Raw genomic sequence first — 68,109 nt, 5'->3', positions numbered from 1 at the left:
CATTATTTTCCCTTTAGGTTATTCTTTCCTTCATTTTAGTTGCACATATTTTCCTCTTTTTATAAGCCTGTTTTTATATAAATATTCTGCATAGTTGTCTAATTTGGGAGGCAATCAAATCTTATAAAAACTTGCTTTAGCAATTTATCAGCTGATAAAATTATGTTTTTATCAACATATAAGCAACCACAGATTAAATAGTATTAAAATGTTTTGTAAAGTTTATCTTTTGTAGTTTCTTAAAGTAAATAATTTGTCCTTGGCCCCATGGATTCAAATCTAATAGTTGAGAACACTAAAATATTTTTCTACCTGAAGCATAAGCAACAGAACTATTTTGTCATAGTGTCCCTAGGACACGTTAAGACAAATATTGTTTAAAGAAGTAACATGATTTTAGACCAGGATGAATCTCACAACCTTACCCTTTTGGTTAAATTTAAAATGAAGCCCAACACATAAATCTTTAGCCTCTGTTGCCCCTGGGAAGGCTCTTGCTCAATTTTTCCAGTGACCACACAGGCCAAATAAAATCACCAAAGAAGCAATCATCAACTATCAAAAGTACCAACCAGCAAATAAATGTAAATGTGCCTATTTATATAAATATATATGCATATTTTAAACAATATTAATAAGCCAAATCCTCTTGACTTCAAGGCTTAAAGTTTCTCTTTCTGTTCTCTTTAAGTCAAATCATGACCTAGGATAAATTTCCCAATACAAGTTTAGCTGTATGCCTTGTGAGAGTGAGCCCTGAGAATGTAAAACTTCTCAGGTAGGAGGAGAGAGGCTAACTTGGTTTCCCACCCCTGCCCCAAATCTATCCCATCCTATTCTATTAGTTGAGAAGTGATTTCTTTATTACTCATGAAGTTTTTTACATATAGTAGGGCAGAGATAGCTAACTTGTTTTATAATATGTTAGGTTTTTGGTTTATCACACTAATTTCATTATTATTAATCAGTAAGTTCCCACTTCATTATTCTTTCTTTCTTTTTTTTTTTTTTACCTTTTCTCACTTGTTTATTCTCCAGATGAATAGTTGATTCATTTAATATTTTATTTGGAATTGTGTTAAATGTATACACTAATTTGGAAAGAATGATATCTTTTAAAAAAATACTTATTTGGCTGAGTCGGGTCGTGGTTGCGGCATGCAGGATCTTTCATTGTGACACATAGGCTCTTCCCTGTGGCCTGAGGGCTCTCTAGTTGGGTGGCCCATGGGCTCCAGAGCACACAGGCTCCAGTAGTTGCGGCTTAAGAATTTAGTTGCCTTGCAGCATGTGGAATCTTAATTCCCTGACCAGAGATTGAACCTGTGTCTCCTGCATTGGAAGAAGGCCTCTTAACCACTGAATGACCAGGGAAGTCCTGAATAAGACGTTTTTAACGTTAAATATTCTCAGGTAGGTTTCCCTTGTGGCTAAGCTGGTAAGGAATCTGCCTACAGTGCAAGAGACCTGGGTTCAATCCCTGGGTTAGGAAGATCCCCTGGAGAAGGGAAAGTCTACCCATTCCAGTATTCTGGCCTGGAGAATCCCATGGACTGTATAGTCCTTGGGGTGGCAAAGAGTCGGACATGACTGAGCAACTTTCACTTCACTTCACTTCATTTCATTCTCAGGTAGAAATGTGGTATTTCTCTCTAATTATTCAAATATTCTTTAACATGTCTCAGAGGATTTTGCAATGTTTTTCTCCAGATTTCTTGCCTTCAGGTTTTATTTTTCTAGTTTTATTGAGATATAATTGACATGTAATATTGTATACATTTAGGTTGTATAACATACGAGGTACCAGGGGATATGTTTATTTGTTCAAACAACAAAAACACATCTGTAGCAGCACCTGCGATTGGTGTCACCTCCTGATTGAGTTTACACAAATCCGCTGTCATTCTCTCTAAGATTTGTCTTCTGTCCAGGCCAGATAGGCAAGTGGAATGAAACTGTGGTGGGAACTACCTCCTGTGTCTTTCAAGTTGTTAATTGTAGTAATAATCTCTGCAGTCCCTTCAGGAATGCAGTGTGGCTTTTAGTTTACTACTTTCACAGGTAGAGGCAGTTCTAGTCACCTCCACTTGGTCTTTCCTGCCAAATAACCCTCACTCTGTGGATTAGGGAATAAATGTGGGGCTTCTCCCAGTTGTTGAGTATGTATATTTCAATTATGCATCCTGGAACTGGGGAAATTACCACAATATGGGTTCAGAAACCCACTGAGCCCACTGTGAGCTAGAGCTCCATGAGTAACCAGGCCTCCGTCTGCTGACTGCTGAACCACTATGCTGGTGGCAATACTTTGGGTCCCCAGGAATTTGTGTCAGTTCAGAGCCAGTATCTAGGAATCCCCAGAAGATCTGATTACTTCCCTTTCCCCAAAGTGCAGTCTTCAGCCATACTGTTATGGGGTCCCTGTTCCAGAAGCTGATGATCACATAAAGAAGAAAAATAATTGAGGAAGTAGTTACAACAGATTTTGATAAGTGTTAAAATGAAAGGCAAAGGAGAAAAGGAAAGATATACCCATCTGAATGCAGAATTCCAAAGAGTACCAAGGAAAGATAAGAAAGTTTTCCTAAATAATCAAAGCAAAGAAATAGAGGAAAACAATAGAATGGGAAAGACTAGAAATCTCTTCAAGAAAATTAGAGATACCAAGGGAACATTTCATGTAAAGATGGGCTCAATAAAGGACAGAAATGGTATGAACCAAAGAGAAGCAGAAGATATTAAGAAGAGGTGGCAAGAATACACAGAACTATACAAAAAAGATCTTCATGACCCAGATAACCATGATGGTGTGATCACTCACCTAGAGCCAGACATCCTGGAATGAGAAGTCAAGTGGGCCTTAGGAAGCATCACTACGAACAAAGCTAGTGGAGGTGATGGAACTCCAGTTGAGCTCTTTCAAATCCTGAAAGATGATGCTGTGAAAGTGCTGCACTCAATATGCCAGCAAATTTGGAAAACTTAACAGTGGCCACAGGACTGGAAAAGGTCCGTTTTCATTCCAATCCCAAAGAAGGACAATGCCAAAGAATGCTCAAACTACCACACGATTACACTCATCTCACACACTAGCAAAGTAATGCTCAAAATTCTCCAAGCCAGGCTTCAACGGTACATGAACTGTGGACTTCCAAATGTTTAAGCAGGATTTAGAAAAGGCAAAGAAACCAGAGATCAAATTTCTAACATCGTTGGATCATAGAAAAAGCCAGGGAATTCCAGAAAAACATCTACTTCTGCTTTATTAATTACACCAAAGCCTTTGGCTGTGTAGATAACAACAAACTGTGGAACATTCTTCAAGAGATAAGAATATCAGATCCCCTCACCTGCCTCCTGAGAAATCTGTATGAAGGTCAAGAAGCAACAGTTAGAACCAGACGTGGAACTAAAGACTGGTTCCAAATTGGAAAAGGAGTACGTCAGGTTTGTATCTTGTCACCCTGCTTATTTAACTTCTATGCAGAGTACAGCGTGCTAAATGCGAGGCTGGATGAAGTACAAGCTGGAGTCAGGACTGCAGGGAGAAATATCAATAACCTCAGATATGCAAATGACACAACCCTTATGGCAGAAAACAAAGAACTAAAGAGCCTCTTGATGAAAGTGAAAGAAGAGAGTGAAAAAGCTGGCTTAAGACTCAACATTCAAAAAAAGAAGATCATAGCATCTGGTCCCATCACTTCATGGCAAATAGATGGGGAAACAATGGAAACAGTGAGAGACTTTATTTTCATTTTTGTTTTCTTTCCCAAACATTTTATTTTTTATTTTAATTAATTAATTTATTTTAATTGGAGGATAATTACTTTACAATATTGTAGTGGTTTTTGCCAAACATCGACATGAATCACCCACAGGTGCACATATATTCCCCAGCCAGAACCCCCCTCCCACCTCCCTACCCATCCCATCCCCCAGGGTCATCCCAGTGCACCAGCCCTGAGCACCCTGTCTCATGCATCGAACCTGGACCAGCAATCTGCTTCACATATGATAATATACACATTTCAACACTACCCTATTAAATCATCCCACCCTCACCTTCTCCCACAGAGTTTAAAAGACTGTTCTTTACATCTGTGTCTCTTTTGCTTTCTCACATATAGGATCATCATTACCATCTTTCTAAATTCCATATATATGCGTTAGTATACTATATTGGTGTTTTTCTTTCTGACTTACTTCACTCTGTATAATAGGCTCCAGTTTCATCCACCTCATTAGAACTGATTCAAATGCATTTTTTAATGGCTGAGTAATATTCCATTGTGTATATGTGCCACAACTTTCTTATCCATTCATCTGCCGATGGACATCTAGGTTGCTTCCATGTCCTGGCTATTGTAAACAGTGCTGCCATGAACATTGGGGTACACATGAACAGACTTTATTTTCTTGGGCTCCAAAATCACTGCAGATGGTGACTGCAGCCATGAAATTAAAAGACGCTTGCTCCTTGGAAGAAAAGCTATGACTAACCTAGATAGCATATTAAAAAGCAGAGACATTACTTTGCCAACAAAGGCCTGTCTAGCCAAAGCTATGGTTTTTCCAGTAGTAATGTATGGATGTGAGAGTTGGACCACAAAGAAAGCTGAGCATCAAAGAATTGATGCTTTTGAACTGTGGTGTTGGAGAAGACTCTTGATGGTCCCTTGGACTGCAAGGAGATCAAATCAGTCAATCGTTAAGGAAATCAGTCTTGACTATTCATTGGAAGTATTGATGCTGAAGCTGAAACTCCAATACTTTGGCCACCTGATGTGAAGAGCTGACTCACTTGAAAAGACCCTGATGCTGGGAAAGATTGAAGGCAGGAGGAGAAGGGGACAACAGAGGATGAGGTGGTTGGATGGCATCACCGACTCGATGGACATGAGTTTGAGTAAGCTTCGGGAGTTGGTGATGGACAGGGAAGCCTGGCATGTTGCAGTTCATGGGGTCGCCAAGAGTCAAACACCACTGAGCAAACGAACTGAACTGAAGGGTGAATAATCTACATGGTGCTATAGGTAGCCAAAGGTGGAACCTAATTTGATGTAAAGAGCCAAGACAGGCCTCCCAGAGTAAACTGCTTCTCAACTAAGACTAAAATATGAGCATGAGTTAGCTGAATGGAAGAGCAAAGGAGAAAACTGAAGAGTTTCTGAATACAGAAAAAAGAGTAGGTTTAACAGGAGATGGGGAAGAGTGAGTTCAGTTATGGATAATGCTGAGTTGGGAGTGCCAGATTTATATAGAGGTGGAGATATTCTATGCACTGTCAAAATATAATCACAGAGCCAGTGTAAATGGTATAATGTGAGATGGTTGGATGGTATCACTGACATGACTTTAAGCAAGAGTTTGAGAACATGAACAAGAACATGAGTTTGAGCAAACTCTGGGAGATAGTGAAGAACAGGGAAGCCTGGCGTGCTGCAGTTCACGGGTTGCAAAGGGTCAGACTTGACTTAGCGACTGAACAACAACACCAATATAAATTGGTATGGCCATTATGAAAAACAGTGGAGGTTTCTCAAAATATTAAAAATAGAAAAAAAAAATAGAACAACCATATGATCAACAATTCCTCTTCTGGGTATATACCCAGGAAATGAAGGAAATGAAATCAGTATCTCAAAGAGATATCTTCATTTCCATGTTCATTGCAGCTTTATTCACAGATAGCCAAAGTATGGAAACTACCTAGGTGTCTGTTGACAGATGGATACGTAAAGGAAATGTGACATGTTTACATACACCCCAGAGGAATAGTCTTCAACCTTAAAAAGAAGGAAATCCTGTTATTTGTGACAACATGGATGATGAATCTGGAGGACCTCTTACTAAGTGGAATAAATAACAGTGTACAGGAAGATCCCTTGGAAGAGGAAATGGCAACCACCCAAGTATTCTTGCCTGGAGAATCCCATGGTTAGAGGAGCCTAGTGGGCTGCAGTCCACAGGGTTGAAAAGAGTCAGACATAACTGAACATGCACACACACACATTCAGTGGTATATAATACATTCATAATTTTGAGCCACCACAAGCTCCATCTAGTTCTGAAACAGAACAGGACCCTATAGCCCCCTGCATGTCCTCAGCCTGCTTTTTGTCTATAGAAAAACGTTAGCCAAAGGATAAGTATAATCAGAGAGATGAGAACATGCAGAAACAAAGGAAAACAGTCAAAGGAGACCAAATAATAATAATGCACTCACTGAGCACAGTCAAGGACTTTTAGTTCCTCCTTACAGACTTCCTTGGTGGCTCAGGCAGTAAAGAATCTGCCTGCAATGCAAGAGACCTGGGTTCGATCCTTTCCCCTTCCAGGGGAAGATCCCCTGGAGAAGGGAACAGTTACCCACTCCAGTATTCTGGCCTGGAGAATTCCCTGGACTATACAGGCAGTGGGGTCGGAAAGAGTCGGACATGACTGAGCGACTTTCACTTTCATGAGCTATAGATAATATTCTGAGCCGTATCCTGTGAGCTGCCTTACAGTTACTGAAACCCCCACCAGGTGGAAGAACTTAACTACACCATGGCCAGACTGTAGCCATGACATAAGCTGCCTCAATTCCAACAATTTGCCTCAAAAAATGGAGACAAATGGACCCTGAAACTGAAGATTAACTATGCCTAAAACAACCAAGATGATGCTGGTCAGATTACCGATGCCCAATTTCAAGATGACTGTTGGCGCTGACTGTATTTTTTGTGTGCAGGTAGCTCTCTGTGTCAGTAAAAGCTCTTGCCCACTGACTGTCAGTCAGGAGGCGTTAGCCTTTGGACAGATGCCTGCCCTCCCTCCTCCCTGGATGCTGGCATCCAGAACAAAGCAAACTTCCTTCCCACCAACTTGGCCTCTTTACTGGCTTTTGGGCAGCAGCAGCCAGACTGCAGTTTCGGTAACAGTTCCACAACATTTTCATCACCCAAAAAAGATAAGTTTTACCTGTTAAGCAATCACTCCCATACCTCTCTATTCACAACCCCTGGCAACCACCAATCGGTTTCCAGTCTCTATGGATTTACCTTTTCTGGATATTTCATTTAAAAGAATCATATAATATGTAGCATTTTGTTTCTAGCTCTTTTTACCTAACATAGTTATTTTCAAGATTTACCCATATTGTTGCATATATGAGTACTGTATTTCTTTATATGGCTAAATAATATTTCATGTATTCACCCACTGATGTATATTGCGGTTGTGCCCTACTGTTTAACTGCTGGGCTTTCTAGGTGGTGCTAGTGCCACCCACTCCAGAACTCTCGCCTGGAAAATCCCATGGACTGAAGAGCCTGGTGGGCTGCAGTCCATGGGGTCGCTAAGAGTCAGACATGACTGAGCGACTTCACTTTCACTTTTCACCTTCATGCATTGGAGAAGGAAATGGCAACCCACTCCAGTGTTCTTGCCTGGAGAATCCCAGGGACGGGGGAGCCTGGTGGGCTGCCATCGCTGGGGTCGCACAGAGTCGGACACGACTGAAGTGACTCAGCAGCAGCAGCAGTGCCAGTGCAGGAGAGATGAGAGACATGGGCTCAGGCCCTGGGTCAGGGAGATCCTCTGGAGGAGGGTGTGGCGACCCACTCCAGTTTTCTTGCCTGAACGGAGCCTGGGGCCTACAGTCCATGGGGTGGCAGAGAGTGGGACGCGACAGAGTGACGGAGCACACACACGTCTAACTATTGTGAATGGTGCCCCTGTGAACACTTCTGCACAGTATTTGTTTGAGTGCCCATTCTCTTTTGTTTGGGATACTGTCTAGGAGTAGAGTTGCTAGGGATGGTAATTCTGTGTTTAGCTTTCTGAAGAATCTCAAACTGTTTTACACAAGGGTGCCTCATTTTACACTCCCACCAGCAATGTACACGTTTCTAATTTATCCACATCCTCAGCAACACTTGTTATTTTCCAGGGTTTTTTGTTGTTGTTACTAGTTTTCTTTTATTGATTTGAAGTAGTTTCTTGTATAGTCTAGACACTAACTCATTATCAGTTTTAGGCTTGTACAGTTCTACCATTTGTATGAAAAAGTTGTCTGTGTTGTCCTTAGTTGAAAAAAATATTTTGATAAAAACAAATTCACCAGGACTTCCCAGGTGATCCAGTGGTTAGGAATCCGCCTTCCAGTGCAGGGATGCAGGTTTGATCCCTGGTCAGGGAATTAAGATCACACATGCCACAGAGCAACTAAGCCCATGAGTCACAAACAGAGCACCCACGTGCCATAACTGCTGAGGCCTGCAGGCTCTGGAGCCCGTGTGCCACAGTGAAAGCACCTGTGACCCAACAAAGATCCCGAGTGCCACAGCTACCATGCAGTGCAGCCAAATAAAGAAATGTATTTATACTGTTAAAAAACTAATTCACCAATATTTTACCTGATGATCTGTGATTTTTAAGAAGTCCCTAGGTCACAGATAATCTGCTAAATGTTATTTTATATTTCATATTTGTCTTTAATTTATAGGGCATATACTTCTCTTTTGCACTGATTTTTGGTATTACTTTCATCATACACTAAATTCCATATACACTGAGGTCTATCTCTGAATTTATTTTCTTCCATTGGTCTATTGTCTGTACCACACTATTTTTTAAAAAATTATGCTTTAGGGAATTCCCTGGCGGTCCATTGGTTAAGACTCTGCATGTTCACTGACCTTGTGGGTTTAATCCCTTATCAGGGAACTAAGATCCCACAAGCTGTACAGCACAGCTAAATTAATTAATTGATTAAGTTGAATAGGGCTTTATAGGATGTCTTGATATCTAATAGGGCATATTTCCCCTTTTAACTGTTGTCTTTTTAAAAGTGATTGACAATTGAACCTCATTCTTTCATATACACTTTTATAATTTATAAATACTGATAGTTTTATCTCGTATCTTACACCTCTTGTTTCTTTTAAACTCTTAAACTCCATTTACCAGCATCTTCAATACCAGCAATATTATTAGAGGCAGCCTTGTTTGATTACCGAAGGAATTTATCCACAGTTTCCCCATTAAGTATAACGTTTGCTGTAAGTTTTTTATATATTACCTTTACTAGGTCAAAATGTCTCCTTCTGTTCCTAATTTGTTAAGAGTTTTTATTTTCTAAAATCAAAGATAGGTAATAGGTATTAAATTTTGCTAACTGTTTTTTTGTATTAACTGAGATATTGCTATGATTTCCTCCTTTTATTCAGTTCAGTTCAGTCGCTCAGTAGTGTACGACTCTTTGCAACCACATGGACTGCAGCACACCAGGCTTCCCTGTCCATCACCAACTCCCGGAGCTTGCTCAAACTCATGTCCATTGAGTTGGTGATGCCATCCAACCACCTCATCCTCTGTCGTCCCCTTCTCCTCCTGCCCTCAATCTTTCCCAGAATCAGGGTCTTTTCAAATGAGTCAGCTCTCCGCATCAGGTGGCCAAAGTATTGGAGTTTCGGCTTCAATATCAGTCCTTCCAATGAACACCCAGGACTGATCTCCTTTAGGATTGACTGGTTTGATCTCCTTGCAGTCCAAGGGACCCTCAAGAGTCTTCTCCAACACCACAGTTCAAAAGCATCAATTCTTCTGCACTCAGCTTTCTTTATAGTCCAACTCTCACATCCATACATGACCACTGGAAAAACCATAGCCTTGACTAGATGGACCTTTATTAACAAAGCATATTAAAAAGTCTCTGCTTTTTAATATGCTGTGTAGGTTGGTCATAACTTTCCTTCCAAAGGGTTTTAATTTAGTTTCATCTTTTAATTTCATGACTGTAATCTTTTATTACTTATTACTGTGTTTAATTAAGCTGATTGATTTTCTGATACTCAACTATCCTTGAATTTCTTTTACAAATTCTACTTGATCATAACATATTATTTTAACATATTGTTAAATTTGGTTAAATTATATTTAGGATTTTGTGTTTAGTTTCATGTGAGACAGACCTATAATTTTGTTTAATATAATCTTTTCTTTTAAAATAAACCAGCTTAGGGAAAATTATGTTTTTGTTTTTGCTTATCTCTATTCTCAGGTTTTCCACAGTGTAACTGAAATGCATCTATCAAATGCTTTTCTTAAAAAGTCATCCAGTCAGCCTACCAGTCTTCCCTCTTTTCCTAATTTCTGAAATTACTTGTATCAGATAAGAATTAACTATTCAAAGTTCAGTAGAATTCATCTGAAAAGCCATCTGGGACCTGAGATTTGAGAAGGTAGACCTTCACCATTTACATTTTTAAGTGTTGATTCTTTTATTTTGCCTATGATGTGGATTAGCCTGTGGGCTTATCTTCATCCCTTTACTGCCTAGCTTGACTGGCCTCATCATTCCTGTTCTCTGTTCCTACCTCCTGAACTGTCAAAATAAATCTGCTTACTGCCTCCCTCATTAGTCCTCCCCTCTCCTACACAGATTTTGGAATACTTTATCTTCATCCTTTACTGAACCCTGTTTCTAGGTGCACATCTTGACCATTTAAAAAAAATTTCTGTGTGAGGACCTGAGCCTATGTACCGGGTGGTCAGAGTGCATGGCTGAGCCCTGACTAGCCTCTCAGAGACAGGACTAGACTTCAGATCTCTTCAAGAAAATTAGAGATGCCAAGGGAGCACTTCATACAAATATGGGCACAATAAAGGACAGAAATGGTATGGACCTAACAGAAGCAGACGATATTAAGAAGAGGCAGCAAGAATACACAGAAGAACTGTACAAAAAAGATCCTCATGACCCAGATAACCACAATGGTGTGATCACTCACACTCACCTAGAGCCAGACATCCTGGAATGAGAAGTCAAGTGGGCCTTAGGAAGCATCATTACAAACAAAGCTAGTGGAGGTGATGAAATTCCAGTTGAGCTATTTCAAATGCTAAAAGATGGTGCTATTAAAGTGCTGCACTCAATATGCCAGCAAATTTGGAAAACTCAGCAGTGACCACAGAACTGGAAAAGGTCAGATTTCATTCCAATCCCAAAGAAAGGCAATGCCAAAGAATGTTCAAACTACCACACAATTGCACTCATGTCACACACTAGCAAAGTAATGTTCAAAATTCTCCCAAGATAGGCTTCAACAGTACATGAACTGAGAACCTCCACCTGTTCAAGCTGGATTTAGAAAAGGCAGAGGAACCAGAGATCAAATTGCCAACAATGTTGGATCATACAAAAAGCAAGAGAATTCCAAAAAAAGTCTACTTCTGCTTTATTGACTATGCCAAAGCCTTTGACTGTGTGGATCACAACAAACCGTGGAACATTCTTCAAGAGATGGGAATACCATATCATCTTACCTGCCTCCTGAGAAACCTGTACGCAGGTCAAGAAGCAACAGTTAGAACCGGACATGGAACAACAGACTGGTTCCAAACTGGGAAAGAGTACGACAAGGCTGTATATTGTCACCCTACTTATTTAACTTATATGCAGAGTACATCATGTGAAATGCTGGGCTGGATGAAGCACAAGCTGGAATCAAGCCTGCTGGGAGAAATATCAATAACCTCAGATATGCAGATAACACCACCCTTATGGCAGAAAATGAAGAGGAACTGAAGAACCTCTTGATGAAAGTGAAAGAGGAGAGTGAAAATGCTGGCTTAAAACTCAGCATCCAAAAAACTAAAATCATAGCATCCAGTCCCATCACTTAATGGCAAATAGATGGGGAATGGAAAACAATGGAAACAGTGACAGACTTTATTTTCTTGGGCTCCAAAATCACTGCAGATGGTGACTGCAGACTTGAAATTAAAAGATGCTTGCTCCCTCGAAGAAAATCTATAACCAACCTAGACAGCATGTTAAAAAGCAGATACATTACTTTGCCAGCAAAAGTCCATCTAGTCAAAGCTATGGTTTTTCCAGTAGTCATGGATGGATGTGAGAGTTGGACCATAAAGAAGGCTGAGTACTGAAGAATTGATGCTTTTGAATGGTGGTGGTGGAGAAGACTCTTGAGGGTCCCTTGGACTGCAAGGAGATCAAACCAGTCAATCCTAAAAAAAAAAACTCAGTCCTGAATATTCATTGGAAGGACTGATGCTGATACTGAAGCTTCAATACTTTGACACACCTGATGTGAAGAACTGACTCATTGAAAAAGACCCTGATTCTGGGAAAGATTGAGGGCAGGAGGAGAAGGGGACAACAGAGGATGAGATGGTTGGATGGCATCACTGACTCCACGGACATGAGTTTGACCAGGCTCTGGGAGTTGGTGATGGATGGGGAAGCCTGGTGTGCTACAGTCCACGTGGTTGCAAAGAGTCGTACACTACTGAGCGACTGAAGTGAACTGAACCAGAGATAGCATCTTGGCTTTGCTACTCTGCTGGCCTTACCAAAAGCCCCCTGAGAGGGCCTGCCCTCACTACCTGGTCTAAAATAAGGCTTTCCTACCTCATTTCTCTGTCACAATACATGCTGCTTGTTTCCTCTGTAGTTCCTTTCACAGTGTGTAGTTGTGTTGTGTGTTTATTATCTGTGTCCTCCCACCACAACCAGCATAGATGCTCCTGAGCGCAGGATGTGTCCACCCTTGTAGCCTGCTGTGTCATCAGGGCTGCCTTAGTGAAACGCCAACACAGAGCAAGCGCTCAGTAGATACTGAATGAACGAAAAACTCAGGAGACACATTTCTGAAGGACTTGTGGATAATTGTGAGTCTTCCTATCTATACTGTTTTTCCCTTGGATCAAATTACAGAGAGCCATGCACTCGATACGGTGTTTCCGTGTCTCACTGAATCACCTTTTCTGAAGTGCGCTTTGGTGCTGTGCCTCCAGCTTTCTTTTACCAGTGATTACAATGGTTGACACAGGAGAATATCTTTGTATTTTTTTTAATTTATTTATTTGGCTATGCTGGGTCTTAGTTTCAGCATGCAGGATCTTTAGTTTCGGCATGGCATGTAGGATCTAGTTCCTTGATCAGGGATTGAACCTGGGCTGCCTACATTGGGAGCGTAGAGTCTTAGCCTCTGGACCACTGGGAAAGTCCCTCTTTGTATTTAAAGTAGGGATGTTGTCAAGGACATTTTCAACTATATTACATACCTCTTATGAAATATGCCTATAGGAAAATTCTTTCTTAGGATAAAAGTGCCATAAACAATGGGTTTGTTTTTATTTTATGCTCACTGAATCTTTTTAAAAAATAATTTTCAGCATTTTAAAAAATATTTTTATTTATTTATTTTTGGCTGTACTGGGTCTTCCTTGCTTTGCTTTGGCTCCCTCTAGGTGTGGCAAGCAGGGGCTACTCTTGTCGCAGTGCGCAAACTTTTCATTGTGGTGGCTTCTCTTGTAGCAGAGTCAGGCCGGGCACGCAGGCTTCAGAACTGCAGCACATGGGCTCAGTAGTCGCAGTGCGCAGGCTCCAAAGTGCAGGTCAGTGCTTGTGGCACACAAACTTAGTCATCCCAAGACATGTGGACTCTCCCCAGAGCAGGGCTCGAACCCTGCATTGGCAGGCGGATTCTTATCCACTGCACTACCAGGGAAGTCCCATCACTAAATTTTGAAACTGAGCGTGTTTCCTTCTCTGCTTTGGCCTCAGGAAACTCAAGGCTATAATTTCAGCTGCTGTGTAGGTCTGTATGAGATTCTTTTCTGTGAGCTAATTTTTTGTTTCGTTTTGTTTTACCCACCCTAGTTCTCTGTCCTGAATACCTCACTTATTTATTTTATAGTAGGAGTTTCTCCTTTCTTTCTTTTTTTTTTTTTATTTCTTGAGAGAAGAGGGGAGTTTCTCCTTTCTTGAGCACTTAATATGTGCGAGGCAGTTTACATACATCATCCATTTAATCTTCACAGCAAGCCATGAGATCCGGACGTTGTCCGGCCTTGACGTGTGAGGAGATGAGGTTAGTAGTTGAACTCTCTGACTCCAGGTCACACGGCCAGTGAGTAGAGAGTCTTGGCCTCAGGTCCATGCTCCACCTGCTGTCCAGGTGGCTGACATGATGGTCTGCGAGCTTCCTGCACAGAATTACCCAGGATGCTTGTTAAGATGCAGGTTCCGGGGCACCATCCTCAGCGCACTACATAAGAACCTCTTTGAGCTTTGAGAGGGCCCAGCTGTCTGCATGTAACAGGTGTCCCAAGTGAGTCTTGCTTCCAGAAGCCGGAGGGCCCCTGTGCTGGCAGGCATCACGTGCCCTGTGTCTGCCGAGGTGCGCTGCATGCACCTCCTCTAACGCTGTTTCCCCAGCCACACGGCTGCCGCTCTCTGTGAAACCTCAGGTCTGTCACGCTGCTCACCTGTGTTGCGTGTAGACATACGTGTGCATTTGTCATTAATCATCCGCCTATTTTTTCTTTTTTCAGCAGCACCATACAGCTTGCAGGATCGTAGTTCCCTGACCAAGGGTTGAACTTGCACCCTCGGCAGTGAAAGTACAGAATCCTAACCCTGAACTGCCGGGGGATTCCCTGCCTGTCTCTCCTCTGGTTAATTTCCTGAAGGATATAGTTCCCCAAAGTATCCAGCTTTTTTTAGCCCAGCCAGAAGTTCTAAGGGGATGTGTTTGCTGCAGAGATGACCCTCCTATTCATAGGTCTAAGGGGGAGAAGCACGCGAGTGCTCAGAGGGAAGGGGTGAGGTGAGGGAAGGGGTGAGGTGCAGTTTCTACACAGCACTGGATTTGCACAGGAAGCGCAGGTTCACCTACAGGCCCGGGGCGCTGCCCTCCAGTTGCTCTCAGAGGGAAAGACAGTCGGTCAGTCCAGTGGTGAGTACCAAAGGACACCTAACATGAACATGCAAACCTCCACGAAAGGAGGAGCCCCTGGACTGGCCTTAGTGAAAGCGGAGGGGTGTCCTGGCGGAGGCGGGCAGGCATCCCAGGCCTATGAGCATGAGAAAACCTGAGGCTCAGGCCTCGCAGGAATGGGAGTGGTCAGCCCTACCTGAGCATGTGAGCTTGGGTGGAGGAGCACTTCTTGGCAGTCACCCTGCAACCACTAGCTGTGAACTGCAGATGGGTAAGGACCCGTGTTTAATCTTTCCTAACATTTCACGTCATACTGCCATCCAACCTTTTAGTGTTGTGGGCTAGTGTATTCCGAAGTTAAGACTTGGTGAGATTAGGGAAGGTTCGTTCCTGCTCTGTGTAGAGAGGAGATTTAATAGGGGTTGTTATGAGCCCTCTGACACATGGCCGACCCGCTTTCTCTCCTTAGAGTAGCTGGGTGGCTCAGCGCGTCTTGTCCCAGGATGCCGGGCGTGAGCAGAGGCACCCAGCCCTCGCCAGGGGGCCCAGCGCTGCAGCCGCCCCCGTGGTCTGACCAGGGCCTGTCTGGCTGTTGCAGTGCAGGCCACGTGGATGGCCTACGACATGGTGGTGATGCGCACCAACCCCGCGCTGGCGGAGTCCATGCGGCGGCTGGAGGACGCCTTCCTCAACTGCAAGGAGGAGATGGAAAAGAAGTGGCAGGAGCTGCTCAGTGAGGCCAAGCGCGCGCAGTAGGCCCCCGGGCGGAACCACAGCGACCCCAACTCACGGCCTGGGCACAGAGCTTGTTTCTCAATAAACTTATTTTCAAGCACCTCAGGATCCTTTCTGTCTCACCCAGCTGCATTCAGGCCCTGTCAGCAGCACATGAGACGGGCGAGACGCAGACGCTCTGATGAAGCAGAGGGCTCAGTACTAGTGGCGCTGAACTGAGAACAAGGGAAAAGGAGCCGGACAGGCGGGACACGGGCGGCGTTCAGGCGCGTTTATTTGCCTTCCCACAGTGAATTCCAAAGGGCTGGGGAGAACGTCGTTACTCGGCTGCGTGTCTGGGGCGCTGTGCTGGGCACTCGGGTGTGCCCCTACGTTCTCACGGCCCCATTTCAGACGGGAAAAGCCATGGTAGATGTCTCATCCACACGGCGAATGAGGGGCTGGTGGAAAGGGGGGCAGGCTCCTGCAGGGGCTGAACCAGAGGGAGAGACTGCACCAAGCTGCAGAGGGGTGTGAGCTGAGTGGTCCTGGCTGGCCTGGGCGAGGGTCTGGGCGGGGGTTACCGCCAGGAGGACACTCACAGACAAGGGTTCTCAGCCTTGAGGTCAGTTAGACAAAAGAGGGCTTCAGAGCTGTCCAACATAGAACCAGCCAGACTCTGGAGGCCTCAGGCCAGGTAGAAAGCCCTGGGGACTCCTCTGGTCTCCCTTCTCACCCCCTTGAGTGCTCCTTGCCTGGCCTGGAGCCCCCGGGTCAGGTCAGGCAGTAGGGTGATACTGTGAGAGGGTCTCTGCCTGGGGGATGGATGGGTGAGTGGGCTGAGGCCCCAGGCAGCCAGGGAAGGGTTAAACAGGAAGCAGCTTGGGCCCGGTGGGAAGTAAGGTGCCAGCAACCAGCTCCCAGGCACTGAGGGCTGGGGCTCTGAGGGGAGCAGGCACAGAGGAAGGGGGGCTGGAAGGGGGGAGTCAGGAGGCTCATTAGAACAGAAAAGGAAAGTCATCCCAGGAACAGCAGCAGAAGGTTCTGCACCGCAGCCTCCTCCCAGGGCGCCTCCCGCCTGTCAGACCTGCCCCAAGGTCTCCCGGGAGAGCAGCCAGTCAGAGGGCAGTCTGCAGTGGGCCCCTGGCAGGAAGAGTCAGGGTGAACGGGCAGAGGACCCCTTTGGTCTCCAGGGGGAAAGGCTGCAGCTCCTTGGCCTGGAACTGGGCGGTCCCCTCGGAGACGGTGAAGGTGGCTGTGACTTGGTGGTTGAGGCAGTAGATCGTGTTGCCCAGCACGGCGCAGCGCAGCGGGGCGGGGGCAGGCAGTGGCAAGGAGGCAGCCCGGCTCCAGGAGCTCGTCACGGTGTTGTAGCGCATCACCGCGGCGCCCACGCCCCGCAGAAGGTCAAAGCGATACAGGAAGCCCCCCAGAGCCACCATGTCGCTGGACCGCCGGTGGCTGGCACTGTAGGGGCACTCATCCCACGCATCCTTTGTGGGCCGGTACCTGAGCAGCCGGTGGAAGAGATGGCCCCCGGTGACGTAGATGTCCCCCTGGCAGGCCACAGCGTCGTGAGCCACGGGGAAGGCACCCGCAGGGAGGGGCGCGCGGGGGCTCCAGGCGTCCGTACGCGGGTCGTAGCACTCCATGCTGTACAGGCACTCGCCCCCGATGGCGTAGAGCAGCCCATCCAGGGCCACTAGTTTCAGCTGGGCGCGCGCCTGCTGCATGGGCCGCACCTGGCTCCAGATGTTGGTCAGAGGGTTGTAGCAGAACACCTCGTTGCAGCAGACAGCCTCGGCGCCAGACCCACGGACGCCCCCCGCCAGGAACAGGTAGTTGTGCAGAGTGCAGAGGCCGCAGCCTCGCAGCGGGGCCTCCTGGGGCACCTTGGTCAGGGGCCGCCAGGAGTTCTCTCCAGGGTGGAACACGTGCAGGTATGCAGGGGGAGGCAGGGCCGCGGGCCCCACGGCAAGAGCCTCCGCCGCAGGGGAGCCCCGTGTGAGCTCAGAGCGGCTCGCCCTGTAGAGGCCCGGCAGCACCAGGGCCCCCAGCACTGCTGGGCCACGGCTGGTGCGCAGGCTCACGATGCGCTCCCGGTCAGCCCCACTCAGCTGCCGGTAGAGGCTCGGGTCTCTCAGCACGTGAAGCAGATTGTCGCTCATCCAGGCATAGGTTTCCTGGGCCAAGCCAGGGTCCCCGTGCTGCTGGGCAAAGGCCAGTGCCTCCAGGCAACTGCCCAGGTCCAGCCATCGCGGCAGAGCCACCACGGAGGCCCTGGACTTTCGGGGCCCCTCTGCCACCCCCCAGCCTCCTGGCCTCTGCAGAAACATCATGAGTTTCCGGGCCTCCTCCTGCTTCTCCCCGAGGCCCTGCCTGTGGCCTGAAGGGCGGGGCCCCGCCCCAGGCGCCACCCGGCTGGCCTCCTGCTTGGGGCTCTGGGACATTTCACACAAGCTGCGTTTCCGGGACGGCGGGACTGGCTGGGGGTCCTGCCTTGTAGCCAAGGAGGATGAAGAGCCAGGCTGGGTCTGCTCCGGGAGCGGCGAAGGGGCTATGGGCTCTGTGGCTCCCTGCAGCAGCGAGTCTGGATATTTCTCCTCGGTTCTGTCCCCTCTCGGGCCTGAGGGGGTGCCTTCAGCAGCAGCCCCCTCGGTCTCAGTGTGACTCTGCTGTGGCCGAGCTCCAGCCTCCTCCAGGCCCCCTGGACCCGCCCTTGTGGCCAGATCCTCTGCACCATGCCTGTCCTCCTCTGGGGGAGCAGCCGACTCTCTGTTCTCAGAGGATAAGGCTGCGCCCGGATGGCTGGGGCCCTCCAGAGCGGCCCTTGGGGCTCTCCCTTGGGGCCTCTCTGGCCTGGGAAAGGGGTGACTCCTGAGAACCATTGAAATAAGGTTTCCCCAGCTGGTTGAGAGCTGTCCCTGCTGATGGTCCTTGCAGAGAACCACACTGGGCTCCCGAGATGCAAGCCTCGATCCGCTAGCAGGCACGGGGGCTGCAGCTGCGGCAGGGGCAGCGGATGGTGCTGGAGGAGGGGCACCTGTCGGGGCAGGGGTCGGCGCTGGGGAGGAGGACCCTGCAGCAGGACTCTGGCTCACTCTGAGGGGCAAAGAGTCTGAAGGAGAGGAGATCGGAGGAATCGGGGCTCCAGGTCCGAGACTGGGGCGGGCGTGTGCTACAGGTGGGGACCCTGGGGGTGGGAGGGGTTTAGGGGTGCACGGCGGGGTCGTGGCTGAGGAACTAGGGGAGGAGATGCAGCTGCAAATGTCTGCAGAACCACAGGCCACCTGGCCTCGCAGGTACCCTCTCCCTTCTCTAATGCTGTGGCCCCCTTGCTCCTTTGTCCCTCCTTTGTCTTCTGAACTGAAGAAAATGTGATCTCCAGAGCCATTCGCCCCAGCCTGTCCCACAGTGCAGGCCTCTGTGGGCCTCTGCACTAGGGACAAGGAGGGGTGTCCCCCCTGTGGCCCCTCTGGTGATAGGCTCACAGGGCCCAGGGCCTGGCTGAAGCTCCCGGTGACCAGGACCTCCCTCCTCACCCAGGGCCAGCCCTCCGTGGCGGCTTGGGGCTCCTGGGACTCCCTGGGGGCCAGGGTCGCAGCCTCCTTGTTCTCACCAGCTGTGGCTCCCGAGTCTAGAGCTAGGCCTCGGGTGGCTTGGGGGCTGCTCTCCCCAAGCCCCCTCTCTGAGACACCCATCAAGGGCCTAGTCTGCAGGCTGCACAATGGGGGCGGCTCCTGGGGGAACAGGAGCCCCTGGGAGCCTGAGGGCAGGCAGCTGGCTGCACCCACAGCATCCCACACGCTCACCACAGAGCCCAGAGACAGGGCGTCCAGCTTTCGCCGGCGATAGCCGCTCCGTCCTGAGTCCACCTGCCCCCACCGGCTGCCGGGGCTCTGCCCCCTCGAGGCAGGTGACCCCCGCCCTTGTTGCCAGGGGCGACTGTCCCGACCAATCCTGTGGTCAGGGGCCGTGCCTCGGACACCCCCTGCCTCCCCCCACACCTCCACTTCTCTGCCAGGATCCCGGGGGGTGAAGTGTATCAGGAGGGGTGCAGATGACCCTTCACCTTTGCTCCCACACGGGAGAGCAGAGCCTGACCTGTGAGCCTCCTTCCCTTTACGTCGGAGGGTTTCAGGGGGTCCCAAGACCCCTCCACTGGCCCCCTCCCCCGCTGGCGTCTTAAGGGGAGGGGAGGCTGCGGCAGCCAGACTCCCGCCGCCCAGGGGCTCCTGATCCTGGGCGCCCGCTGCAGCTGGACTCCCCTGGCCATGTCCTGGAGGGCCTGGCTTTCCCTGCACTGAGCTGTGACCCTCAACAGCGCCACTGACCTTGTGCTTCGCGGGTAGGGCTGGCCCAGCTGCTTCCACCTGCGAAGGGCGGAGGGCTGTGGATGCCGGTCCCCCCGCCTCCTGGTCCTGCGCAGAGCCAAACCAGTGCAGAGCCAGTGCCGTGGCGGCCACCACGGCCAGGGCCAGCAGGGTCAGCGCGGCGTCCTCCCAGTCTTCGTCCGCGTCCCCGTCCCAACCCCAGGCGAGGCCGCCAGCCTCTGAGGCGCTCTGGGCCATGGTCTGGGCCGCCGACCCGGCGAGAGGCGCCGGGCAGCAGGCTGGGAGCTACGTGCTACGCAACACTCGGGCTTCAGGCCGGATGCAGCCCGGGTGCCGCGCAGATGGGCCCGCGACGTGCCCCGCCAAGAGGGCTGCCTGGCTAAGGAGGCTGTGCCTGCGGGCGCGCCGCGGACCCGGGAGGGTGGGCCTTCGTCGAGCGGGGGGTCAGCACACCCCCCCTGCAGCTCCAGGAGCTCGGGCCTCCCCACCCCCACCCCGCCCCTGCCCCTCCCTCTTTCTGTGGGTCCAGGGGCGGATGGCAGTGCCCATCAGTACTGCCCCGGCAGCCCAGCCACGCGTTCTGCCCAACAGACCCTCACCCCGGGTCCCTTCGCTGAGCTCGGGCCAGTCTCGGGGGCTCTGCCAGGGAAGAGTTACCCACAGGGAGATGTTATCTGTAGCTGCAGCAACACGATGAGGCCCTGATGAAGTTACCAGGAACCCGAGAAGACCGTTCCACTCTGCAGGGGTGGGGGCGTCTCCCTGAGGAGAGGGATGAGGTGGGGGTCCTGAGCCCCGAGCTCGGTTCACACGCAGATGGGCAGCGAGGAGGGACGCAGGCGTGAAGCCGTGGCCCCGCTCCTGGGGACAGGGTACTCAGGAGAGTGGCTCTTGGTCCCCTCCATCCAGCTGCCTCTGGACCCTCTCGACCTTGAGTTCAGAGATGGGACCATTGTCAAAAGGCATCAGAGAAGGCAATGGCACCCCACTCCAGTACTCTTGCCTGGAAAATCCCATGGACGGAGGAGCCTGGTAGGCTGCAGTCCATGGGGTCGTTAAGAGTCGGACAGAACTGAGCAAATTCACTTTCACTTTTCACTTACATGCATTGGAGAAGGAAATGGCAACCCACTCCAGTGTTCTTGCCTGGAGAATCCCAGGGACGGGGGAGCCTGGTGGGCTGCCGTCTCTGGGGTCGCACAGAGTCGAACACGACTGAAGCGACTTAGCAGCAGCAGCAGCAGCAGCAGCCATCAAGAGTAATGAGTGGACAAAGTAAGGAAGATCCAAAAGTTGTGTTTTCCTCTTTATTGGCCTGGCTCATCGCAACCTTCCAGAGCCTCCTGGGCTCTCTGGGCCATCTCGACTGCCAGAGGTCCCTCTGGCCAGCCCTGGAGCCTCCAGGACACCACTCTGGCCCCAGCACCCCATCAGCCTGGTCCCTCCAGCCTCCTCTCACCGCGCCCCTCCCTCCTCTCCGGGACTCAGGCCCCCTGCAGCACGTGGCCTCTCAGGGCACAAGGCTTGTCTCCTCCATCTGTTCCTCTCTTCAGCCAAGGAGTAAATCTCAGGATAGGTGCCAGCTGGGGCCAGACATGGAAAGAGCCTGGAGCTCCTGGGACAAAGGCAGGCACCTCGTGACAAGTGCTTGTTCGTTGCTGGCAGCAGAGGACTCTCCCTAACTCAGGTGGCAAGAGGGCCAAGTCCTGTCCCTGGCACCCCGCCCGGGCCCTGCTGAGCCTCAGGTGTCTCACCCACCCGTGCTCTCCCCCCTCCCCACCCCAGGCGTATTAAGTGACAGAGGGAGCAAGGGGCCCTGCCTTAAGGTGGACCTCAGGCGGGGGGACGGTCTTCTGGGTGCCACCCTCATTCTCTGTCCTGGCCCCAGGCTCTGTGTCTGGGTTAAGTTTGGGGTCCAACGACCTTGCAAGGATGGAGATGATGCCTGCATCTGCACCTCAGTACAGGCCATGCAGTACCCACCAGACCTCTCCACCCAGCACCGGAAGACCGTGCCATCGTCTGAGCGCCAGGCTGCGGTCAGAGAGCAGACGTGTCCACCAGGGGTGCCTTAGGACACCAGCTTCACGAGGTGCTGAGGCCCGGGACAGGTCCCAGAGGCACAGCTGGCCGAGGAAGGGTCCAGGCCCCTCCCCTGGGGAAAGGAAACACCTGACTTTTGAAAACCCAGATCAAGGCAAGCCCTGCCCTGCAAGGAGAAACTCCCTGTGGGAAAGTGCCTGGAGGCATGTCACCTTCCAAACAGTGGAAGTATTACCCTCTTATCTTTTCAGAGAGAGTAAAGATGCGGCACTGCTGGAAAGGTGACAGAACTTCAGAAGCACGCGGGGTCACCCACAGAAATTGGGATGCGTGCATAACTGTTCTGGTTGTGCCATCATGGCTTAACTAGCACAGATGCCCATCGAGGTAAAAATAGAGATCAAGGAAATGGGCCCCGGGCAAGTCTGGCCTGCAGTGGCCTCCTTAGAGCTCTGTTCCTCATCGCCTGTGCGGCAGGACCCCTGACCTAGTCCCTCCAAGGAATAGAGGGACTTGGGCCTATGGACCCAGAGATCCTGTTTCCTCAGAAATGACACAAAACAAGGATGGAGGCAGTCATCTGCCTGCCAATGGACACTGAGGGCCTGAGAGGTGGGGACGTCCATCCCCATGGGAGCTGATCCGTGGCAGCACCCAGGAAGACCCCCCACTGCTGGGTTACGGAGCCCAGAGCACGATGGATGGCACCCAGCAGAGAAGCACATGGCGCCTTTCTGAAACGTGTGCTGGAGGAAAGCCTGGTGAGATGGGGGCATAACTCCACGGGACAGCCAACTGCAGATGGGTGGCTGACATAAAGAAGGCAGTAGAGAGCAGCAAGCTCCACTAAATGCAGGGTTTTTCTATTATTGGACTTTTTTAAAGTCAAGAAAGATCGTTTAATCAGAGATGATATAAACCAAAGAACATTATATGCATGCATGTGTGCTAAGTCATTTCTGACGCTTTGTGACCCAATAGACTGTTGCCTGCCAGGCTCCTCTGTCCATGGGATTCTCTAGGCAAGAACACTGAAGTGAGCTGCCATTCCCTTCTCCAAGGGATCTTCCTGACCCAGGGACAGAACCTGTGTCTCTTACGTCCCCTAATTGGCAGGCGGGCTCTTTAACACTAGTTCCACCCGGGAAGCCCATAAGATCATATGTGTTTATGTTAAGAGTATGTACATGTAAATAAACCTAGAATAACATTTAGGGCTTAGAAAATACAAATCTAAGATTTAACAGTCGTACCAAACAGGGTATACCTCTTAAGGAATCCATCTGAGTGGGGGAAATGTTTATGCAAAAGAAAATAAAATAAAAGATAACACAATGTTACTTGTAATGGAAAAACTTAAACACATAAGCATTCAACAATATGAGAATGATGAAGAGAACATGCGTTTCCACACAACTTTTTTTTTCCAGGTCTGGGGAAAAAAAAAAATGCCCTTAGGATTTGATAGGGGTTGCACTGTGGTCATTCTACCAATATTAATTCTTCTAATCAAGAACACGTATCTTTCCATCTGTTTCTGTCAACTTTAATTTCTTTCATCAACATCTAGTTTTCACAGTACAGGTCTTTTGTCTCCTTGAAGATGAAAGTGAAGTCGCTCAGTCGTGTCTGTACCTGCCAGGCTCCTCCATCCGTGGGATTCTCCAGGCAAGATTACTGGAGTGGGTTGCCATTTCCTTCTCCAGGGGATCTTCCCAACCCAGGGATCGAACCCGGGTCTCCGGCATCGCAGGCAGACGCTCTACCGTCTGAGCCACCAGGGGGCTACTCCCAGGCATTTTATTCTCTTTGATGAGTGGTAAATGGGATTGTTTCCCTAATTTCTCTTTCTGAGAGTTTGTTGTCAGTGTATAGAAGTGCAACAAACACTGGTCAGAATGGCCACCATCAAAAAGTAAGGCTTCCCTGAGAGTCCAGTGGTTAAGAATCTGCCTGCCAATGCAAGGTACATGGGTTCAACCCCTGGTCCAGGAAGATCCCACATGACACAGAGCAAGTAAGCCTGTGCGCCGCAACCACTGAGCCGTGCTCCGCAGCAAGAGCAGCCTGAGCTCCATGTCAAGGAGCAGCCTCACACTAGAGAGGGCCGGCAGACCCAGAGCAGCCAGATACAAACAAGTCTTAAAAAAAAAGTCCACAAGCGGTAAATGCTGGAGAGGGTGAGAAGAGAGCACCCTCCTACACTGTTGATGGGAATGTAAATTCATGCAGCCACTATGGAGAAAAGTATGGAGGTGCCTTAAAACTAAAAATGGAGCTACCATATGACCCTGCAATCCCACCCCCAGGCATATATCTGAAGAAAACTCTAAGTCAAAAATACACATGCACCCTGATGTTCAGAGGGCTTCCCTGGTGGCTCAGGTGGTAAAGAATCTGCCTGCAATACGGGAGGCCTGGGTTTGATCTCTGGGTCAGGAAGATCCCCTGGAGAAAGGAATGGCTACCCACTCCAGTATTCTTGCCTGGAGAACCCCATAGAAAGAGAAGCCTGGTGGGCTGCCATCCATGGGGTCGCAAAGAGTCAGAGGTGACCAAGCAACTATCACTTCACTTCACTTCTGATGCTCACGGCAGGCTTCCCAGGTGGCTCAGTGATAAAGAATCCACCTGCCGATGTAAGAGATGCAGATTCATTCCCTAGGTCAGGAAGATCTCCTGGAGAAGGAAGTGGCAACCCACTCCAGTATTCTTGCCTGGGAAGTCCCTTGGACAGAGGAGCCTGGCGGGCTACAGTTTTTGGGGTCACAAAAGAGTCGGACATGACAGTGACTAAGCAGCAGCAGTGTTCATGGCAGCGCTGTTCACAATCCCCAAGCCCTGGAGGCAGCCGAAATGCCCAGGACAGAGGCATGGATAAAAAGACGTGGTGCACACATACAGTGGGACACTACTGAGTCATAAAATGAATCAAATAATGGGGTTTTCAGAAGCATGGATGAAGCTAAGGCGTTCCCTGGTGGACTAGCGCTTAGGAATGGGCACTTTCATGCTGTGGCCCTTATCAAGGAACTGGAATCCCGAGAGCCGTGCAACATAGCCAAAAAAAAAGGAGGGACCTAGAGATGATAATGCTAAGTGAGGTAAACCACACAGAGAAAGACAAATATCATATGACGTTGCTCATATATGGGATCTGTATTTTAAAATGATGCAAATGAACTTACATATGAAACAGATTCTTCGATAGAGAAACTTCCAGTTACCAAAGGGGAAGGTGGGGGGTTAGGAGTTAGGGGTAATATATACACACCACTATACATAAAATAGATAAACAGCTGTACATATCAATTAACTCAATTGCATTTGCATTCTTTTTATGACTGAGTGCTAGCCCATGGCATGGAAGGGAGGCTCAAAGGGAGGGGATGTGTGTATACATAGGCTGATTCACAATGTCACACAGCAAAAAACCAGCACAACACAGTGAAGCAATTATATTCCAATTCAGAATTAACCAGATAAGGAGGACCTGCTGTACAGCACTGCAAGGAAATCAAACCAGTCCATCCTAAAGGAAATCAACCCTGACTATTCACTGGAAGGGCTGATGCTGAAGCTGAAGCTCCAATACTTTGGCCACCCGATGTGAAGAGCTGACTCATTGGCAAGACCCTGATGTTAGGAAAGATTGAGGGCAGGAAAAGGGGACGACAGAGGACAAGATGGTTGGGTGGCATCACCAACTCAATGGACATGAGTCTGAGCAGGCTCCAGGAGCTGGTGATGGACAGGGAAGCCTGGCCTGCTGCTGTCCACAGGGCTGCAAAGAGTCAGACACGAGTGAGCGACTGAACCACCGTATAGCATGCAAAGCTATACTCAGTATTCTGTAATAGCCAATCAAGTAAAAGAAGCTGGAAAACATTCATACATATGTCGGTATAACCAAACACCCTTGCTCTACACCTGAAACTAACACAATATTGTAAATCAAGATACTTCAGTTCTTTTTCTTAGGGATGGTTTTGAACACACCTCCTGTACAATGCCAAGAACCTTCATCCATCATTCTTCAGGCACGCTGTCTATCACATCTAGTCCCTTGAATCCACTTGTAACTTCCACTGTATAATTGTAAGGGATTTGATCCAGGTCATACCTGAATGGTCTAGTGGTTTTCCCTGCTTTCTTCAACTTAAGTCTGAATTTGCCAATAAGGAGCTCATGATTTGAGCCACAGTCAGCTCCCAGTCTTGTTTTTGCTGACTGTATTCAGTTCAGTTCAGTTCAGTCGCTCAGTCGTGTCCGACTCTTTGCGACCCCATAAATCGCAGCACGCCAGGCCTCCCTGTCCATCACCAACACCCAGAGTTCACCCAGACTCACATCCATTGAGTCAGTGATGCCATCCAGCCATCTCATCCTCTGTCATCCCCTTCTCCTCCTGCCCCCAATCCCTCCCAGCATCAGAGTCTTTTCCAATGAGTCACCTCTTTGCATGAGGTGGCCAAAGAACTGGAGTTTCAGCTTCAGCATCATTCCTTCCAAAGAAATCCCAGGGCTGATCTCCTTCAGAATGGACTGGTTGGATCTTCTTGCAGTCCAAGGGACTCTCAAGAGTCTTCTCCAACACCACAGTTCAAAAGCAGCAATTCTTCGGCGCTCAGCCTTCTTCACAGTCCAACTCTCACATCCATACATGACCAGTGGAAAAACCATAGCCTTGACTAGACAAACCTTTGTTGGCAAAGTAATGTCTCTGCTTTTTAATATGCTATCAAGGTTGGTCATAACTTTCCTTCCAAGGAGTAAGTGTCTTTTAATTTCATGGCTGCAGTCACCATCTGCAGTGATTTTGGAGCCCCCAAAAATAAAGTCTGACACTGTTTCCACTGTTTCCCCATCTATTTGCCATGAAGTGATGGGACCAGATGCCATGATCTTTGTTTTCTGAATGTTGAGCTTTAAGCCAACTTTTTCACTCTCCACTTTCACTTTCATCAAGAGGCTTTTTAGTTCCTCTTCACTTTCTGCCATAAGGGTGGTGTCATCTGCATATCTGAGGTTATTGATATTTCTCCCAGAAATCTTGATTCCAGCTTGTGTTTCTTCCAGTCCAGCATTTCTCATGATGTACTCTGCATATAAGTTAAATAAGCAGGGTGACAATATACAGCCTTGACGTACTCCTTTTCCTATTTGGAACCAGTCTGTTGTTCCAATGTCCAGTTCAAACTGTTGCTTCCTGACCTGCATACAAATTTCTCAAGAGGCAGATCAGGTGATCTGCTATTCCCATCTCTTTCAGAATTTTCCACAGTTTATTGTGATCTGACTGTATAGAGCTCTCCATCTTTGGCTGCAAAGAATATAATCAATTTGATTTTGGTGTTGACCATCTGGTGATGTCCATGTGTAGGGTCTTCTCTTGTGTTGTTGGAAGAGGGTGTTTGCTATGACCAGTGCATTCTCTTGGCAAAACTCTGTTAGCCTTTGCCCTGCTTCATTTTGTACTCCGAAGCCAAAATTGCCTATTACTCTGGATGTTTCTTGACTTCCTACTTTTGCATTCCAATCCCCTATGATGAAAAGGACATCTTTTTTGGTGTTAGTTCTAGGTCTTGTGGGTCTTGATAGAACCATTCTAGTAGGGTAAACCACTAAACCATTAAGGTATGAGCTAAATCAAATCCCTTACAATTATACAGTGGAAGTGACAAATAGGTTCAAGGGACTAAATTTGTAGACAGAGTGCCTGAAGAACTATGGACAAGGGTTTCTAACATTGTACAGGAGACAGTGATCAACACCATCTCCAAGAACAAGAAATGCAAAAAGGCAAAATGGCTGTCTGAGGAGGCCTTACAAATAGCTGAGAAGAGAAGAGAAGCTAAAGGCAAAGGAGAAAAGGAAAGATATATCCATTTGAATGCAGAGTTCCAAAGAATAGCAAGGAGAGATAAGAAAGCCTTCCTCAGAGATCAATGCACAGAAATAGAGGAAAATAATAGAATGGAAAAGACTAGAGATCTCTTCAAGAAAATTAGAGATACCAAGGGAACATTTCATGCAAAGATGGGCAAAAATAAAGGACAGAAATGGTATGGACCTAACAGGAGCAGAAGATATTAAGAAGAGGTGGCAAAAATACACAGAAGAACTGTACAAAAAAAGATCTTCATGACCCAGATAATCACGATGGTGTGATCACTCACCTAGAGCCTAGACATCCTGAGTGAGAAGTCAAGTGGGCCTTAGGAAGCATTACTACGAACAAAGCTAATGGAGGTTATTCCAACTGAGCTATTTCAAACCCTGAAAGATGATGCTGTAAAAGTGCTACACTCAATACGGCAGCAAATTTGGGAAACTCGGCAGTGGGGGAAAAAAAAAAAAAAAACTCAGCAGTGGCCACAGGACTGGAAAACGTCAGTTGTCATTCCAATCCCAAAGGAAAAGGCAATGCCAAAGAATGTTCAAACTACCACACAATTGCACTCATCTCACATACCAGCAAAGTAATGCTCAAAATTCTCCAAGCTAGGCTTCAACAGTATGTGAACCGAGAACTTCCAGATGTTCAAGCTGGATTTAGAAAAAACAGAGGAACCAGAGATCAAATCGCCAACATCCATAGGATCATAGAAAAAGCAAGAGAGTTCCAGAAAAACATCTACTTCTTCTTTCTTGACTACACCAAAGCCTTTGACTGTGTGGATCACAACAAACTGTGGAACATTCTTCAAGAGATGAGAATGCCAGACCCCCTCACCTGCCTCCTGCGAAATCTGTATGCAGTTCAAGAAGCAACAGTTAGACCTGGATATGGAACAATGGGCTGGTTCCAAATTGGGAAAGGAGTACAACAAGGCTATATATTGTCACCCTGCTTATTTAACTTCTATGCTGAGTACCTCATGCGAAATGCTGGGCTAAATGAAGCATAAGCTGAAATCAAGATTGCCAGGAGAAATATCAATAACCTCAGATGTGCAGATGACACCACCCTTATGACAGAAAGTGAAGAGGAACTGAAGAGCCTCTTGATGAAAGTGAAAGAGGAGAGTGAAAAAGTTGGCTTAAATTCAACATTCAAAAAATGAAGATCATTCCACTCAGTCCCATCACTTCATGGCAAATAGATGAGGAAACAATGGAAACAGTGACACACTTTATTTTCTTGGGCTCCAAAATCACTGCAGATGGTGATTGCAGCCATGAAATTAAAAGACACTTGCTCCTTGGAAGAATACCTATGACAAACCTAGACAGCACATTACTTTGCTGAAAAGGTCCATCTAGTCAAGGCTATGGTTTTTCCAGTGGTCATGTATGGATGTGAGAGTTGGACCATAAAGAAAGCTGAGCATCAAAGAATTGATGCTTTTGAACTGTGGTGTTGGAGAAGACTCTTGGGAGTCCCTTGGACTGCAAGGCGATCCAAACAGTCCATCCTAAAGGAAATCAGTCCTCAATATTCATTAGAAGGACTGATGCTGATGTTGAAGCTCCAATACTTTGGCCACCTAATGTGAAGACTGACTCATTAGAAACGACCCTGATTCTGGCAAAGACTTAAGTCTGGAGAAGAAGGGGACGACAGAGGATGAGGTGGTTGGATGGCATCACTGACTTGAAGAACATGAGTTTGAGCAGGCTCTGGGAGATGGTGATGGACAGGGAGGCCTGGTGTGCTGTGGTCCATGGGGTCAAAATGAGTCAGACATGACTGAGCGACTGAACTGAACTAACTGACTTCAATTAAAACACACACACACACATACAGTGAAGTGTCACTTCACATCCACTGCTGGTAAATTGCTTCAGTCCTGTCCAAGTCTTTGTGACCCTATGGACTGTAACCCACCAGGCTCCCCTGTCCATGGGATTCTCCAGGCAAGATTATTGGAGTGGGTTGCCATGTCCTCCTCCAGGGGCTCTTCCCCACCCAGGGATCGAATCTGAGTCTTGTACATCTCCTGCGTTGGCAGGCAGGTTCTTTACCACTATCGGCAATTCACATGTATTAGAACAGCTATAAATGTAAAAGATAGAAGGACGTCCCTGGTGGTCCGGACCAGCTATAAATGTAAAAGATAGAAGGACGTCCCTGGTGGTCCGGACATTAAGGCTTCCAGGCTTCCACTGCAGGGAGCACGGTTTACTCCCTAATCAGGGATCCGGAATGCCACATGGTGTGAACAAATAAAAAGTAATTGTTTCCTCAAGGTAACCAGAAGGCAAAAGCCTATAGCTGACGTACAAAAGGTAATGAAAACGGAATCCAAACGCAACACTAAGGAAACTTGTCAGACTGTAACAGAGCAGGACAAGAGAAGGAGAAAGGGACCTCCCCGGTGCTTCAGTGGGTAAGACTCTGCCTGCCAATGCAGGCAGCACAGGTTCAACCCTGGTCCTCGCAGATCCCACATCCGTGGAGCAACTGAGCCCCCGCAGCACCCCCGCTGCAGCCCGCACTCCCCAGGGCCGGTGAACCCCAGCGCCCGAGCCCGTCCCTGGAGCCCGCGCTCCACAAAAGAGAAGCCTCTGAGTGAGAAGCCGGCCACCGCAGCTAGAGGAAGCCTGGGCGCAGTCACAGAGACCCAGCACAACCAACGAAATAAGTAAAAAAGAAGTAAAATAAGTAAAAAATTAAAGAACGAACGGAGAACTATAAAAGCAGCAAGTAAACAACTAACAAAAGTTCAAAAGCTTGTGAAGCTTACTATAAATACTATATTAATGCAAAGCTAAAATGTAGGTTCCTCCCTGTTAAATGATATACTGGCTTTGGAAAGTAAGTTGTGGTTATCTATCTGGAACACAGTACACATTATTGAAATATATTGTGCTTTTAATGAAAAAAGAAAAGAAAATGCCTGAGTTGGTGAGGGTGTGCAAAAACTAGAATTCTCATATATTGCTGGCAGGGAGGTAACACTGTTCAACCACTGTGGAAGCCATTTGTCAGGTCTTCAAAAAGCTAAACGTGAAATTACCATGTGATCCAGCAACTTTGGGTACATACGTAAAAGAATTAAAAACAGGTACTTAGACAAGTATATGTACATATAGTTTCACAGCAGCATTATTCAAAACAGCCAAAAGGAAACAACAGTCCACGTGTCCATCAATAGATGGATTAAAAATATTGTGATCTTGTACATACACTAGCTCAGTCATCAAAGGAAGGAAATCCTGACACAGGCTACCACATGAATAAACCTTGCCAACACTGTGCTCAGTGAAATAAGCCAGACACAAAAGACAAATATAGCGTGATTTCACTTAAATGAGGTCCCCAGAGTAGCAGAATCATAGAGACAGAAAGGTGATTAGCGTTACTAAGGGCTAGGAGAGGGGAGGGGAGTTGTTGTTCAACAGGAACGGAGTTTATCTTGGCGATGACGAGTCTGTGTACAGACTGCGGCGATGGGTCACGAATGTATTTAACGCCACTGAATTATCCCCCTGAGATGGTGGCTGTGCAGCTGCTCAGTCGTGTCTGGCTGTTGGCGACCCCACGGACTGCGGCACGCAGTCCTCCCTGTCCTTCATTATCTCCCAGAGTTTGCTCAAACTCATGTCCATTGAGTTGGTGACGCCATCCATCTCATCTTCTGCTGCCCCTCTTACAAATGGTTAAAATAATAAATATTAACACACTGTCCCCAAACTGTCATTATTCTGCAGCACAGGCCAGCTGTCGATGTTCTGAAGACACCGTGTAAGGTCCCACCAGCGAGGGTGACCGGGAGCACTCATCATATTATATATTTGTAGGTTCCTCAAGAGGGACTAGGCATGTCTAGTTTCTCCAAGAAACAACAAATGAACCAAAGACTGTCCAGGCCCAGGAACAGCCCTCACGAGTGTGCCTACCGAGAGCCAAGGCTGCCCACGCCGGTCCTGGCAGTAGGACACCAGCCTTGGCCGAGGCCTGCTGCCCCTCGACAGAAGGGCGCAGCTCAGGTAGGTCTGTCCTCTGGTAAGCCTCCTGAAGAGGAAAGCCACGTCTAGATCCATGATCAACTGAGGATTCCCTTTAAGAATCAATAGGCTAACTGTTAACATCAACAACAAATGTTTCATAAATAAACAAGTAACTAAGAAGAAATACTTGAGAAAAAAATAAAATCATTTTTTATTTGGAAGCACTGAGTTCAAAGCGGGAGAAGAGGAGGGTGCTTCCCATGACACTGATTAGAATGTTGAAGGCAGAACCCATTGTTGTTGCTCACTTGCTCAGTCGTGTCCGACTCTGTGACCCTGTGGACCGCAGCACGTCAGGCCTCCCTGTCCATCACCAACTCCCAGAGTTTACTCAAACTCTTGTCCATTGAGTTGGTGATGCCATCCAACCATCTCATCCTCTGTCGTCCCCTTCTCCTCCAGATTTCAGTCTTTCCCAGCATCAGGGTCTTTTCAAATGAGTCGGCTCTTCGCATCAGGTGACCAGAGTACTGGAGCTTCAGGGATGGAGCCTGGGCCTCCCACATCGCAGGCATAGTCTTACCCATCTGAGCTGCCAGGGAAGCCCCTCTAGAAGTCATACCAGAAGCATTTGTTTTAAAATCTGTGACAAATAAGAACAAAGACAATTGAAGAGAAGCTAAATTTCCTCCTTGCCAAATATTACAAAAGATTTCACTGATGATAAACAAATCCTGAACAATTAGAGAAACTGAGCGATGGTGGTTGGCAGGGTTGGGAGAACAGAGCAGGTCCAGAGCGCCCTCCGGAGGTGTGTGTTTTGCATGGCATCCTCCAAAACCACAGGTTTAGAAAGGGACCTCAGAAATAGTGCTCAAACGTAACCTCAATGTATAAACTGTTTTTTTACTTTAAAAAAAATTCAGTTTACTTTTGATTGGGGGACAATTACTTTACAATATCACAGTTTCTGCCATAAACCAACATGAATCAGCCATAGGGCTACATACACGTCCTCCCTCTTAAAGCACCGGCCCACCTCCTTGCTCGTCCACCCGAGGCGCGCCGGGTTCCATGCGTCAGACTGCAGATTCCCACTGGCTGTCCATTTCACACATGGCAGCGTATGTTTCAACACTGCTCTCAAGTCATCCCACCCTCTCCCTTCCCCACTGTGACCGTCAGTCCGTTCCTCGTGTCTGCATTGCCTTTGCCGCCCTGCAGATAGGATCATCAGTCCCATCTTTCTATTTCACATATGCGCATTACTGTACGATATCTGTTTATCTCTTTCTCACTTCACTCTGTAAGTAGTCCTGCAATGAACACTGGGGTACACGTGTCCTTTTCAGTTATGGTTTCCTGAGGGTGTATGCCCAGTAGTGGGATTGCTAGGTCATATGATAGTTTTATTCCTAGGTTTTTTTAAAAATTAATTTATTTTAATTGGAAGCTAATTACAATATTGTGGTGGTTTTACCATACGTCGATCGACATGAATCAGCCACAGGTGTACATGTGTCCCCCATCCTGAAGCCCCAGCCCTCTGGGTTGTCCCGGAGCACCAGCTTTGGGCGCCCTGCTTCATGCATCGAATTTGCACTGCTCGTCTGTTTCACATACGGTAATATACATGTTTCAATGCTATTCTCTCATGCTGCCCCACCCTCTCCCTCTCCCACAGAGTCCAAAAGTCTGTTCTTTACATCTGTGTCTCTTCTGCTGTCTTGCATATAGGGTCATCGTTACTGTCTTTCTAAATTCCATATATATGCGTTAGTATACTGTATTGGTGTTTCTCTTTCTGACTTACTTCACTCTGTATAATCGGCTCCAGTTTCATCCACCTCATTAGAATTGACTCAAATGTGTTCTTTTTTATAGCTGAGTAATATCCCATTGTGTATATGTACCACAACTTCCTTATCTATTCATCTGCTGATGGACATCTAGGTTGCTTCCACATCCTGGCTATTGTAAACAGTGCTGCCATGAATACTGGGGTACACGTGTCTCTTTCAGTTCTGGTTTCCTCGGTGTGCATGCCCAGCAGTGCAATTGCTGGGTCATATGGCAGTTACATTTCCAGTTTTTTTAAGGAATCTCCACACTGTTCTCCATAGTGGCTGTACTAGTTTGCATTCCCACCAACAGTGTAAGAGGGTTCCCTTTTCTCCACACCCTCTCCAACATTTATTGTTTGTAGACTTTTTGATGGCAGCCACTCTGACCGGTGTGAGATGGTACCTCACTGTGGTTTTGCTCTGCATTTCTCTGATCATGAGTAATGTTGAGCATCTTTTCATGTGTTTGTTAGCCATCTGTATGTCTTCTTGGGAGAAATGTCTGTTTAGTTCTTTGGCCCATTTTTTGATTGGGTCGTTTATTTTTCTGGTATTGAGCTGCATGAATTGCTTGTATATTTTGGAGATTAATTCTTTGTCAGTTGCTCCGTTGGCCATTATTTTCTCCCGTTCTGAAGGCTGCCTTTTCACCTTGCTTAGAGTTTCCTTCATTGTGAAAAACTTCTAATTAGATTCCATTTGTTTATTTTTGTTTTTATTTCCATTACTTTGGGACGTGGATCATAGATAGGATCTTGCTGTGATTTATGTCAGAGTGTCCTGCCTGTACTTTCCTGTAAGAGTTTTATACCCACGCTGTCAATTTTTAAGGAGCTATTTAAGACTAGATTACAGCCATTAATAACTAAGGCTAGATTATGTCTGTTCATGTCCATTACTAGTCACACCTGTGATTCACTCGTGACAGTCAGCTGTGCCCAATGCCACTGGCTGGCATTGTCTAATAATCAGTGAAAATGGATTAATTAATTGAGAACATGGGTGAAGCTCAGCAGCCTAACAGCAACTTTAAAAACATGGGACTTAAAAAAAAAAAAAAACGGGGCTTCCCCGGCGGCGCAGCGGTGAGGACCCCCTGCTCCCGCCGCGGGCGGCGCGGGCCCAGCCCAGGTCGCAGAGCTGAGAGCCCACATGCTGCCTCGTGTGGCCAGAAGCCCAGGTCCCACGTGGGACGTGAGATGGCAACAGGCGGTGCTCGGGGAGAGCTTGGCAGTGTCTTTAAAAACAAACCATCAGTAAAACAAAAAGAACAGAACTCTAACACCATACACAAAAATAAACTCAAAATGGATTAAAACCTTAAATGTTAGGCCAGATATTATAAAATTTTTAGACGAAAACATAGGGAGAACACTTTCTGACATAAATCGCATCAAGATCTTTTTTGATCCACCTCCTAGAATAATGAAAATAAAAACAAATGGGACCTAATTAAACATAAAACTTTTGCACACAAAGGAAACCATAAATAAAAAGAAAAGAAAACCCTCAGAATGGGAGAACATTTTTCAAATAAAGCAACCAACAATGGATTAATCTCCAAAATATACAAACAATTCATGGAGCTAAATAAAAAAAATTAAAAAAAAACAGTCCACAATCAAAAACTGGGCAGAGGATCTAAATAGACATTTCTCCAAAGAAGACATACAGATGGTTATAAAGCACTTGAAAAGACGCTCTGCTGCGGCTACTGCTAAGTCGCTTCAGTCGTGTCCGACTCTGCTCAGTACCACTAATTATTAAAAAAATACAAATCAAAACTACAATGAGGCACCGCCTCACGCTGGCCATCACCAAAAAAATCTACAGACAATAAACGCTGGATCTCACACTGTTGGTGGGAATGCACACTAATACAGCCACTGTGCAGAACAGTACAGAGGTTCATTTAAAAACTGAAAATAGAACTACCATATGGACCAGCAATCCCACTCCTAGGCACAAATCCAGAGAAACGCAGAATTCAAAAAGGCACACGCACCCCCGGGCTCGTTGCAGGACCACTCACAGCAGCAGGACAGGAAGCAGCCCAAGCATCCATCAACAGAGGAGGGGATAGAGGAGACGTGGCACACAGACAGCAATGCAACGGAGGATCACTTAGCCATTAAAAAAGAACAAAATAATGCCATTTGCGACAACATGGAAAGACCTGGAGATTATCACACTGAGTGATAGAAAAATATCTATGATATTGATTGATATGAAAGAAAAATATCACATGATATTGATTATATGTGGAATCTTTAAAAAGGTTACCTATGAACTTACCTACAAAACCAAAAGTTACTGTACATACGTAGAAAATAAGCTTTCGGTTACTGGGTAGGGGGTAAGGCGGGAGGAATAAACTGGAAGACTGGGATTGCCACGCATGTGCTGAGTCACTCAGTCATGTTTGACTCTGCAACCCCATGGACTGTAGCCCCCCAGGCTCCTCTGTCCATGGGATTCTCCAGGCCAGAATACTGGAGTGGGTTGCCATGCCCTCCTCCACGAGGTCTTCCCGACCCAGGGATGGTGCCTGAGTCTCTCATGCCTCCTACACTCTCCTGGGTTCTTTACCACTAGAGCCACCATATATATAAAATAGGGGATGAGTAAGAGCCCACTGCACGGCACAGGGAACTCTGCTCAGCACTCTGCAGTGGCCTACGTGGGAAAAGGCTCTTCCCACAGAGGATGGATAAAAACGGCTGCGTGTATTTGTACAATAGGTTCACTCTGCTGTACACCTGAAGCTAACACAGCATCATAAATTATACCCCGATGCAACGTCTTTAAAAAATTAAAAAGACAGCATACTGCCTGGGAGAAAATATTTGCCAATAACATAACCAAGTGGGTAAAAGTTGCGCAGTCGTGTCCGACTCTTTGTGACCCCCCTGGCCTATACAGTCCGTGGAATTCTCCAGGCCAGAATACTGGAGGGGTAGCCTTTCCCTTCTCCAGGCTTCTTTCCAATCCAAGGATTGAACCCAGGTCTCCTGCATTGCAGGCAGATTCTTTACCACCTGAGCCATAGGGAAGGAATGAGGAATTCAGATCCAAAATATATAATCAGCTTGTACAATATCAAAAAAAATTTTAATGGACAGGAAAATATTGAATCACTATGCTGTATACCTGAAGCTAATAAATATTGTAAATCAACTGTACTTCAATTTTTTAAAAAAGCAAAGAAAAAATTAGGAAAAATACGCAAAAGACCTGAAGAAACATTTTTCAAAATGATATACAGATGGCCAACAGGAACCTGAAAAGACACTCAACATCATACATCACCAGGGAAATGCAAATCAGATCCACAACATTACCTCACACCTGTCAGAATGACTCATCAAAAAGACAAGAAATGATAAGAGTGGGCGAGAATGTGGAGAAAAAGGAGCCCTCGCGCACTGCTGGTGGAATGTAAATTGGTGCTGCCAGTATGGGAAACAGTACAGTTTCCTCAAGAAATTAACAATAGAACATATGATGCAGAAGTTACACTTCGGAGTACCTCTCCGAAGGAAACAAAATAATTTATTTTAAAAATTTAAATTGAAGTATTATTGAAAAGTTTAGTGTGTCTCTTCAGGCTACACTTGTGGCCTCTCATCTTTTTTATCTGAGAGTTTAACTGTTTTCGTCAGCAGTCCCATTGCATCAGCCTCAAGAAACTGGCCTTTCTCAGCTTCTCAAGAACATGCAACAGAAACCCTGCAGCTTTTTAAAACAAAAGCCTCACAGCTACTCTTGGTTTTCTATCTGACTGATTGCTGGATTTTTGTTTAGGTTGACAGTTTATTAAATACACTATATTTGTACTTTATTTGGTAATTTTTTAAATCATTAATCATTCACACGTGGACTTAGTAAAAATGTACTTTATAGAAAACCATCTGCAAAACTAAAATAAAAATTAAAAAGCACATTTTGCCCATGTTACATAAGCTGCTCAAAATGTCAGAAATTACTTTAAGGTGATCGTGAAACGTAAGATGGCTTGATTTCATTAAATCTGCCAGCAGACCATGACTTCAGGAGTATTAATGTTGAAATGCGGATGCAAAAATGTCTATTAACTAAATTGTTTCCTAGTGTTTGAGAAACAGGACAAAACAAAGCACTATTTTTTCTTTACAGACAGACATTTCTGCAAATCCATTTTCTATACACTTTCTCTCCCACTCATAGAATTACTTGTGCAAACGGATGAGGCAAAAAAATTCCTTAAAATTTTTTTTAAAACCCTAGATCCTATTTACAAAACATGCAAAGGGAGAGTTTTAAGTAGGTGTTATGGCAGAACTGGCTAAAGGTAAATACAGTCAAGTCACAGAATATGCCTTTGCTTCTGCAAATATAAGTCGTTCTCCCCTCCTTTCTGGGAGAAACACACCTTCAAGGTATGGGCTGTAAAACATCACACAGTGCAAATACAAAGACGTTTACAAATTCTCTGTATTTCCAGCTCTTGAGACAATACTTTTTGAGAATTGAGCAGCAAAACCAGAGCCAGCTGGTGAGCAGCCAGAATACCACGGTGATTGGATACGTGGCCATCTCTCCTTGAGCTGCCTTTGCTCTCCGCTTCCAGAAGTTGTAGATCTCTTTAGTTTATCTGTCATCTTAATGAAGCTGCACCTACAAGTTATGTCATCCAAAGTTCCTCCAGCCACTGTATCTATATTTGAAATGCACACATGACCTTGTCAAGATGAGGATCAGAAGTGGCGGCAGCAGACCCACGCAACACAGGTATGGAATCGGTTCTGACCAGCTGTCAATTTCGGCCAACAGCACTTTCTTTCTTTGGCTTCCCGGGTGGTGCTAGTGGTAAAGAACCTGCCTGCCAGTGCTGGAGATGTTTAAGAGATGTGGGTTCGATCCCTGGGTCAGAAAGATCTCTTGGAGAAGGGCATGGCAACCCCCTCCATCTTGCCTGGAGAACCCCATGGACAGAGGAGCCTAGTGGGCTACAGTCCATAGGTTCACAGTCAGACACGACTGAAGCCACTTATCACACACACATCACATTTTCTCTCATAAAGCGATCTCTTTTTAGCTTACCAACTGCACAGATTTCTGAGGGTTTGGAGGAGGTCTTTCTGAATTCAGAAAATACAGCTGTCTTTCACTTAGCATAAGCACCGGAGGCGGTGTTTTTAGTGCCAGAGGCTTAAAGGGAGATGACTGAATAAGGTGATGATCTGTTGGTCTTGACTGGAGTATCTTCCTGCCACAGCATTTCTCTCTGGTACCTGCATAATCACAGCAGCATTTGAAACTCCTTGAAATCCTTGTTCCAGGTCAGCGCTTGGTGGTGCTCCCTTTCATTTTTCCGGGACCCTCCCTCATTGACCAACACCTTCAACTAATTTCCGCCATCTCGGCAGCGGGAGAAGGGCAGACTGCCCCACTCACTGAATGTGCATCAGCCACTGCTTGCATTTTGGCATTATCTGCTTCTGTGCTTCATATTGAATCCTTTAATGTGCTTCAATACACATGTGCTGGACTTGGAGTCACTCTCATCCCCCTGGGCCCGCTCGAGGGTCCCCAGCAAGGGTCACAGCCCTCCAGCTCCCTCAGCACTCCTGGCTGCTAGCTTTCAAAGATAATTTGTTAATTTCTAAATATTTAACCACTTTTAAAAACATTTTATACTGTTTGCTTAGAATTGTTTTGAATTGTGACCAAATCGTGTGTCCCATTTTATCTATTTATTCACCTTGTACGGGCTCTTTTTGTAACTGAAGTGTAGTTGATTCACAGTGTTGTGCCAGTCTCTGCTTTATAGCAAAGTGACTCAATTACACACATATATTCCTTTTTTTTTTTTACATTCTTTTCCATTACGGTTTAACACAGGATATTGAACATGGCTCCGTGGGCTATCTAAAAAGACCTTGTGTTTATCCATCCTATATATAATAGTTTATATCTACTAATTGTATGGCTTTTTTGTGGCCCAGTACATGACTGCTTTTGCATTCCACGCGTTTAAATCGAGGCGAAGTTCTCTCTACACACAGCAATTAAATTGAGCTTGATTTCTTTACTCTCCCACTTGTTTTTTGTCTGCAGACTTATTTCCGGAATGGGAGTACTGAAGCCTGGGGAACGGTTGTGGACCGAGTTCTGGTCCTTGGCCCAGCCTGCAGGACGCCTGCCGCTGCCATGGACTCCAAGGAGGAGAGGCTGGGGGCGGGGCCAGGTGGGGCGGTCAGTCCGGTTGCCAGGAGGCGCGACCCGGACACAATGGGGTCTGGGAGTTGGGCCCTGCAGTGGTGGGGATCCAGACACCCCACCTTGCCTTCCCAGCCAGGAGACACAGGAACAGGTCAGTGCATCCACTTCGGGGCCCCCTCGGGTAGCAGGTCCCCGCTCTCTCCCCCTCGCCCCGTTATCCTCCCCCAATGTTCCTAAAATATCTCAGTTCTCCGGAAGCCCTGGGAATTCCACTCCCGCAGTGCTGCGTCCAAAGTTGGCGCGCGCAATACACCCCTACTAAACTAATTTTAGGGCTGGGGGACGGGAGATGGCCTCGAAGCTGTCCTTGCCCCGCGCCACTCTGGAGCCAGGAAAGCTGCCATTTGTTTCTCTGGTGTCTGGGATACGCGCGGGCCCCGCCCCGGAGTCAGGCGCATCTGGAGGGAACCGGGAGTGCGTCCCCGGAGTCCGGGCGGAGAGGCCTGGGCCGCCACCTTTTGTCCGCAGGTGTTGCCGGCCGCAAGCGCTCCCACCGCGCCATGGGCTCGGACGTCTGGGTCGGCCCGTGGCGGCCGCACCGGCCCCGCGGCCCCATCGGAGCCCTCTACAGAGGCCCGGGGCCCAAGTACAAGCTACCACCCAGCACCGGTACCAGCGGCGGGCCGGGGGCGGGGGGCCGGCGGGGGCTGCCCGGCAGGGGAGCGGCCGGCGCCTGGTGATGCTGGGGCACCCGGCAGGCTACATCATGCACGACCCGTCGCGGCCCCGCGCCCCGGCCTTCACCTTCGGCGCGCGCCTCCCGGCACAGCAGACATCCTGCGGCCCCGGGCCAGGCCACCTGGTGCCCGCTCGCATGACCGTGCGCGGCCTCGACAGCGCCCCCGCGTACTCCATCTTCGGCCGCCCGAGGCACGCGGCGCCCTTCCTCACTCCCGGACCGGGTCAGGAACCTGGGGCCCTGGCCTCCTGAACGCCTAGCCGCCTCCCCTCGGGAAACGCACCCCCCCCCCGCCCCCGCCACGTCCCCCTTGAGCCGCCTAACATTCCAAATTCAGTCCCCCCATCCCTGCCCACTTCTGGACCTCAAAACAGCTCCAAGCCTCACCGGGCTTTGACAAATCGTGGCTCGGATTCCCCCTAATCCCTGGACTCCGGCGCGGGTCCCCACTAGGTCCCCAACCCAGTTCTGGCCCACGCCCCGGTCTGCCCCGCAGGCAGGTACTTCCCGGACAGAGCCGGGAACGCGGCGTACCCCAGCGCGCCTCGGCACACCATCGCTCCCCGAAACTGGGGCCTCCGCCTGGAGTCACAAACCCCAGGTGAGCCCAAGAAGGCCCACCCTGCACGAGCAGTGGCGGGGACACCGGCTAGTCCGCAAAGACCCACCCTCGCTGGCCCCCGCAGGCCCCGGGACCTACACTATGCCCTCGCTCCTGGGCCCGCGCGTAGTCGGCAAAGTCTCGGCGCCGAATTACTCCATCTATGGCCGCAGCGCGGTGGGCAGCTTCTGCGAGGACCTCAGCAAGGTGGGGTGGGGGGGGTGGGGGGGCGCTGCCTTCAGGGGGCGGCGAGGGGTTGGCGGTCGGAGGGCCCGGAAGCTGGACACAGCGCCTCTCCTGCCCCACCCCACGCAGACACCCGGGCCCTGCGCCTACCACGCGGTGAACCCTGGGGTCTACAAGCCCCGGGCCCCCCAGTTCTCGATGCTGCCGCGGACTTCGTTCCCCCAAGGCAACACCCTGAATCCCGGCCCTGCAGCCTACAACGTGGACCAGGTCGTCTGCAGTTTCAGGGTCAAGGGTCGGAGGCGGGTAAAGGGGCTCGGGTCGGGATCGAGGGTCAGAGGGGCGAGCTTGGGGGCCGGGAGCCCAAGGCCTGCAGACAGCACTAGGCCAGCGACATCTCCTGGGTCCGCAGCACCGGAAGCCTCGCGGCTGGACCTTCGGGATCCGGCACTCGGACTACCTGGCCCCGATGATGACCGAGGCTGACGGTGACCCGCTGGGCGGGCGCTGCGCCGCAGATGTTTCTTAAAACCTCTGGAGCCAGCAGAGTGTCGGCCTCTTTGTGCTTGCGGCGGCGGGCGGGCGGAGTCCAGGCTCCCGCAGCCCCTCGCGATTGGTCAGGTCAGAAGTGCGTCAATCGTCCCGCCTCCCCGAGGCGGCGATTGGCCTAGAGCCCCGCACGTCGGGGGGCCCCGCCCCTCCGCGGCTCAGGCTCAGCCATCAGTCCCACGGCTCTCACCCGCCGCATGACCAGGCGGAACCGACTGGGATCCGAAAAGAACTGGCGAGGGCCAGCGAACACGACAGGGGTCCTGCCCGGGGTCAGGTTGTGAGGCCGAGACAGGGGTCCAGCTGAAGAGGGAACGGAAAATAAACTGTCCCGGTTCCTACTGCTGGGGTCCCAAGCCTAGGAGATGGAGAGGCGTACCCAACTCGGACACGGGACTCGGGACTGAGAGGCGGACACAGAAGAGAAGGGGACCGGGGCCGGGACACGTGCGCTTGGCATCAGCGACACGGACGCAGAGCAGCGACAGGTACCAGGTGTGTGTCGCAGCCCAGAGCAGTAGCAGCCCCAGTGACCCCAGGCCCCCTGGCCCCATCTGCCCCTCCCACGCCTGCTGACCAGTCCCGAGGGGGGAGCCAGAGGCCAAGCAGCTGCCGGGGCTGATCCACCTGAAGCAAGGAGACATAAAGGCTTCTCGTGTACTGTCCTGGACTAGGCACTCAGGGCGCACAAATCCGTGTGTGGGGAGGGGTGGCCACCCCACGACACAGAGGTCAAGCCCAGAAATTTCCTGCCCCCAGGGATGCTGCAGAGCCCCACCACTATCCCTGACACTGAGGATAACCGATTGCTGTCGGAACACCCCTCGTGCTGCCTCCACCACCTTACTGCCCACGCCTATGGGCCATGCTCTTGGCCATCTGGTGGAGACTGTGGTGCTGACCCCGGCTCTGGCCAAGTCTGGGCAGCAGCTGGCATGGCCAGAAGCCTGGTGCCAATAGCCTGGGGACAAATGCCCTGAGGGCAGAGTCCTGGCACTTGCCCTGGCTGGCTGTGGCTGCAAGGTTAGAGGAAACTTCCTCTCCAGGCCAGAACCTCTGACCTCAAAGAGGCAAGCAACCACCAGCAGGTCCTGACCTAAGCCTGGCCCATACAGAGCCCCCAAAAGCAGGACCCAGGCTCCTCACTCCCCAGGACAGAACCTGAATCTCCCTTCACGTCAGCCCCCAATAACAGGGCCAAGTTATCCAGCTTCTCCTTCAGTTCCCCAGACCGGACTCCCAAGAGAAGAGTTGGGTACTCCTCCCTCCAGCCCCCAGGCTTGTGACCCCAGCATTAGGCACCAGGACAGTTTATTTTCCATTCCCTCTTCAGCTGGACACCCACTACACTGCTCAGTTCAGCTTCAGTTCAGTCGCTCAGTCGTGTCCAACTCTTGTGACCCCATGGACTGCAGCACGCCAAGCTTCCCTGTCCATCACCAAGTCCCGAAGCTTACTCAAACTCGTGTCCTTCGAGTCCGTGATGCTGTCCAACCATCTCATCCTCTGTCGTCCCCTTTTCCTCTCGCCTTCAACCTTTCCCAGCATCAGGGTCTTTTCCAATGAGTCAGTTCTTTGCATCAGGTGGCCAAAGTATTGGAGCTTCAGCTTCATCAGTCCTTCCAATGAATATTCAGGACTGATTTCCTTTAGGATGGACTGGTTGGATCCCCTAGCTGTCTAAGGGACTCTCAAGAGTCATCTCCAACACCACAGCTCAAAAGCATCCATTCTTCAGTGCTCAGCTTTCTTTATAGTCACAACTCTCACATCCATACACAATTACTGGAAAAAACAGTAAATGCTTAACTCCAGCTGAGGCCTAACCAGGGATGGTGAGGAGAAATATGGGGGTGAGGAAATGACTCTGCAGGTGTACTCAGCATCCTTGCCCAGCCTGTATAAGTTAGCAACAGATGTGAAAATGGGATACATGGGGGTACCCTGGATAAGCTGGAGTCTATTCCTGAATTCACTGTTACCCAGAAACCAGAGCAGGTACAGGCAGGCTACTAATTGGTCATCGATCTTGGTTATTGATGGAAAACACAGGCCAGAATCTCTGAAGGATCACTAGGAAGGATACTGATTAGTTATTCATGGGTCATTGGACTTTGGTCAAGACCATCAATGGAAATTTAATAGAAGTCACTAATAGGGACTTGGTCTAAATAACCAATGGGCCTCTGATCAATCATTACTGGGCCATAGGACGTTGATCCATATATTTGATGGGCTACTAGTGAGAACTTATCAGAATCAGTCCTGTCATTGGCCATGATTTTGGACATCTGTCAAGGTTGCTGATGAGTCCTTGGTCAGGGTCAGTGATGGGGTCACTGATCAGAGGCCACTGAGAGTCACTGGGAGTCCTATTGCAGGGGAGGTTGGCCAGATACAAGGGCTGGGGGGGTGAGTGGGCTGCTGGTGCTGTATGGTGGGTCAGGAAGCTGGTTCCTGCAGATGGATTCCTGCACAAAGCAAGAGATGCGACAGCCACCATCGACAGCTTGCCATTCATCACAGATGACCTGACCAGGGTTTGCCTCCCGCATGTTAAAGACCCCTGACCTATGAACACACAGCCACAGGTGATCTGACCCAAAGCCAGTGTCAGTGTCCCACATCAGCGGATGCCTGACCACCCACTCAAGAGGGTAACTTGACTGATGCACCTGTCATCCCATCACATAGGGCACTTGACAGTCCATGTTCAGGGTCTCTGATCCCTTATGACTGATCCGAGTCTCAGCCTCCCCCACATCTCCCAGGAAGCTCCGGGATCTCCATCACCTGCAGACCCCTTAGCCGCCCACACACAGCCCCCCCCCCCCCGCCCCCCAGCAGTGGACAGCCCGTCTGCAAAGATGGCAGGCAGGAAGTACAGAGAGGCCGCAGTCCCTAGCCGGGCACAGGCCCTGGAGCCTGTGTAGCCTCCCCATAGAGGTCCCCGAGTGGCTGTGGCCTCTTTTTATCTCTGCTCGTAACTCGGGTAGCCTGACCCTGTCTTACCCTGCCGCGGCCAGGGTCCAGCCTCCCCGCTGCTTTCCCACCCGGTGACCCTTATCCGAGCAAGACCGACCTGGTCCGGGTCTGGGGAAACTCTCAAGAGCCCTCCCGCCGAACAAGCTCTTCCGGACCCCTACTGCTGCAGTCAGTCATGGCCGCTCCAGGTGTCTCCCGCCCCCTCCCAAGCCTTCTGTAACTCCCTCTCCAGGGGAACCGGCAACCGAGGGTACATCAGGGGCTGCAGTCTGACGACACGCGAGACGCGGAGTGGATCCACGCCGAACGGAGTCTCGGCAGGTTGGCGCGGGGCCGCCGCTCTGACCGCCACGGACAGCCCGCCGTAGCCGCGGCCTGGAGTGAGGAAGCGCGGCTGCTCCTGGACAGCCTGGGGTCACCGCGCTCCGGGAGGGGACGAGGAGAGATGCCCGACGCCCAGAGACTCCCTCTCTCCCGGGCCCAGCTGCTCACGGCCCGCTGCCCCCTCGCCCGCTGGACACAGCAACGAAGCCTAAGAGGCTTGCAGCCCTGCGTGCGCCGGCACGCCTGGCAAGGGAGCGGAGCGGAGACCACACCCGACGACAGGTGACCACATCCGGCGACTGGCGACGGCGCCGAGCAAGCGCGGCCGCGGCGGAAGGGCACGACCGCGGAGGAAGCCCCGCCTCCTATACGTGACTTCCGGCGGGCCTCCTTTGGCGCACGCGCACCGCCCGGCGGCCCGTGCACACTGCCGTCTGCGCGCGCGCGTTGTCGTTGACGCATGCGCGCTGACGTCGAGCTGGGCGGGAGGCCCGTGGTGCCGCCCAGGTAGCATCTCGAGACTCGGCTCCCCGACCCTGGCGCGCGGTGAGGGAGGGAGCACCTGCAAAACTCGCAGGCGCGTTCCGGGAGGTTACTGTGAAAGGGGCTCCCGGAGAGGGGCTGGAAACGTCTGGGTTTGCAGGCCCACCTTGTGCACAACTTGGAGCACGTTTTGTAAGGTAGGAAGGTGTTGTGAACAGGCTAAGGGACGTGTCCAAGGTCGTGCAGCCGAGGAACCGTCGGACGGGGAGAGGCTGGACGTTTAGGAGTCTTCGAGAGGGTCCTCCCAGGAGCGCCTGAACAGGTGAGGGGGGACTCTAAGACCTCCTCCTGGCAAACTTCCAGAGGCCCCTGAGAAAGGCACGGAGGTCGCCGAAGCAGCGGCAGGACACGAGTCCAAAGCTGCCGTCGGGTACCTGGCAGTGAGAAGTGGGCGCGAAGCAAGTAGAAGCCTTCTCTAACGGGCCGACTGCCGGCTGGAAATGTACGTGCGAGGGGCTGGCGGGGACTGGGGGCCAGAGCACTGTGGCGGGAGTGGCCTCAAGAGAAAGAAGGCAGAAGGGCCAGAGGAGTCGGTCTTGGGAGGGTTGAAGCCAGAAATTCACCCACCTCCTAAGAAATGGATGTTTATTGCAAACAAATAAATATGCCCAAGAATCCAGCTGAGGCGTGTGCATGGAATGCTTTCCATCAGCTCAGATGCAGGTGACGACGGCTGAGCTGTTAGAGCTGCCGGGGCCAGGTGGGATGGGATAGACTGAGGCTTTAAGGCTCAAGAACAAGAGCGACAAGCATTAACGCTTGCTGACGCCTGAACTGGAGTTTCAAGTTTCAGAGGTGAGGCACTTGAGCCCAAGTGAGTGCGAGGTGAGCAGCTGCTGACAGCAGACCCTGTGGAGGGCTGGTCCTTCGGGCGGAGTCAGGGATCTCCTGAACGATGGGGGCACTTCTGGCTTCTGACACGCTTACTCTTTTCCAGAAGCATCAGGTCCATGCTGCTGCTGGCTCGGCCACCCAAAGCTTGGCACAGGCTCTTTCAGCTCCAGCCTCTGGCCCTCCTTGGGACCCCAGGAGGCAAGACCCAGCATGTGAGATACCAGCTCTTCTCAACGCCAGGCCCTGCAGATACAGGCAGGCAGGGCCAGCCCCAGGGTCCCGGCCTGCGAACCAGGTTGCTCGTCACAGCCCTGGTTGGAGCGGGACTGGGTGGGGCGTGGCTGGCCTTGAGGGCTGAAAAGGAGCGGGGGCGGCAGCAGCAGCGGACAGAGGCCCTGCGGCAGGCTGCTGTGGGCCAGGGCGATTTCAGCCTGCTGGACCACCGGGGCCGAGTACGCTGCAAAGCTGACTTCCGGGGCCAGTGGGTGCTGCTGTACTTCGGCTTCACTCACTGCCCTGACATCTGCCCCGACGAGCTGGAGAAGTTGGTGCAGGTGGTGCGGCAGCTGGAGGCGGAGCCCGGCCTGCCCCCGGTGCAGCCCCTCTTCATCACCGTGGACCCCGAGCGGGACACCGTGGCCGCCATGGCCCGCTACGTGCAGGACTTCCACCCGAGGCTGCTGGGCCTGACCGGCTCCGCCGAGCAGATCGCCCAGGTGAGCCGTAGCTACCGCGTGTACTACAGCGCCGGCCCCAAGGACGAAGACCAGGACTACATCGTGGACCACTCCATCGCCATCTACCTGCTCAGCCCTGACGGCCTCTTCACGGACTACTACAGCAGGGCCAGGTCAGCCGAGCAGATCACAGACAGCGTGCGGCGCCACATGGCTGCGTTCCGCAGCGTCCTGCGCTGAGCTGGGTCATTAAAGGGCTGTGACGGAGCCGTGTGCGCGTGAGATCTGTGCCGGCAGCCCCTGGAGGCCACGGCAGGAAAGGGGCTGGGGGCCTGGTTGCCTCCTGGGGTGCAGGGGACAGACAGCCCTCTCCCCTACACACAACGGTTCTGTAAAGGGTTTTGTTTTGTCTTTTAAGGGACTGGTGGGATGGCAACACTTTATTAGGCTGGGCCAGCCAGGAAGCAAAGCAGACTGAGCAGACGCACACCCGGTGTCCGTGGGGGACAAGCTGTAAAGCCCAACCCTGGCCTCAGTGCTCCCCACTCAGGGCTGCACCGTGGAGGGGGCGGCGTAGGTCTGGAAGCGCTGGCGGGCCCGCTGGTGCGTGAGCAGCCTCAGGGACATGGTGTCCACGGCCGCCTCCAGCCCCGGCTGCTGGGTGATCTCCACCGTGTAGTCGTTGGCCTGTAGGGCACCAAGTGTCAGTGAAGGCCAGGGACCACTTCCCTCCCAGATGCCCAGGCCACTCACCAGCTGCAGGGAGGCCAGCATGGAGCGACACACTTCGAAGGCAGGCTGGCCCGCCACCAGCTTCGCAAAGGGACACCACTGGTTGAGCTGGCTGAACCGGGAGACCACCTGGTCCCCATAGGTGTGGATGTCAAAGGGCACGTGCTCCTCCTGCGGAGGGGAGGGGAGGGGAAGGTCCCGGGCTGGCCCAAGGCAGACAGCAGGGGACGCCGTCCTCCACCAGGGGCCCCACCCGGCCCACCTCACCTGCTCCTGGAGCAGACTCTGGATGGCGTCCTCCCAGCCCCTGATGTGCTGCTTCAGCTCCGTCTCCTGGACGAGCTCCTGCCTCGAGGTGGTGACGAAGACATCCTGCTTCGAGGCGGTGACAAAGAGCTCCTGGGGGAGGACCGGAGCCACCAACTGGGTGCAGGGCCCGCCCCCGCCCCGCCCAGCTGCCCCCACTCTGACCTGGGCCTACCACATTCCTTTGGACCAGCTCCTCATAGCGCAGAGACGCTGGCATGGCTTCCGCTTCTGCAAAAGTGCAGCCATGAACCTCTCTCCTTCCTCCCATCTTCGGGGGCCCCTCGGGCCAGCAGCCCACTCCCAGACCTACCCATGTCTGCATCTTCCCCGGGCTCTGCCCCCTCGGGCTCTGCGTACTCCTCAGGCTCCAGGAAGTCATCTGCAGAGAAGGGAGCGCCCGGGCACAAGGCCGGTTAGGCTTCGGCGGGCACTGAGCCTGCCCCGGCCTGCCCCCAGGGGCCCCACCTGCAGCGCCCCTGCCCCGGCCTGCCCCCGGGGGCCCCACCTGCGGCGCCCAGGTCCTCCACCGAGTCCTCCAGACGGTCCTCCTCCACGGGCCACAGCCCCTGCTCGGCCCTCGGCAGCCACCGCTCAGCCGCCTGTACAGAGACAGCCCCTCAGAGGCACCGCTGCCTCCCACCAGGCCCCGCGGGGTCCATGTGGTGGCTGGTACTTGCCTCCCTCCTCTGCATCTTCCGGAGCGTCTCCAGCTGCTCCTTCACGTGCTTCCAGTACAGAACCTCCATGTCTGCACACACAAGCCTCGTGAGGGGGCTCCCTCATCCTGCCCGGGCCCACCCGAGTCCACTCGGCCTCTGGCCTCCCCGGGCTGAGGGGGGCGGTGCAGCGTGGGGTCAGCCTCCCTCAAAGAGCCCCAGGCTCACCTGCAAAGGAAGGGCCCTTTCGCCGGGACCTCCTGCTGTCGGTGTGGTCGGCATCTGCAAGAAGCCCAGGTTAGCAGGGGCCGAGCCAAGGCCCACAGCCGCGCCAGCCCCGGGCCCCACGCACAGGCAGCCAGGTACCACTGGTGGAAGTCCTGCAGCTTGACGGCGCCCTTCCTCTTACGCTTCTGTCCTGGCGCCTCCTCCACGCGGGGGGGCACGGAGTAGGGCCTACCTGGGGGCAGACAGGCAGTCCCGGAGCGCAGCCACAGCCCGGGGCCGTCTCCGTGCCCACAGGCCCTGGAGCCCCAACCTCCACTCCAGCCAGGTGAGCCCAGCTCCTACCCCCTGGTGCCCAGGGGCCATGCCCGCCGCGTTACCTTTCCTGAAGGGCTTAGAATCTGGGGAGTCGAAGGGGTCCAGGCCCTGCCAGGGGTCTGGGGTGTCCTGAGCACAAGCAGACACAGGAGAGTGGAGGGTGCGCCCCCCAGTCGAGACGCACGGGGATGGGGCACCCTGGAGCTGCAGCAGGGCGGCCCAGCGCTGGGGAGGAAGCGTGCTCAAGAGACGCACTGCGAGGGCGCACCCGCCCACCCCTCACCTTCAGCCTGGATGCGGGCTCTGGGGCCTCCTTCCGCTCCCGGAGAGTATACCTTCTGGGCTGGGCAACACTCTGGAAAGGAACACCAGGGATTCCCCTCTCCTCCTCCACCCAGGATTCCAGGCCCCCCAGCAGCTCTGCTCTAGGGCCAGACACAGGGAACTCTGCAGAAACCCCCTGGGGCAGAAAGTTCAACAACCAAAAGGTAAACAGCTAGGAAAAACTTTAGGAGGAGATAGAAACTAGTAGACTACTGGCCACGAGATACCTCCTCAAAAAAAAGACAGAGGTAAAGAATCTGCCTGCAACGCGAGAGACCTGGCTTCCACCCCTGGGTCGGGAAGATCCCCTGGAGGAAGGCGTGGTGACCCACTCCAGTATCCTTGCCTGGAGAATCCCATGGACAGAGGAGCCTGGCAGGCTGCAGTCCGTGGGGTCACGAGAGTCGGACGTGACAGCAATTAAGCACAGCAAAAACCACCAATCAAAGCTGGCAGGCCTGTCCACTCCTGCCAGGCTGGCCTCAAGAGTCAGCTCTGGAGACCAGCGCCATTCTGGGTGGCGCCCCTGGGCACCAGTCCACCCCTGAAGAGCAGCAGCTGCTCTGCTCAAAGAGGGAGCCATGAAAGCTGCTGCTGGAAAGGGCAGGGTGTGGGGCTGGGGCCGGCTGGGGGACACCACACCCACTGCCCTGGCGCACAAGGACCAGAGAGCGGGCAGCCCAGGGGGCCGCCTGCCCCACGCACGCACCATTCCCACTGGGGCCCGCCTGGCTGAGGGCGGGGGCTCGGCAGGCCTCCCTGGAGATCCCACCTGCTCAGGGCTCCTGGGCTCCGGGGGCTCCATAGGGACCTCAGGTGCTGAAGCCTCAGGGGGCTCCGCCGCGCCTTCTGCGTCCTCTTCGTCCTCTCCCACGCCCCCACCTCTAGGCACCGGGCCTTCTGGAGAGGAGCCTGGCAGGGACACGAGACAGTCAGCCCTGGGAGCCCGAAGGCCAGGCAGCGGGGGCCGCGCCTCGGGACGAGGGCCCGTTCCCGTCTCAGCGTCACTTGTGGGAAGCAGACGGTGCACTCACGCCACTCTGCTGCTCTGTTTGGTTCATTTTATTTTTTAGTAATTTTCCTCTCTAAATGCTGCCACCTCTGTCTGCTCAGAGAGGAGGCTGGTCCGGGGGCAGCCACTGAACCAAGACAACACAGCTGGCCAAGGTGGGCCCTGGGCATGGAGGCCTGCCCCCCGGGCCTCAGCCCCCCAGGCTGCAGCGGTGGAGAGGCTGGGTGCTGAGCGCAGAGGCCCCTCCCCAGCCCCCACTGCAGGCCCGCCTGGGAGCTCGATTCTCACCTGGCTCCTGGGAGGTGCTGAGCGCCGGGCCGGGACTCCCGCACACAGAGACTTCCATTGGCTGCTCCTCAGCCCTTCCAGGCTCTGGGAGAGAACAGGGATGGAACACGGTCAGCCCTGCTCCCCCTACAAGGTCCCTCCTGGGCCCCACGCAGCCAGAACCGGGGAAGAGAGAGCACAGCCTGGCACAGGCCTCCAGCTCCCTGGGGCTGAGCCAGCTGTGGGCAGAGGCCCCGTCCTGCAGGCAGGTCCGAACGGTGGGCGCAGGCACCCAAGCGAGCCCACCTCGCCGCCACCCGAATCCTCACCCTTCGGGTTCCACGGCTGCAGGGCCTCCATGAGGGACACACCCAGTGGCTCCAACAGGAATGTGCCTCTGGGGTGCGGCGTGCACGTGTTCACCCTGAAATCCTTCCGGCTGGCCAGGACCTCCCCCTGACAGCTGGCAAAAAACGGGCGCTGCAGAGACCCTTCCCCAGCACCACCCCCTCCACCCAGCAGGCGCAGCCCCGCACCTGTACAGGGGGTTACTGTTCTTCTCCATCTCGTCCGGGGCGACCAGGGCATTGGGCAGGAGGGGGATGAGGGTCCCCTGCATAGAGGCCAACAGCGGGTAAACCGTGGGAACCCACGGGCCACGACAGCACCCTGCACGCTCCCATCAGCTAAACGCGGGAGGGGCACTCACACTGACGACCTGGTCATCCCTGAGATCCACGTTAGCACAGGAGTCAGAGAGGTCGTCCAACGCCCGGAACTGTGGGAAGACGGAAGGCTCGGGGGGGCCCGGCTGGCACCGTGGGCACCGCCAGGCACCCAGGAAGCCTCACCTTCTGCTCCGCCTCCTGGGGGGCCCTCGAGCTGGCATCCCCAATGGTCCCGTCTTCCGGCGTGGAGGACAGCTGCTTGGCCTGCCTGAGAGAACCAGCACAGGGGCACCGCAGGTGAGGGCCGCCCGGGCCGCACGCACAGCAGACACACGGGCACCCCCTGTATACTCACTTCTTGCCAGAGATGAAGTCGAGAGCCTGGTAGACCAGGGAGTAGAGGTATTCCACCTGGCAACCAGAGCCGGCAGTGAGGGCGAGGAAGGAGGGGCTCCCAGAGCCCCCCACAAGACGCGTCCAGGTGCCAAGATGCCCGCATTCTCTCCAAATTCCTGCCTGTCTGGCTGCCAAAACCACTGCTCCAACCCAACCGCCACGCCTCCCCAGCACTACTGAACAGCTGGAGCCCCCCTCCTGCACCCTCACTCCACACCGCAGCAGCTGCGGCCACCCCAACCCTGCAGCCCGGACCCACAGCTGCGTCTGACTTCACGGGGCTCACCAAACAGCCCCACCTGCGGGAGCGCCGCGGGTCTCTGCCGGCGCATCACAGTGCAGCCATAGCCTGTGGGGCCCCACTGCTAGGGGTGAGAGTTGGGATTTTCCAGATTCTGGCCACAAAGCACCCACCAGCAGGACGCAGACACGCACTGCCTAAGCCGTTCCCTCCAGGTGACAGCGCCCAGCAGGACAGTGTGCCCCGAGGGCACGGATCCCACTCCCCAGAAACAATACCCAGGAGCTTCCCTAAGTGTCTGTCGCACAGCACGGCGCTTCACACTCTGTCCCATTCACTTGGAACCGGCGCCGGTGCTGTTCTCATTGTAAATGAGATGAACCGAGACTCAGAGAATCAGAGCAACCCCACCAGCAATGGGTCGAGGACCCGCACCAGGGATGCAGAAGTCCAGCAGCCACGAGCCACCTGTGACGCCATCAGCTTAAATCTAATTAAAAGTTAACAAAACGCCAGACTCCTCAGTCACACACGCTGCGTTTCAAGGGCCCAGGAGCCGCACGTATTAGATCACAGGACACTGCCATCAGCTCGGAAGAGCAGTCGGACCGCACTGCCTGCCACCTGTGCTCCCCTCACGCCTTCTGCAGCTTGCTAGCGCTTTCTGCGCCTGCTGGAAGCACACACCTGCCCGTCTGATCGACCACAGGCGCAGCTTATGTCTGTGCCCCCAAAGTCAACTGCCGATATTCCTTCCGAGGACAAATGCGAGAATCCGACTGCATGGGCTCATCCAAGACAAAAACCAATGAATTCTCAAACCGTCTTCATAACTCACGGTCCCCAAGGTGGCCCTTGTGCCAGCTGACCCGCAAGTTAGAGGCCTCCCCCGCTCCGTCCGGAGGGGCTCTCAGTACCGAGCTCCTCGACGCATCTCTAAACCCTTCCTCTGTGCGCCTTTGGTTCCCTGCCCCCCACTAAACAGCCAGCTGAGCGGGTCAGCGCTGTGGCCCACTCTTCCCTGCTCCTCCGCGAGAGGACGGACGGGGCGGCGCTGCTGGAGGCACGTCTCCCGCATGCGCACAGGCGCCCTGGCAAGCAGCGAGGGGCGTTTAACCGCCTCTGGACTACCAGCGCCTCACCTGGGCTTCTATTTCGCGTTTCCCTCAGCAGCGCTGATCTTTAGTCACACCTCACTCTCCGAGTTTCTTATACAGTGCCTGGTTCTCAGCAGCTGACTCGCGTGCCCCCTGTGAAAGCTGGGGCCTTAGGCGTGGGCCCTGCAAGCCCCTGGGCCCGCCTTCTCGGCACCGTCCCGAGAGGTGTCTTTCTCTCCGGCAAGCCCGTCAGCCGCGCTCCCGACCTGCTTCCCCTCTGCTGTGTGTCATCCGTATCCCTCTCCCGGCTCCCCTTTCTCCTCCCCCTCCCATGGTTTTCAATGCCGACTGTCACTGAGGATAGTTCAAACATCCAGAGATCTACCTCCCTCCCCCAACCCACCACCACCCGGGGATTCTGATTTGCTCAGTGTGGGTGAGGCCCAGGCGCTGGTAATTGTTTGGACTGGAGCGTGGGTTGAGAGTCACTGATTTACTTACTGACAATCTCTTTTTTGGGGGGCCATGTGGTATGGCATGCAGGATCTTAGTCCCCGACCCAGGAAGCAAACCCATCCCCCAGAAGCATGGAGTCCCAACTGCTGGACCACCAGGGAATTCCCAACCCTACTATTTTAAACCCATTCTGTTCTTCCCTGTTAAAAGGGGCAAGGACTTGGAGGAGGAGGTGGGACGTGCTGCTGAGGCAACTCAGAGACAGGGCTGAGCCTGCCACCTGCCCCAGCGAGACAGTAGACCTCAGTCCCACGAGACACTGCAGTTCAAGACCACAGCCAGGCGGGCCCACCTTCTTACTGTAGACACAGGCGGAGCCCTGGATCAACAGCGCTGCCTCGATGAAGTTCATGGTGGTTTTGCCTTTGTCAAAAGAAATGCAGATCTGGTCCAGCTGCAAGACACAACGAGGGACAGTGGCAAGTCCACGCACTCTCCTCCTGGCAGTCCACCCAAGCCACCCCCACCCAGGCCAGTGGCCAAGGTGTCCGTCACGACAAGCAGCCCTTCCGAACAGCTCTGGCTCTGCCTGGGGCTTGCCAGCTGCCCGTTTTTTGGAGGGGACAGACAGGCCTTTGTGGTTACCCCTACTTCCTGAAACCTCTAAGACCTAGTGTTTTGGAAGACGCAGGCCCCTAGGGCGCATCACCCACAGACGGCCAGAACTACACACCAGCTCCTCTCCAGAGGTGCTCACACTGCGCCCATCCTAGTCGGGACCGGCTCAGCCAGACTCCAGCAGGAAGACCCCACCCTGGGAGAAGGACGGGGGACCCTCAAGGGTGGGGAAGAGAGAGACAGAATGCTGGGGTCTCAATCCTTCGAGCAGAAAACTCAGGAAACACTTGCAAGTACATCATCCCCCTTCCTCTGCAACTCCTGACCCCCAGCCTCTCCTGAGCGCCAGTTCCCACCACCCCTTAAATCTGTGTCCACCAACCACATGCCAACAATCCCCAAACCCATCTAAACCAGCTCTAAGGTAAGAAAGAATGTTCTGGCAGCTGTGTGGAAAATGAAAGGAGGAGAAAGACAAAACTAGAGGCAGAGAAATGAGGACTTCAGGGGACAGAAAACATTTGGAGAAGCAGACATACGAAGCAGGAGAGGAGCAGACCAAGCAAGCAGGTTCACCAGGCATCCCCAAGCACCCCGCTCAACGCAGCTCCAGCTAGCATAGTTCTCTGCATTTTCTCAGGAGACTGTGTGTTCAAGCAGAGGTCAGTCGTCAGATCAAGTGTCCATTTAACATTTATTCTGCACCCACTGTGTGCCAGGCATTCTATTAAGCAAAAGGGAGAGAGAATGAAAACAGTCCCTGCCCAGGCAGAATGTACATTCTAGTGTGGAAAGACCATACACAAGTTAAAGACCAGCTGAAGGTGAGCATTCTAAAACACAGAAGGTATTATAACAGAGAGAACTATTTTAGACATGGCAGTCAGCTGATATTTAAACTGAGATGTACAGGATGAGAAAGAATCAGTTCTTTTTAGAACGGGCAAAAAAATTTCGCCATCGAGTACAGAAAACATAAATGTGTGTGTGTGTGTGTGTGTGTGTGTGTGTGTGTGTGTGAAGTGCAGCCAGGAATGAGCTTGGGTGTTGCAGACTGATTGGTTCAAAGAACAGGTAAAGAGCCTAAGTGAAGTCACTCAGTCGTGTCCGACTCTTTGAGACCCCATGGACTGTAGCCTACCATGCTCCTCCATCCATAGGATTTTACAGGCAAGAATACCGGAGTGGGTTGCCATTTCCTTCTCCAGGGGAAGAGCCTAAAACAAGGCTAAAACAGTGAACAGAGCCAGATTCAGAGAAGGAAGCTTGGCTTCTATTCTGGGAGCAATGGAAAGCCTCTGAGGGGTATTAGGCAGGGCAGTGCTGCAGCCTGATTTTAATTTTTAAGTGTCACGCTTGCTGCTGAGTGGAACATGAATTGGATAGAGCCAAAAACAAGAGCAGGGAGTCCAAGAATGAAGGTTTTAACATGAATGGGAGCCAGACTGTGGCCTGGATCAGAGAAAATGGGAAAGAGATTAACTGAAGTTCTGGTGACAAAATGATAGAAACCACGGGTGAACTCGTGTGCAGTGTCAGGTTTCCCGAGCTCTGAGCTTTCACTTTGAGGAACATCGGTGCCGTATACCAAGATCAGAAAGGCTGAGCTTTGAGCAGGAAAATAAAGAGCTCTCCTTTAAATTGATGATCAATTCCAAAGAAATGGTGTTTTTAAACTGTGGTGTTGGAAAAGACTCTTGAGAGTCCCGTGGACTGCAAGGAGATCAAACCAGTCAATCCCAAAGGCAATCATTCCTGAATATTCACTGAAGGACTGATGCTGAAGCTGAAGCTCCAATACTCTGGCCACCTGATTCATAGGGCCGATTCATTAGAAAAGACCCCTCCCCAGGAGGAGAAGGGGACGACAGAGGATGAGATGGTTGGATGGCAGCACCGACTGACTGGACATGAGTTTGAGCAAGCTCCGGGAGATGGTGAAGGACAGGGATGCCTGGCATGCAGCAGTCCATGGAGTCACAAAGAGTCAGACAGGAAAATAATCGACTGAACAACAACTCCTTTAACTCTATTAAACCTGAGATGCTTGTGTGACATCTAAGTGAGAATGTCAAGATTAAGAACATGGATACACAAACCAGAATCAGAGAAAAGGCCTGGAATAGAAATATAAACCGAGGAAGGGGGGAATAAGTAAATAACCCAGCAATTGTCCTCATACAAGTGGCACTTAAAATCATGTAAATAAATGAAGTGGTTTAGGGGAAATGTGTAAAAAGATGGCTCAGGCCACGCCCTGAGGAGTTCAACACTGAGACTAGACAGGAGACAAAACCTGTTTCAAAAAAGAGGATGCCATCAACTCATCAAATGCTGCTGAGTTGAACAAGATGACTCTTCTTGTGACCCTTGGATGTGGTAGGAAGTCGTTATTGATCAACACAAAAGCAGTCCAAGTGGGCTGAGCAGTGCCACTGAAGTGCAGAAATGGAGATGACAGCTCTTTAACGAGGTCTAGACATACTGTCAGATATGAGGAAAGGGTTAAATGCTGACGGTGGAGCATTGGCTTGAAAGTCTAACATAAGATCTCCCTCCTGCATCGTGACCCAGACCTCTGACACAGCCACACATGCACACAAATTCTATTCTACTCTATTACAGAAAAATGCTGCTCGCTACTCACTAGATCGATTTCAAGGCTCATTAACAGAAAGCGATCTCTAATGACAGCTCCAGGCTAATCAAGTAAGGAATGGTTTCGAGGCCCAAGAGACGGAGCTGGGAAAAAGGGAACGAGCCTGCGGATGAGTGCAGTCAGAGCGCCAGACGGAGGCGGCACACACCCCAGAGGCGGCAGAGGCCCGCAGCCCGCGCCCCACGCCCCGCGCCACTCCCCGGGGCCGCCCTCACCTCCTCAAGATATTCGCCCAGCTGGGCCGCCACGTCCACCTCCCAGTTCCTGGTGAGGTCGCGGATGGGCAGCAAGAGGTGGGCGAAGCGCGCCTCCACGTCCTCCATGTTCGGGAGGAGCCGGATCGGCCCGGGGACCGCAGCGCCGGCTTCCAAAGGGGCCGGTGTACTCAGCCCGCCACTACTTCTGGCGCCATTTTGCTGTTCCCGCCCAGGAAGATTCGTAGCGCGCAGCGACGAGCGCACAACTTGACGCAGACCGATCGCGTCACGCCGGAAAGGGCGCAGGACGCGCCGGAGGCGGGGCGCCAGAGGGCGCGGGGTCCGGCTTGCAGCTGCGGCCGGCGCGGAGGGGCGGGGCGGGGCCGGCGCGGAGGGGCGGGGCGGGGCCGGCGCGGAGGGGCGGGGCGGGGCCGGCGCGGAGGGGCGGGGCCGGGCGGACCCGGGGATCGTGTCCAGCCCGCCGCGTAGCGGACATGGCGGGCTCTCGGGTCCCACGGCAGCTCTTTCTCCAGGGCGTGGCCGCCGTCTTCATGTTCGCCTTCGCTTCCCTTTACACGCAGATCCCGGGTGAGGGCGCCGAGAGCCGGGTGCCATAAGGCGGGACCCCCCCCCCCAACCCGGGTCCTGTGACCCCCTCATCTCTCCGCCCGACACACCGCTGTGTAGGGGCGGTGAGATCCAGGCCTGGATGCATGGGGTCGAGGGCTGCGGTTTGTGTCCTGCGATCCGCGGGGGTGTGGGCCGTGGGCAGGCGTGCAGGGGTCATTTTCAGCACGGTTCTGGGTTCTGACCTCGGCGCGAGGGTCTGGAGGGTCTGCAAGCCTTGACCTGTCGGAAGGGAGAATCTGCGGGTGCCGACCTGGGTTGGGGAGGGCAGATCCGCAGGCCCTGGCTGGTAGGGGGTAGTCTCGTCTCCGCGGGACGTGTCCAGGGCCTGCCCTGATGTGCCCTCCCACAGGCCTGTACGGCCCCGAGGGCATACTGCCTGCCCGGAGGACACTGCGGCCCCAGGGAAAGGGCCGCTGGCAGCAGCTGTGGGAGACCCCCACGCTGCTGTGGGAGGCGCCGCTTCTGGGGCTGGACACTGCCCAGGGCCTGGAGCTGCTGAGCCTGCTGGGCACCGTGCTGGCCCTGGGTGCCCTGCTGACCCGCCAGCTGCGCCACCCGCTCGTGTACCTGCTGCTCTGGGCCGCCTACCTGTCTGTCTGCCAGGCAAGTGGGGCTGTGCCACCGGGACCCTTGCCTCCAGCTCCCTCCAGGCCCACCCGCCCTCTCCCCAGCCGTGCTTCCTGACCCCCCTTCTCCCTGCAGGTGGGCCAGGTGTTTCTTTATTTCCAGTGGTGAGTGACTGTTGGGTCTGGGGCCACAGAAGGCTGGGTGGGTGAGATGGGGTGGGATGTGCTTGTCTCTCCCAGGAGGACCCCCTTAGGAGAGCAGCCCTGATGGGGAGGAGGGCCTCTGTGCTATTTTTTCTCCCCATAGGGATTCCCTGCTGCTGGAGACAGGCTTCCTGGCCATGCTGGTGGCCCCTCTGGGGCTGCCCCCCAACCACAAGCAGGCCCCCCAGGGCCGGCCGGGAGGGGTCTCCCCCCATGAAGGCCTCCCCTTCTGGCTCGTGCGCTGGCTGCTGTTCCGCCTCATGTTTGCCTCGGGTGTGGTCAAGCTGACTAGCCGTTGCCCCGCATGGTGGGGGCTCACCGGTGAGGGTCCCTGCCTGGATATGCGGCAGTGTTGGGGGCTTTGCCCAGCCCTGACCGCCCGCCTGTGCCCTGCAGCCCTCACCTACCACTACGAGACTCAGTGCCTGCCCACGCCGGCCGCCTGGTTTGCCCACCACCTGCCCGTCTGGCTGCACAAGCTCAGCGTGGTGGCCACCTTCCTCATCGAGATTGCAGTGCCCCCTCTGTTCTTCGCTCCTGTTCGCCGCCTGCGGTTGGCTGCCTTCTACTCCCAGGTCGATGGGGTCCTTAGCCGTCAGAAAGACAAACAGGACGTGACCTTGCTCTGCACTGCCCAGAGGGCTCCACTGGGGATGGGTGTCTGCTGCTGGGCAGTCAGAAGGGCCTCATGGGCAGAGGAGCTCGTTAGCCTGGGGTGTGAAGGTGTGCCTGTGTGGAGATGTCTGTCCTGGGGCGGCAGGGGCGGCTGAGGAAGGGTTGTGTGAGGCATGCCAAGCTTGGGTTTTCTCCAGGTGCTGGTGGGAGCCATCGAGGGGGTAAGCCAAAGTAGGGGAAGTGGAGTGGGAGAACAGAGGCCAGGAGGTGACTCGGAGAGCACAGGGGCCTGCGGGAGAGCTCGGTGGGGGAGATGTGGAGGGGCCTGGAAGCAGGCTCCGAAGGGCCCGGGAAGGGGGCGGCCCCGTGAGCTGAGTCCAGACCGTCTCCAGGTCTTGCTGCAAGTCCTGATTATCCTCACTGGCAACTATAACTTCTTCAACCTGCTCACCCTGGTGCTCACCACCGCCCTCCTGGACGACACACACCTGGCTGCCAAGTCTAGCACCAGCCGCCGCAAGAGGATGCCCAGCTGTGAGTGTCCGCCTGCCCCAGACAGACAGCCCTGCTGCCCGCCAAGTGACCTAGCTCTACCCCAGCCCCCAGGCTGTAGACCCCCCAGCCCTGCTCCCAGCCGACCCATGACTATCTTGGCCTGCAGCCTGGCCCAAGGCCCTGCTGGCCATGCTGACCCTGCTGCTGGAGTTGGCCGTCTACGGGCTGCTGGCCTGTGGCGTGGTGCACTACTTCGGCCTGGAGGTGGACTGGGAGCAGCATGTCGTTCGTTCCAGAACCAGTGAGTACCAGCTGGGGGCGCAGAGGGTGGAGGCTGCGGCGTCCCCGCTCACACCCACCTTCTTCTGCAGTGTTCACCTTCCACCAGCTCTCCCAGTGGCTGAAGACGGTGACCCTCCCCACCATGTGGCTGGGCGCGGCCTCTCTGGCCTGGGAACTGCTGACCGCCCTCTGGAGGTGTGTGGTGCAAGAGGGTGGGTGGAGACGTGCGGGGCGGGCCTGACTGGGTTCTGTTCTCCGCCCCCAGGTGGGTGCAGGTGCGAGGGTCGCTGCGGAAGCTCTGTGCTGCCGTGCAGCTGTCCGTCTTTGGCACTGCCACGGTGGCTTTGTTCCTGATCAGCCTGGTGGGTAGTCCTTCAGAGCTGGGGGTGGGAGTCAGGAGAGAGCGGGAAGGGCGTTGCCGAGCCTCTGCCTGCCTCCAGGTGCCCTATTCCTACATGGAGCCCTCAAGCCATGGGCGCCTCTGGACCGGGGCCCACCGCCTGTTTAGCACCGTGGAGCACCTGCAGCTGGCCAACTCCTACGGCCTTTTCCGCCGAATGACGGGCCTGGGTGGGCGGCCGGAGGTGGTGCTGGAGGGCAGCTATGACGGGCACCAGTGGACGGTGAGGCCCCTGCCCGGGGTGCCTGGCGACCACACAGGCCTGGGTGGGGAGAGAAGGAGGAGCCAGCCGTGCTGAAGGGGACTCTGCCCGGCAGGAGATCGAGTTCATGTACAAACCCGGGAACCTGAGCCGGCCGCCCCCCATCGTGGTGCCCCACCAGCCGCGCCTCGACTGGCAGATGTGGTTCGCGGCCCTGGGCCCCCACACGCACAGCCCCTGGTTCACCAGCCTGGTGCTCCGCCTCCTGCAGGGCAAGGAGCCTGGTGAGGCTGAGAGGAGGGGCGGGGCCCATGGGGCGTCTGGGCGACCTTCAGGGGGGCCTCAGGGAGGGCGGACGTTGAGCCGTGCCCCCTGCACCCTCAGTGATCCGCCTCGTCCAGAACCACGTGCCCAGTTACCCCTTCCACCAGCAGCCACCCACATACGTGCGGGCCCAGCTCTACAAGTACTGGTTCTCGCACCCTTGGGAGCAGGGGTGAGTCTGGGCGCCAGGAGGGGTGCGGGGTCTGCGAGCTGGCCCCGCCTGAGCCCCCATGCTGTTACAGCCAATGGTGGCGACGCCAGTGGGTGGAAGAATTCTTCCCATCCGTGTCCCTGGGGGACCCGGCGCTGGACATGCTGCTCAGGCAGTTTGGCCTTCAGGTAGGAAGGAGTCAGGCAGGCTGGGGTGGGCGGCAGGGGTGATCCCGGCCCACAGGGACGACCCCCTCGGACCTTCCTCCATCCTGTCCCGCAGGACAAAAGCCCGCCCCGGGCCGGTGGCTCCAGCAACACCCTGAGCCAGGCTCTCCACTGGGTACGGAAACAGCTGTCTCCCCTGGAGGCCCCCGCCCTGCTCTGGGGGCTCCTGGGGGCTGTGGGGGCCATCAAGGTCATGCAGGCCCTGCTGGGCCCGCAGTCCCTGCCTCGGACCAAGGAGGAGAAGCACAAGCCAGCCCCCCAGGAGGACTCGGTAGCTGCCAGCAAGCAAGCTTCCCCAGCCCCCAACATCAGCAGCGGCTCCCAGACCCCCCGGCGGAAAAAGTCGCCGTGATCTGTCAGCCACATGTCCTTAGAGGGTCAGGGTCGCGCTTGCCTCTGGCTCTCTGCCACAGGAGGGCCCAGCCGCCGTGCCTTAGCCAGCTGCCATGCAGACGCAGGTCAGGGTGCTGGCCTGTGGGGGGCGCCAGCCCTTCTGCTTCAAGGGCATCCCCCCACCCCCACCACGTCCGGTCCCAGGACACCCTCTGACCTGCTCGACGGCCCAGGAGGCCCATGTGTGACCTGGCAATCGGGGACCCTTGCTCTCTGCCCCCACGGCAGGGGTCCGAGTCTGAGCCCCAACCCCGGCTCCTGCACACGGGGTGGAGGTAGGGTGGGATGAGGCTGACCTGCTGGGGAGAGGAGGGAAGACGCCCCAAGGTCTCCTCTACAGCAGCCTGTCTGCGGTCCGGATCCGTGAACCAATAAAGGCAATTGTGTCTGACCACATTCCTGCCGCTTGCTTCCCGCAGGGAAGCCTGAGGGCAGTCGGCCTTCTCTGCCTCTGACGGTGGACACAGCCCACATACAGTCCGGCTGATCGCTGACCAGGCTTCCTGGGTGCCTTCTTGGTCTAGCCCTCAATGTTCCCATTTGTAAAATGGACACGAGGGCACGTCCTGGTGCTGCCTGAGCCGCAGTCCAGCATGGCCTGGCCAACCTGTCAGCTCCGCATGTCAAGGCTATGAGATCGGTGCTGCAGTGTGGGGCCTGGGACCATGTGAAGGTTGGGGAGTTGGCCAGAACACTGGCCCGCCCTGCTCCTGCCCCCACTTCCTCACCTCGGGGGAAGTACAGGGTCCACACGCTGCATCTTTCTCAGGCTGCGATGGAGGAGAGATGGGAGGTGGGCAGGGCCGGTGTGGACGCCCCGTCAGGGAACTTGTCCGACCTCTGGCTGACAGAAATGGGGTGTGGGTGGGGAGAGGAGGGAGGAGCAGAGGCCCTGGGCCAGGGGCAGGGTCAGCGGTTAGTGCCTCTGACCACTCCCAGGAGCAGGCGTTGAAGGTGCTGCTGCCCGGGTGTCTGGACATGGCTCATCAGTAGGAGGCTACCGCCTCCCTGCATCTGGCTCCGTGCTTAGCCTCTGCCCCTCAGGCTGTCACCTCCCAGACCTCTGGACAGCCCCCCAGTGTGCCCAGCCTCTCCCCCCAAGTCACTGGTCCCTCTGCGACTGACCCAAGTAGATAGTGCTCCACGCTCAGCCTGTGCCCAGAGTCAAACGGGCTTAAGAGGTCCTGTAACCTGAGCCCTTGGGTGCTCTCAGACATAACGAGGTGATCTATATGTGAGCTTGGCTTCAGAGTGTTCAGCACTCTATATCCTCAGCTTCCATGTCTGTGGACTCAACCTCGCTCAGATTGAAAATAAACGTTCCAGAAATTTCCAAAAGGGAAAGTTTCAATTTGCTGCACAGTCGGCAACTGTCTACATAGCGTCTCCCTGGTATTAAGTATAAGTAATCTGGAGTTAGAGTATGTGGGAGGGTGAGTGTCGGTTTATGAAAATACTGCTCCACCTTATGTCAGGGAACTTGATGCCTGTAGTGGTTCCTGGAAGCAATCCCCCTTGGGTAGAGAGGAGACTAATATATTACAACTTAAAAACGTACTGCTTTTCTTAGTCTAAGCTCAGTGTATGAATTGTGTTCCATAACAGCTTTGAGAGAGAATTCACATGCCATACAGTTCACCTGTTTAAAGGGCACAGTTCAGTGGCTCTCAGTAGATTCACAGGCTTGCGCATCCATCACTGTAGTCAATCTTAAAACCGTTTATCATCTCAAGAAGAAACCCCACTCTGCTAAGATGGCATCTTCCATCCTCTCCTTCCCATGACCTAAAAAAACATTAATCTACTTTTTGTCTTCATGAGTGAAAGTGTTAGTCACTCAGTTGTCACTCAGTCCAACTCTTTGAGACCCCATGTACCGTAGCCCACCAGGCTCCTCTGTCCCTGGGATTCTCCAAGCAAGAATACTGGAGTAGGTTACCATGCCCTCCTCCGGGGGATCTTTCCAACCAAGGGATTGAACTCGGATCTCCTGCATTTCAGGCAGATTCTTTCCTGTCTGAGCCATGTGGGAAGCCTTTTTTTCTTCAGTTGCTCAGTTGTATCCAACTGTTTGCGACCTCATGGACTGCAGCATGCCAGGCTTCCCTGTCCATCACCAACTCCTGGAGCCTGCTCAAACTCGTCCATCAAGTCGGTGATGTCATCCAACCATCTCATTCTCTTTCAACCCTTTCTCCTCCTGTCTTCTATCTTTCCCAGCATCATGGTCTTTACTAATGAAGACACATCAGGTGGCCAAAGTATTGGAGCTTCAGCTTCAGTGTCCATCCTTCCAATGAATATTCAGGACTTGATTTCCCTTAGGATTGATTGGTTTGATCTTGCAAACTCCCTTGGACTTTCGAGTCTTCAACACCACAGTTTAAAAGCATCAATTCTTTCGTGCTGTTTTCTTTATAGTCTAACTCTCACATCCATACACGACTACTGGAAAAATCAGCTCTGACTATAACGACCTTTGGCGGCAAAGTAACATCTCTGCTTTATAATATGCTGTCTAGGTTTATCAGCTTTTCTTCAAAGGACCAAGTGTCTTTTAATTTCATGGCTGCAGTCACCATCTGCAGTGATTTCAGAGCCCAAGATAATAAAGTCTGTCACTGTTTCCATTGTTTCCCCATCTATTTGCCATGAAGTGATGGGAACGGATGCCATGATCTTAGTTTTTTGAACACTGAGTTTTAAGTCAGCTTTTTCACTCTCCTCTTTCACTTTCATCAAGAGGCTATTTAGTTCCTCTTTGCTCTCTGCCGGAATGGTGATGTCATCTGCTTATCTGAGGTTATTGATATTTCTCCCTGCAATCTTGATGCCAGCTGTGGTTCATCCAGCCCAACTTTTCACATGATGTAATCTGCATTTGTTAAATAGGCAGGGTGACAATATGCAGACTTACTGTACTCCTTTCCCAATTTGGAACCAGTCTGTTGTTTCATGTTCTGTTCTAATTGTTGCTTCTTGACCTGCATACAGATTTATCAGGAGGCAGGTAAGGTGGTCTGGTATTCCCATCTCTTGAAGAATTTTCCAGTTTGTTGTGATCCACATAGTCAAAGGCTTTGGTGTCGTCAATAAAGCAGAAGTAGATGTTTTTCTGGAACTCTTTTGCTTTTTCTATGATCCAACGGATGTTGGCAACTTGATCTCTGATTCCTCTGCCTTTTCTAAATCCACCTTGAACATCTGGAAGGTCTCAGTTCATGTACTGTTGAAGTCTAGCTTGGAGAATTTTGAGCATTACTTTAGCAGTGTGTGAGATGAGTGCAATTGTGCGGTAGTTTGAGCATTCTTTGGCATTGCCTTTCTTTGAGATTGGAATGAAAACTGACCTTTTCCAGCCCTGTGGCCACTGCTGAGTGTTCCAAATTTGCTGGCATATTGAGTGCAGCACTTTCACAGCATCATCCTTCAGGATTTGAAAGAGCTCAGCTGAAATTCCATCACCTCCACTAGCTTTGTTCGTAGTGATGCTTCCTAAGGCCCACCTGACTTCTCATTCCAGGATGTCTGGCTCTAGGTGAGTGATCACACCATGGTGATTATCTGGGTCATGAAGATCTTTTTTGTACAGTTCTTCTGTGTATTCTTGCCACCTCTTCTTAATATCTTCTGCTTCTGTTAGGTCCATACCATTTCTGTCCTTTATTGTTCCCATCTTTGCATGAAATGTTCCCTTGGTATCTCTAATTTTCTTGAAGAGATCTCTAGTCTTTCCCATTCTATTGCTTTCCTCTATTTCTTTGCTTTGATCATTTAGGAAAACTTTATTATTTCTCCTTGGTACTCTTTGGAACTCTGCATTCAGATGGGTATATCTTTCCTGTTCTTCTTTGCCTTTCACATCTTTTCTCAGCTACTTGTAAGGCCTCCTCAGAGAATCATTTTGCCTTTTTGCATTTCTTTCTCTTCTGGATGGTCTTGATCACCGCCTCCTGTACAGTGTCACAAACCTCTGTTCATAGTTCTTCAGGCATTGTATCAGATCTAATCCCTTGAACCTATTTCTCACTTCCACTGTATAATCGTAAGGGATTTGATTTACATCATACCTGAATGGCCTAGTGGTTTTTCTTACTTTCTTCAATTTAAGTCTGAATTTGGCAATAAGGAGGTCATGATCTGAGCCACAGCCAGCTCCCAGTCTTGTCTTTGCTGACTGTATAGAACTTCTCCATCTTTGGCTGCAAAGAATATAATCAATCTGATTTCGATATTGACCACCTGGTGATGTCCATGTGTAGAGTCTTCTCTTGTGTTGTTGAAAGAGGGTGTTTTCTATGACCAGTGCATTCTCTTGGCAAAACTCGGTTAGCTTTTGCCCTGTTTCATTCTGTATCCAAGGCCAAACCTGCCCGTTACTCCCTGTATCTCTTGACTTCCTACTTTTGCATTCCAGTCCCCTATGATGAAAGGGATATCTTTTTTTGATGTTAGTCCTAGAAGGTCTTGAGGGTCTTCAAGCTGCTGCTGCTGCTGCTGCTGCTGGTAAGTCGCTTCAGTAGTGTCCGACTGTGTGCAACCCCATAGACGGCAGCCCACCAGGCTCCCCAGTCCCTGGGATTCTCCAGGCAAGAACACTGGCGTGGGTTGCCATTTCCCTCTCCAATGCAGGAAAGTGAAACATAGAACTGTTCAACTTGAGCTTCTTCAGCGTTACTGGTTGGGGCATAGACTTGGATCACTGTGATATTGAATGGTTTGCCTTGGAAACAAACAGAGATCATTCTGTCGTTTGTGAGATTGCACCCAAGTACTGCATTTCGGACTCTTGTTGACTATGAGGGCCACTCCATTCTTCTAAGGGAGTCTTTCCCACAGCAGTAAATATAATGGTCATCTGAATTAAATTTGCCCTTCTGGTCCATTTTAGTTCACTGATTCCTAAAATGTCAGTGTTCTCTCTTGCCATCTCCTGTTTGACCACCTCTAATTTGCCTTGATTCATGGACCTGACATTCCAGGTTCCTGTGCAATATTGCTCTTTACAGCATCAGTCTTCACTTCCATCACCAGTCACACCTACACTGGGCATTGTTTTTGCTTTGGCTCAGCCTTTCATTCTTTCTGGAGTTATTTCTCCATTCTTCTCCAGTAGCATCTTGGGCACCTACCGACCTGGGGAGTTCATCTTTTGGTGTCATACCTTTTTGCCTTTTCATACCGTTCATTGGGTTCTCAAGGCAAGAAGGCTGAAGTGGCTTTCCATTTCCTTCTCCAGTGGACCATATTTTGTCTTCATGGAGTTAGCTATTCCGGAACATCACATAAATAGAATCGTATGGTTTGTACCCTCACAGGTCTGGCTTCTTTGACTTGGCACAATATTTTCACGATATGTCCATATAGTAGCCTGTGGCAGAACTGACAGTCCTTTCTGTGGCCGAACAATATGCCATTGTGTGTTTACGCCACGTTCTGTTTATCCATCGACCCCTCAGTAGACACTGTGTCGTTCTCGCATTTTGGCGGTTGTGAGTAATGTTGCTGTGAACATGTGCACAAGCATCTGGTGAGTCCCTGCTTTCAGCCCTTAGGGGTGTATACCTGGAAATGGAGTGGCAGCAACACATGGGGATTCACGTTTTGAGGAACCTCCAGACTTTCATCACAGAAGCTGCACCTTTTAAATTTTACATTTCCTCCAGCAATGTACCAGAGTTCCAGTTTCTCCACATCGTCACTAATGCTTAGTACTTTCCCTTCTTTAATAAAAGCCATCCTGGTGGGTAAGAAACACAAACACTATCTCAACTGTGATTTTAATTTGCATAAGAAAAGTGAAGTCGCTCAGTCGTGTCCAACTCTCTGTGACCCCGTGGACTATAGCCTGCCAGGCTCCTCCGTCCATGGGATTTTCCAGGCAAGAATACTGGAATGGGTTGCCGTTTCTTTCTCCAGAGGATCTTTGCTTTTGCCTAATAGGGCTTCCCTGGTGGCTCAGATGGTAAAGAATCTGTCTGCAATGCAGAAGACCAGGGTTCAATCCCTCGATTTGGAAGATCCCTCGGAGAAGGGAATGGCTACCCACTCTTGCCTGGAGAATCCCACGGACAGAGGAGCCTGGTGGGCTACAGTCCGTGCGGTCACAGAGAGTGGGACACGACTGAGCAACTAACGCTCCTACTACTGCTAACGGCTACTGAAAGTGAAAGTGAAGTCAGCCAGTCACGTGTGCGGCTGATGAGGCTGAGCATATTTTCATGTGCTTATTGCAT

General features: G+C 52.0%; 6 protein-coding genes and 1 long non-coding RNA gene across 15 annotated transcripts in view; 4 read left to right on the top strand and 3 right to left on the bottom strand.

Moving 5' to 3' along the window:
• The window catches only part of SYCE3 (synaptonemal complex central element protein 3), a 30,594-nt gene extending 14,895 nt beyond the window's left edge, over positions 1–15,699 (top strand). Inside the window, exon 3 of one of the 3 annotated variants that reach the window (XM_070790694.1) lies at positions 15,334–15,699. In XM_070790694.1, coding sequence (XP_070646795.1) covers positions 15,334–15,491 — 158 coding nt within the window. In that variant the 3' untranslated portion in view covers positions 15,492–15,699. The remainder of the gene's footprint in view (positions 1–15,333) is intronic. The other 2 variants (XM_070790696.1, XM_070790695.1) reach the window with 2 other exon arrangements.
• A 766-nt stretch (positions 15,700–16,465) lies between these two features.
• KLHDC7B (kelch domain containing 7B) lies at positions 16,466–20,020 on the bottom strand. The gene has a single exon (XM_070788801.1). The coding sequence runs from the start codon at positions 20,018–20,020 to the stop codon at positions 16,568–16,570; it is 3,453 nt and encodes a 1,150-aa protein (XP_070644902.1). The 3' UTR covers positions 16,466–16,567.
• An 11,887-nt stretch (positions 20,021–31,907) lies between these two features.
• Positions 31,908–41,875, bottom strand: LOC139183310 (uncharacterized). Its single transcript, XR_011566918.1, has 2 exons — positions 41,758–41,875; positions 31,908–32,366 (listed from the first exon to the last, which is right to left on the bottom strand). It is a non-coding gene; the product is annotated as an uncharacterized lncRNA (long non-coding RNA).
• CIMAP1B (ciliary microtubule associated protein 1B) lies at positions 39,813–41,840 on the top strand. 6 transcript variants are annotated; one of them, XM_070790691.1, is made up of 7 exons: positions 39,813–39,922; positions 40,300–40,440; positions 40,530–40,733; positions 41,007–41,111; positions 41,197–41,318; positions 41,427–41,603; positions 41,710–41,840. In XM_070790691.1, the coding sequence occupies exons 1-7, from the start codon at positions 39,841–39,843 to the stop codon at positions 41,824–41,826; spliced, it is 948 nt and encodes a 315-aa protein (XP_070646792.1). In that variant the 5' UTR covers positions 39,813–39,840; the 3' UTR covers positions 41,827–41,840. The 6 variants fall into 6 exon arrangements, with proteins under 6 accessions (XP_070646792.1, XP_070646788.1, XP_070646789.1 ...); XM_070790687.1 differs by having other exon boundaries at positions 39,814–39,922; positions 40,105–40,440; XM_070790688.1 differs by having other exon boundaries at positions 39,817–40,440; positions 41,427–41,567.
• A 4,773-nt stretch (positions 41,876–46,648) lies between the features above and the next one.
• On the top strand, positions 46,649–47,476 carry SCO2 (synthesis of cytochrome C oxidase 2). The gene has a single exon (XM_070790692.1). It carries the CDS (start codon positions 46,649–46,651, stop codon positions 47,447–47,449), a length of 801 nt encoding a protein of 266 aa, XP_070646793.1. The 3' UTR covers positions 47,450–47,476.
• Positions 47,477–47,634: 158 nt separating this feature from the next.
• On the bottom strand, positions 47,635–57,629 carry NCAPH2 (non-SMC condensin II complex subunit H2). The gene is made up of 20 exons (XM_070790685.1): positions 57,403–57,629; positions 54,263–54,364; positions 52,076–52,131; positions 51,904–51,988; positions 51,762–51,830; positions 51,589–51,665; positions 51,382–51,515; positions 51,074–51,157; positions 50,546–50,685; positions 49,733–49,804; positions 49,512–49,578; positions 49,259–49,366; positions 49,135–49,188; positions 48,928–48,998; positions 48,756–48,849; positions 48,561–48,629; positions 48,423–48,478; positions 48,209–48,340; positions 47,963–48,112; positions 47,635–47,896 (listed from the first exon to the last, which is right to left on the bottom strand). The coding sequence occupies exons 1-20, from the start codon at positions 57,508–57,510 to the stop codon at positions 47,756–47,758; spliced, it is 1,869 nt and encodes a 622-aa protein (XP_070646786.1). The 5' UTR covers positions 57,511–57,629; the 3' UTR covers positions 47,635–47,755.
• Positions 57,630–57,815: 186 nt separating this feature from the next.
• LMF2 (lipase maturation factor 2) lies at positions 57,816–62,269 on the top strand. 2 transcript variants are annotated; one of them, XM_070790683.1, is made up of 14 exons: positions 57,816–57,972; positions 58,364–58,617; positions 58,717–58,745; positions 58,888–59,105; positions 59,181–59,359; positions 59,792–59,933; positions 60,061–60,195; positions 60,266–60,371; positions 60,442–60,538; positions 60,617–60,799; positions 60,894–61,062; positions 61,163–61,274; positions 61,345–61,441; positions 61,536–62,269. In XM_070790683.1, exons 1-14 carry the CDS (start codon positions 57,879–57,881, stop codon positions 61,830–61,832), a joined length of 2,112 nt encoding a protein of 703 aa, XP_070646784.1. In that variant the 5' UTR covers positions 57,816–57,878; the 3' UTR covers positions 61,833–62,269. The 2 variants fall into 2 exon arrangements, with proteins under 2 accessions (XP_070646784.1, XP_070646785.1); XM_070790684.1 differs by lacking the exons at positions 57,816–57,972; positions 58,717–58,745 and having other exon boundaries at positions 58,484–58,617.
• The last annotated feature ends 5,840 nt before the right edge of the window (positions 62,270–68,109 follow it).

The sequence above is a fragment of the Bos indicus genome, chromosome 5 (assembly GCF_029378745.1).
Source record: "Bos indicus isolate NIAB-ARS_2022 breed Sahiwal x Tharparkar chromosome 5, NIAB-ARS_B.indTharparkar_mat_pri_1.0, whole genome shotgun sequence".
Taxonomy (NCBI): Eukaryota; Metazoa; Chordata; class Mammalia; order Artiodactyla; family Bovidae; genus Bos; species Bos indicus.
Note: the sequence above shows the minus strand (reverse complement) of the source record. Positions and strands in the feature narration are given on the sequence as shown.

Bases quoted from the DNA above. Each gene is read 5' to 3' on its own strand.
- KLHDC7B (XM_070788801.1), bottom strand. From the start codon at position 20,020: ATGGCCCAGAGCGCCTCAGAGGCTGGCGGCCTCGCCTGGGGTTGGGAC.
- CIMAP1B (XM_070790686.1), top strand. From the start codon at position 39,999: ATGTTCCTAAAATATCTCAGTTCTCCGGAAGCCCTGGGAATTCCACTC. The intron at 41,112-41,196 runs GTGAGCCCAAGA...TGGCCCCCGCAG, and splicing joins CCTGGAGTCACAAACCCCAG to GCCCCGGGACCTACACTATG. The intron at 41,604-41,709 runs GTAAAGGGGCTC...CTGGGTCCGCAG, and splicing joins GGGTCAAGGGTCGGAGGCGG to CACCGGAAGCCTCGCGGCTG.
- SCO2 (XM_070790692.1), top strand. From the start codon at position 46,649: ATGCTGCTGCTGGCTCGGCCACCCAAAGCTTGGCACAGGCTCTTTCAG.
- NCAPH2 (XM_070790685.1), bottom strand. From the start codon at position 57,510: ATGGAGGACGTGGAGGCGCGCTTCGCCCACCTCTTGCTGCCCATCCGC. The intron at 51,831-51,903 runs GTGAGGCTTCCT...GTCTTCCCACAG, and splicing joins CCCAGGAGGCGGAGCAGAAG to TTCCGGGCGTTGGACGACCT. The intron at 48,630-48,755 runs GTGGGGCCCCCG...CCTTCTCTGCAG, and splicing joins GGAGGACCTGGGCGCCGCAG to ATGACTTCCTGGAGCCTGAG.
- LMF2 (XM_070790683.1), top strand. From the start codon at position 57,879: ATGGCGGGCTCTCGGGTCCCACGGCAGCTCTTTCTCCAGGGCGTGGCC. The intron at 57,973-58,363 runs GTGAGGGCGCCG...GCCCTCCCACAG, and splicing joins CCTTTACACGCAGATCCCGG to GCCTGTACGGCCCCGAGGGC. The intron at 60,372-60,441 runs GTGTGTGGTGCA...CTCCGCCCCCAG, and splicing joins CTGCTGACCGCCCTCTGGAG to GTGGGTGCAGGTGCGAGGGT.